We start from the raw sequence: 71,439 nt of genomic DNA on the forward strand, positions 1-71,439 counted from the left end.
ATGGTGACAATCAGGGACAGCGTGTTGGCTGGGGCAAGGGAGCACGTGGGAGTGTAGGGGACCATCCAGCAGCCCCAAACCCGGAGACAATCAGTAGAACGCACCCGATCTACGAGCTGTAGGCGGGGCCAGATAAGGGGCGGAGCCTCTGCAAAGAGGCGGGGACTGTTACGTCAGGGCTCTAGTCACGTCAGCCTGGCCTGAATTACATGTAAACACGCCGTAGCGCCGCCTGGTCATGAATAATTAATTACACGGATAGGCCTTTGCCCCGCCTTTTCCAGCAGGCCGAGGCGGCTGCGGCGTTGAGAGGAGCTGCTGCGGGTGAGTGCGGCGCGGGCGCGGGGTCAGGAGGTGCCGCTGTGTCGCCCCAGGGCCCGCTCGGAGCGGCTCTCGGCTGGATCGGCGCCGCGGGGTGAGGCTGGTGCCCTGCCCGCCGGTACCTGCCGCGCGGCCCCAGCTGGGCATGTGGCGCGGGGTCCCTGGCAGGCGGGCGCGCGGGCGGTGCGGGGAGCAGTGTTCAAACCGCCCCGCCACTGATCTGTGACCGCGGGTCTCTCGGGCTCACTGCCCGGAGCTGCCTCTGGCTGGGGCGTGATCTAGGGCTGGCGTCCCTCAGAGCCCAGCGGGGACAGGCGGGGCCCCGGGGGGTTGGCTCCGCCGAGCCGTGCCCCGCCAACGGGCGTTCAGCCTGGAGCGCGCGAGGTGACCCGCTGAGCGGCCTGGGGAACCGCGCCGGCTTGGAACCGCGTCTCCTCAGCCCCGGGGGGAAGGTGGAGACCTGACGGGCGGGACAGACGTGTCCGTGTGAGCCCATCCCGCCAGTCTGTCCCGGGGTCCCCGGGCACGTGCCTGGGGCCGGACAGCACCGCCTGCGTGGGCTCGAGCGCCCTGTGTCCTCTTGTCACGGGCCAGTGGCAGCTGTCTCCTGTCTCCCAGGGCTAGGCGCAGCTTTTCCTGCCCCCTTAATGGAAAGGGCGGTGCCATTTCTGGGAGTTTGAGGAAACGCTTCTCTTGCACTCCTCTTTTTGGGGTGCTTCAGCGTCCATCTCCTGCCACACTGGTTGTCCAGTTGTTGGTCTCTGGGAGAGGACCGTTTTTCTCTTCCTCCTCTGGCTTTTGGTCACTGACTCTATGATGAGCCTCCCTGGGTGGCTGGCACTGCCCTTCTCCTCATCATTATTGCTTAAATCATTCCCATAAAACACACAATAGGGCATATGCATAATCTGATATTAAAAACAGAAAAAAAATAATTTTACTTTAGTCCCAGAGTTTTAGTCACACATCTCACTGTTACATGTCTGGGTCTGGGTGCAAGAGGAGCTGATATACTCATTGCTGCTGCTGTGTGCAATAAAGTTTTGATAGCATTCAGTTTCCTGGGAACTAAAGAATTGTCAATGGGGAGGTGGGGGAACCTGACTTTGACTTCAGTAAAATGAAATGTCTATTGCGTACACGTCTATGTGCATGTCACATCTTAAAAGTCCCAACACTCATCACTATGTTTACATGGGACCTCACAATTTAGCACTGAGTTAAATGGATTTTATTGAATGTTAAGTTTGTGTTTCTAGGTGACATACAGGTTTTGTACTGCAAAACTGACAAGTTAGGGGAGGATGTTCATGGAAATAAAAAAAAATGTAAATATGGAAAATACCGAGTCCTTGTACTGTCATTTCTCTTCATGTCCATGGGCATGAAGGAAGGTGATACTGTTTTGCTCTCTTCCGGCTGAGCGCATTACAGCTTTGAAAGCAGGGCTGCATGTTTGTGGCTTTTCTCCTCCCAAACCTTCATTGGCACATTTGTCCTGAGATTCATGTCTGTTTTATAAAGTCAGGCTAAAATCTCTTCATGTAACAGGAGAGCATTGCTTGCTCCGAATGAGCAAACATTTGACAAGTATCATGCATGGAAGAGAGGGTGCACTTTTATAGAAGCATAGAATTGTAGGACTGGAAGGGACCTCAGGAGGTCATCTAGTCCTATCCCCTGCACTCATGGCAGGACTAAGTATTATCTATTCTAGACCATCCCTACAGGTGTTTGTCTAACCTGCTCTTAAAAATCTCCAACAAGGGAGATTTCACAACCTCCCTAGGTAATTTAATCTAGTGCTTACTCACCCCAATAACAAGTTTTTCCTAATGTCCAACCTAAATCGCCTTTGCTGCAGTTTAAGCCCAAGGCTTCTTGTCCTATCCTCAGAGGTTGAGGAGAACAATACTACTTGTAGCAACCTTTTATGTACTTGAAAACTGTGATCATGTCCATCCGTAGTCTTGTCTTCTTCTCCAGACTAAACAAACCCATTTTTTTTCAATCTCCCCTCATAGGTCATTGTAGTAGAGTGTGGTAGGGCCCCTTGACTGCTAGGTTCACAAAGTCACACTGAGACCCTTGGTTTAGTATCCACTGATGCACTTTGTTTTCAGGTTTGTTCCCACCACTGTTTCACCATGTGCAAGTAACCCTTCACCATCTGCAGGAGGAAGTGCTGCCTCCTACCTTCCATTTTCTGCCTTTCCTTTTTTCCTGCTCTCCCCTGGCTTCCCTCCCTGAAGGCTTTTATGCAGCCCCAGGCTAATTAGGTAGCAGCTGTCTGTCTCTCTAATTAGGGCCAGGTTATCTCCAGCCTGCTCTAATTTGTTCCCTTAACAAGGAGCGGGCGTGACAGAGGGCTGGATCTGCAACCCTTTGCCCAGCATCCTGTCACAGTCATGTTTTCTAGACCTTCAATCATTTTTTGTTGCTCTTCTCTGCTTTCTCCAATTTCTCCACATCTTTTGTGATATGTGGTGCCTGGAACTGTACACAGTGCTCCAGCTGAGGCCTAATCAGCGCACAGTAGAGCGTAAGAATTACTTTGCGTGTCTTGCTTACAACACTCCTGCTAATACATCCCAGAATGTGGTTGGTTGGTTTGTCTGTCTGTCTGTTTGTTTTTATTTTAGCGCAACAGTGTTACACTGTTCACTCATATTTAGCTTGTGGTCCACTATGATCCCCACATCCCTTTCTGCAGTACTTCTTCCTGGGTACTTGTTTCCCATTTTGTATGTATACAATCGATTGTTCCTTCCTAAACGGAGTACTTCATCACTGTGGTAGTGGGTCAGGAGTATGGGTGAAGCACTGCCTGCTGCCAGAAGTAACCAGCAGCCAGTATCCTCCCTGTGACAGAGCCGTATCCTCCCCACACAGTGGCATGACTCCAGTGGATTTCAGCTTTGACTTTAGCATTGCCTTGTGTGTACTGAAGGCTCTATTTTCTGTCTGGGGTGGCTAAGTGCTTCTGTAACTTCAGATTTGTCTCTTAGCAAAGTTTGGATGTCAATGTTCTATGTAAGAGGCTTATTAACATTTTGTCAGGACTCCTTATTTCAGACCTGGAGCTGACTGCATCTGCCTTTATTTTTTTAATCTGAAGGCCCAATCTGGATGGTATATTAAAGACATGGACAGGATTAGTGATGTTGCATCAAAGTGGTTTGAAAGTTCCTCTACATGGAGTTGTGATGGACTCCATTATTATTTAGAATTTGTATTACCGCAGCATCTAAGGTCCATAGTCATGGACCAGAGCCCCATTGTGATACAGTGGCTTTCAACCTTTCCAGACTATTGTATGCCCTTTCATAAGTCTGATTTGTCTTGCATACCCCCAAGTTTCACCTCACTTTAAAACTACTTGCTCACAAAATCAGACATAAAACTAAAGTGTCACAGCACACTGTTGCTGAAAAATTGCTTACTTTCTCATTTTATAATTGTATAATGAGAAAGTAAGTCCATTGGAATATAAATATTGTAATTACATTTCAGTGAATAGTATATAAAGCAGTGTAAAGTCATAGTCTGAATGAAATTTTAGTTTGTACTGACTTCACTAATGCTTTTTATGTAGCCTGTTGTAAAACTAGGCAGATATCTAGATTAGTTGATGTATCCCCTGGAAGACCTCTGCATACCCCCAGGGCAGGGCCGGTGCAACCATTTAGGCGGACTAGGCGGTTGCCTAGGGTGCCGAGATTTGGGGGTGCCAAAAAGCACCCCCAATTTTTTTTAAATGGTTGAGCAGCTGCTGCTGCTGGGACAGAGAGAGAGTCTGAGCTGCTGGCGGCAGCCGGCAGCCCAGGGGGTCCCCCCGGGTCAGGGTGCCGCGGTGGCAGCCGGCAGCCCAGAGGGGCGCCCTGGGTCAGGGCGCCGCTGCGACTGCCCAGAGGTTCAGGCTGCCGGCGGCGCGCTGACCCAGGGGAATCCCTGAGCTGCTAGCAGAGGCTCAGAAATCAGAATCCCTCTCCCTCCCAGAGCAGGGGCTCCAGCCTATGCAATTTTTCTCATTGCCGGCGGGGCGGAGGCGGCTGGGCAGAGCTGCGCAGCTCTGCTTAGCACACGTGGTAGGAGCCCTGCGACGGTGCGACACAAGGGCTTCTGGAGGAAAGCGGGGGCTGCCCCATGGCTCAGCCTCCACATCAGCCCCAGCGAGGGGCAGGAGAAGAAAAGAGCCTCAGCGGTGGTCTGGTGGAATGGAGGAAGAAAGAAGACCCTGACGCTCATGTGCTGGGCAAGGTAAGCAAGTGCTTCCCCGCAGCTCGGCCTCAGGCGCCTGTGCTCCTGCCCCCTTGGTCCTTGGCTGGTCCCTGCTCCTGCTCCCCTTGTGTGTGGGTGGCTGGAGAGAACAGCAGCCTGCAGAGCTGAGCTGCTCCAGTGCCCCCAGGCACCCCCCTCGACCCCATCCCCCCCCACAGCCCTGACACCGAGCTCTGAGCCCAGCCCCTCTGAGCTGGACACCACCCTGACCCCATCTCCCCACATCTCTGAGCCCAGCCCCTGTGAGCTGGGCACCCCTGAACCCAGAGCCCAGCTCCCCACCCAGCCCTGGGCAATAGCAGCACCACCCCCAGGCAGCAACAGCCCATTGGTACCAACCATCACAATCACCCGTCATCTGCCCATTATGTAATTGCAAATGTATACAGCCCATTACAGCTTTTAATGTTTTTAAATAATGTATTTACTGTATTTTCAAATTATTACAAGTTAATTTTTTTGAATGTATTTCACTAGTTATTTTTTACATTTCCTAATACATGTTACTATAATATTGCAAATGTTTTATGGAAGGGGCCCCCAATTTTGCTTTGCCCAAGGCCCCCTGAATCTTCTGGGCGGCCCTGTCTGAGTTTTAAGCCCTGCTGCTGTGTTTTGCCTGCAACAGGCAGGCCTAAGCCTGTGAGTGACCCCCATAGCAGCTGCCTGAAGTGCTTGGGGGAATCATGCAGAAGGAGCGTGATATTTATTTGAGTTCTCTCCTCATGGAGGCTGTGCTCCACTTGGTGCAGGACAGCAGTCTCAGCAGGACTCTAGGCCCGGCACCTTGCCTCAGTTTGTGGACTTGTACTGCACCCGTCACTGGGCTCAGTCTGGCACCGTTACCCCTCACCAGTGCCCAAGAAGCAGTCAAAAAAGTTGAATGGACTGGTTAGGTTAGTTGTTGTGTTGTTGCTTGGCCAGTATAGAGACCACTGAATGCATAATATTCCTCTATGATGTTCTGTCCTGAGCACAATTGGCATGTTATGAGGTAGTGCCTGTGAGGGACAGGTGTCTGTTTATGTCATCCAGCCATCATGTCTTAGGTCTTCTAGGGGGGAGCCTTTCCATCCTGCTTTCATTGGATCAAAGTCAAAGATTATTTTCACAAGGAAGTTAGTAGACATTTAGAGCAGATGAACATGCCACCACAGAGAGCACTTGGCAACCATTTGAGTGTTTGTGACCTATTTAGTTAGAAAATGGAATTTTTCATTCAAATTGAGTTTGTACCATTTGATGTTTTTAATCATTGGAAAGTGCATGGCTAGTTAGGCAGAATGGGTTCCGCAGCACTCCCAGTCAGATTTTGATATGAAGGAAGGACGTATACGTGATTAAAAAAGGTGTATTTCTGATTACAATCAACATTGCTTAATTTTAAAGGAAAGTCATCTTGATCTCTTAATCAATATTTATGTCAAACAGTTGATGAAATTCAAATAGTTAATTATAGTAAGTGACATGCATTCTCTATCCTTTACTTTTTAATAGTGAACAAGAAAAACGACTGATAGGAATAAAATTTCATTTTTTTTCGTTTACAGTTGATGCAGCCTCATGGCAGATTAAAAAAAAAAAAAGGTCTGGGGCACAATTTCGTGACCGTGTATTGTGTATAATGTATGTGATTGGGGGGGAGGGGCACAAGATGGAAGTTTCGCCTAGGGCACAAAATATCCTTGCACTGGCCCTGCCCCGCCCCAGGGTACATGTACCTCTGGTTGAGAGCATTGCTGTACAGTCTCTTGCATATCCAGGGTCTTCTCTCTTCTTTAAAGCAAATCACTTTTTTAAAATATGGGCTTAAGTCATCAATAAGTGGACAGATCCTTTCTGTTGCCTTGACATCAGTACTAGATACCACCTTCAATTCTAAGTGCTTGGCTGAGATCTGCAGCTGGCTGAAGCTAATTCTTGGAAAGACTGAGGTGAAGCTAATGGATAGAAGAAAATATTTATGAAGAACTCCTCCACTTCTATAACATGATCTTCTTTTGAGGGTGTTTACCCTCTGATTGTTACTCTGCAGCTGCCAAGAACTCCACTCACTCCTGTTGGAATCAACTCGGTCACACCTCCAGGTCTGATATCATACAGAAAATCGACAATTTCATACCTAAACGTTGCAATCTAAAAAATATAACAATGAGGTTTCTCAACAATGCAGGTTGCCAAGAGCATGAAAATCCTTGCTGTTTTCTGCATTTGCTTCCCTGTTAACTTAGATTTGGCTCAGCATTTTTCAGTTCTCATCTTAAGTCCTCCAGGAAATTGACCCATATCAGTACAGGGACCACTTACTGCTGCAAAATCAGGCACTCCCATGATAGCCAAGTTGCACTGGAACTGTCAGTTTGAAGATCTGAACCCTTGTATGTAGAAGGCTGAGCTTTCTCATTGAACAGCCTATGAGTTTGGGATTGAATGTCAGCATTTTCTGATCGAACTACAAAACCCACTTCAACCAAGTCTTCCCATAATAACTCAGCTCGCACATCTGGTCCCAGTTGACTACAGGAAAGAGTTAAATATCTTTGTATACTCTAATTTTTGTGAAACATTTGGATTCCATTGTGGTGGATGCCATGTAAGAATCAAGCTTTGGGCAACTGTGGGCAATATGATGATGATGTCCAAGGATAACATTTTGTGCCCCATCTCCCCTAGTCTTAAAATTCCTCACTTTCTATTAGAGCCAGTGTTTCCAGTCCTAGAGGACAGTGGAGAGTGCTTAGCTGACTCTGTTAATGTCTGCCATGATATGGTTCCAAACAGTAAATTGACCTTCAGCGCGCAAGTCCTGAAACATCGCTCATAACTGTCCCTTCAGTTCTAAGCCTTTGTCTCTCAGTGAGAAGCAACAGCTGCTAATAGGACTGCAGCTTTTTAAATAATGGCTTGAACAGAGGGCCAGGAATCAGCAGCATAGGAATTGGAACTCTGGAGCTGACACAAACTTCCTGTGTGCCCTTTGGCAAATACTAATCTCTCTTATAAGATGAGGATAATTCTTGCTTATGTCATAGGGGTGTTGAGAAGACAGATTAGTTAACTTTGTAAAGTGCCATATCACTGCAAGCAGAAATGCCCAGAAAACACACTGCCTGCTTTCTTATTGCATAAATGACTCAAGTGATTTGATATTTTTATCTTAACTGTAAACAGTTATAAAAATGTACTACTCAAGAAACAGAGCCTAGCAGAGAGAACGGAGCACTAGAAATGTAGTTAATCTGCTAACCATGGTAATCCATTAACGAGATACAAATAGTGCATTGCTCTTTTCTACATGCCTTATTTCTGGAAATCATTCAGGGCCTAGCAACAGCAGTCTTCTTACTGCAATGAAATTGGTTGGTACAACAAACATTGCTTGTCCTGGTTAAATTTCTAATATACTAATGCATCAGTGATAATGAGGACTGCTTGAGCAGAGGTTAACTAATCCAGAGTAAACTATAATTTGTGGCCTAGCAGCAACAGAGATTTTCCTATGGTAAATGGCAAAAAACTGCGCTGGGAATTTAGTTTTCTCAATGGGATTATCCTTCTGGTGTCTAGTCAAACCACAGGATGTACTTGAACAACTTCAAAATAAACCAATAATGATGGTGATTTTTTTTCAAATGTTGCAGGATTTCCAACTTTCCCCTTTGTCAGCATTTCAGCATGCAGTCACAATTCATAGATGTCTTCCTCTTTGCACAATCACTGCTGGTCAGAGGAGACCTCTGCAGTTTAACTCCAGTTGACTCCTGGAGAAACTGGCTGCTGTACTAGAAATGTTGTCTTTGAAATATTCTTATTCTGAAATCAGTTGTAGACATACATTGAGAGATGTATCCAGTTGGCCTGTTTTTGCTTAATGTTGGCCTTACTAAGTATCTAGTCCAACCAGATGGTTAACAGTTTACTCCTCTACCATTTAGAAATTAAAGATCAGCTCTTGTTTGTACTGAGACAAGGAAGCCTCCATCCCAGATGTGTTCCTTCCCAGGATCTTGAACAGAGGATGGGAAGATCCACAAATATCTACCCTTAGTAATCATAGGACATCTTCCACCTGTTCCCAACAAATGAAAGCAATAAAAGGTCAGGTCACTGCTTCATCACATCCAGATTCATATTTCTGGCTGTGGTTGTCTTTTATGTTTTTATGGGAAGTGTCATACCCCTATGATGTACCTGGCCAGCTGTATACGTGGGCTTGGAGGAGACACAATTATGAGGAAACAAAGTTCTAGCTGCCATACTGGAGTGACAGTAACACCTTCCCATAATATCATGGAAAGCCTCGTCACATCCATTTTTTTTCTTCCATTAAAAAGCTCTTCTGTCCATCTTGTATCCTGTGTTTTCAAAAGAGATGGTGGAACTGATCTTCTATGGAAAGTCCTGTAACTGTAAATTATATTGTCAAATAGGTAATCATGTACAGGTTTCCATGGGTAACTGGACTCCCCAGGCCACTGCTTGCTTGTTTTGCTAGCTTTTCTCAGAGAACTGGGGTAGCTTCATTCAGAATGTTGTAGCCTCACTACTTACCTGTATGTGCAAATTTTATCCATTCACCTCTGTTGTGGAGGAATCTACACTGGTTTCCTATCTTCAACAAAATTGCTATCTTTGTGGTCTCCTCCCATTTCAGTTTTGCCACATCTGGCCTGCTTTCCACTGTCAGAGGTTAGCTCTAATCTGGTGTGGCATCAGCTAAATGAGGAGGAATCTTTTTCTTTCAAACCCAACATAACCTTCTGTGCTGCCCACAGCTACCTCACCTTGTGCTGCAACTGGATATTTTGCACACTATTCAGGGTTGTGCTAATTGGCACTTGGAAGTAGTACACTGTTTGTTTTATTCCTCTGTGTGTGTCAGGAAGTGGTATTGGTGCTTTTCTTCCAGAGTTAGTACTGAACCAATGCCCCTATATTATACTTTGGGAGCATTGTGTTGCTGGAAATGCTCTCTTTTTGGATAAGATATAAATCAAGGTACTGACTAGTAAATAATTCTGTGAACCTTTTCATAAGAGTAATATGGCTATTAGTGTAGTGTTCTGACTGAATTGCAACACTGGTAATTATTCTACCATCCTAAATTTGGCCTTCAGTTTCCTTTGGCTAGCATTCCCCATCATACTACACTATTGTGTAGTGTGGTTAGACGATTGCATGTTCCATCTCAGAGATGGCTGCAGTTAACGAGTAGATGGAAGATATCCTTGTGTTTACTGTAATTGTTAGTAAAGGATTTTTAAGATCCTTCAGTATGGAAGTATTTATAGTATTTTACGATCTATTATAATCAGCATGCTGTTAACAGTACACACAAGTGTGAAGAACTGGCATCAGCCACTTCTACCGCTAACTCCTCGTCCAAATTTAATTCTGTAAAGAGCTTTGAAAATGGCATTTCTCTGAGACCTCTTACAGTCCCCCACCTCATTGTAATGCTTCCATTGTGAGATACATGAATAACACATTTGTCATAACTGCTATGTATTGAGACTTGTTACCAACATAGTTGAATTGTTTAATGCATTGTAACTGTCTGTTACTGGCCCCACTTGGTATCTCTTGGGCACATCTGGCATGATGGAAGCTTCCTGTTGTAAGAACAGTGGAGGATTTAATTTGATGTAATATGTATCAAAAGCATTAGAAAGCTGGCCTTGCCTCAACACTCATTGGTGCCTCCCATGTGTGGGGTTTTTTTTGTTTTGTTATGACCAGGGTTAATTTTGTTGTTCTAGCTGTGTGTTTTGTTTGTTTGTTGTGGTCACTGAATCACTGGGCAAAACTGACTAAGAAAAATATACATAATCTTGTTACAGTGCTCATGACTGAAACACTGCAAGGTAAGGCTGTTCTTAGCCCAGCAGCCTCATCTCTGACCTGAACAGAGAGCCTGTAACAAGGGCTGCCTCACTTCACTCCGTAGGCAACTTGGCAGGGGACATTGCTATTGCACTCTGAAGAAAATACTGCTCAATCCTGTCTGGCCAGTGGCATGTGGCTGTGACTTAGAGTTAGAAAACTTCCCTGAAGTATAATACTTTTTTTTTTTTTTTAAGGGGGGTGGCAGGGGGAAGTGTGTGGAAACACCCATTCTTTATTCCGCACATTACCTAAAACTACTTTGGGTTAGAAGCTGCAATTTGGGGTTGGAAGTGCTACCATTTCATGCCTCTGTGCAGAAATATTCTATACTGGTTCCCATAGGAACTTGCATGCTGGTACAGGCCAAAGATCTGCCTAGGCAGGCATCCCAGTTGGGCATCCTGTCTCAGGCCACGTCCAGACTAGGGTATTAAAATCGATTTTAGATACGCAACTTCAGCTACGTGAATAACGTAGCTGAAGTCGAATTTCTAAAATCGAGGTACTCGCCCGTCTGGTCGGCGCGGCATTGATGTCCGCTGCTCTCCGTGTCGATTCCGGAACTCCGTTCGGGTTGATGGAGTTCCGGAATCGATGTAAGCGCGCTCGGGGATCGATACATCGCGTCCAGACTAGACGCGATATATCGATCCCCGAGCAATCGATTTTAACCCGCCGATGCCGTGGGTTAGTCTGGACGTGGGCTCAGTGACCAATTCCAGATACTAGAAAGGAATGTGTAGAGTTCTCATAATTCTCTTCTGCATCAGGGATTTTCTTTCCTGACTTCAGCTGTTGATTAGACTGTACCCGGAAGCATGTGGCTTGACAATCCTGGCTGGTAGCTTTTGCCCTAGCTGGAGAAGTAGATATTCTTATTTACAGGTGTCTAATTTTTCTCTAGTCTTGCTCTAGTTGCTGCTTAAAATCTTGTAGTATTAAATAGCATTTTTTGGTCAGAGTATTATACTCGTTGAGTATTAATATGAGCATCTATAGCACTATAGAGAAATAACTACACCAGACTGCTCAGTTTTTGCTCTGCTCATACCAGACAATACCTGGACAAACTTGGGGTTTGTATCTTGCAGTCTTAATCCCCTCACTACTTGACCAGCTTCTGAGCAGTTAATCTCTAGCCTCTCTGGAATGAGGCATTATGATAATATTGTCTTTAATAAGTTCCATAGAATGAATGGGATATGACACACAAATGCTCATGGTTCATTGAGAGTCAGTAAAGTAGGACAGTTATTACCTTAACACAAAACAGAAATGATAGAGACAAGACAGTACAAATGTTGGGCACAAGCACTTTTAATCAATGGATCTCAAAGAGCTTTACAAGCCTCAGATTCATGAATCAGGTATCGTTTGCTTTTTTATGGATGGGGAAACTGAGGTACAGTCCATAAATGACTGCCCAAGTCACATGGCATCAGAGATCGAGTCAGGAACAGAACTTTGAAGACCCATACTCTAACAACTAAACCTAAGTATTTGTTTTAGTAACTTCACTGGGAATTTGTAAAGTAAACCTGATAAGTACTCAAATTGGAGTGAAATTAGAGATACCTCTAATTTTGGATGGATTGTTCAGAAAGGGTTTACACTTATTCCAGATGTATACAGCTTTTGTCCTGGGAAAGACTGTTTTCAGAAGCATAGAATTTTCAGCTTCCTTTTTTCCACAGGATCTCCCTTGATTGTCAATCCCCTCTGTGTGAATGGTACAGAGGTGTACGATAATGATGTAGTGCAGGGAAGCATTAAATGTGGTATATTTTTGACTTTAGTAAGACTTCTGATATTGTCTTGCATGACCTTCTCATAAACAAACTAGGGAAATATAGTAGCTCCATCTAGGCTATAAAGTGGGTACATAACTTGTTGGAAAACCATTCCCAGAGAGTAGTTGTCAATGGTTCACAGTCAAGCTGGAAGGGCATATCGAGCACCACAAAGTACAGTTCTGGGTTCGGTTTTGTTCAATATCCTCATCAATGATTTAGATAATGGCATAGAGAATACACTTATAAAGTTTGCAGATGATACCAAGACAGGAGGGGGGTTGCAAGTGCTTTGGAGAACAGGATTAAAATTTAAAATGATCTGGACAAACTGAATTTCATCCCGTTTACTTCAGATCATTTCTCCAATGAGGATAAATGCAAAGTATTCGACTTAGGAAGGAACAATTAATTGCACACATACAAAATGGGAAATGACTGCCTAGGAGTACTGCAGAAAGAGATCTGGGGGTCATAGTGAATCACAAGCTAAATATGAGTCAACAGTGTAACACTGATGCAAAAAAAGCGAACATCATTCTGGGATGTATTAGTATGAGTGTTGTAAGCAAGACATGAAGTAATGCTTCCATTCTATTCTGTGCAGATAAGGTTTCAGCTGGAGTGTTGTGTTGTGTTCAGTTCTGGGTGCCACATTTCAGGAAAGACATGGACAAATTGGAGACAGTCCAGAAGAGAGCAACAGGAATAATTAAAGGTTTAGAAAACATGACTTATGAGGGAAGATTGGGGAAAAAATGTTTGTTTAGTCTGGAGAAGAGAAGACCAAGGGGGAAACATGATAGTATATAAAAGGTTGTTACAAGAAGGAGGGTGAAAAATTGTTCTTCTTAAGCTCTGAGGATAGGACAAGAAGCAATGGGGTTAAATTGCAGCAAGGGACGTTTAGGTTGGACATTAGGAAAAACTTCCTAACCGTCAGGGTAGTTAAGCACTGGAACAGATTGTATAGGGAGGCTGTGGAATCTCCGTCGCTGGAGGTTTTTAAGAACAAATTAGACACCTGTCAGGAATGGACTAGCTGTTACTTAAACCTGCCTGGAGTGCTGGTGATTGAACTAGATGACCTGTTGAGGACCCTTCCAGTTCTGATTCTATGTTTACAGCCATGAGTGACTGCCTGAGAATCTGGCTACTGCCTACAGGGAAATCAGGAGGATAGGCATTTATTCTAGATCTTGGCCAGGTCCTTTGGGAGAGTATCGTTACTAAGGGCTGGTCCACAATGGGAACATACATCGGCAGAGCTATGCCTCTCGGGTCTGAAAAATCCACACCCCTGAGCAACATAGTTAAGCTGACCTAAACCCCTGTGTAGGCAGCGCTAGATTGATGGAAAAAGTCTTCCATCAACCTAGCTGTTGCCTCAGAGGGGGGAGATTACATATGCTGTCGGTGTAGGTAGTGACTACATTGAAGCGTTGCCTTTGCTTATCTAGGAGGCATATCTCTTAAAGACAGGCAGAGCTATCCTGAGAGCCTACTAATACTGTGACTCTAGGGAAGTGGTTCTCAAACTGCGGGTCACAACCCAGTACTGGGTAACAGACTGTAAGGCACTGGGTCGGAGCAGCTCTGGTCAGCACCACCAACCAGCCGTTAAAAGTCCTGGCAGTGGTGTTGCCTAGCTAAGGCAGGTTAGTTCCTACCTGTTCTGATACCATGCTGCGCCCCAGAAGCAGCCAGCAGCAGGTTCGGCTCCTAGGTGGGGTAGCCATGGGGCTCCATGCGTTACCTCTGTCCTGAGCGCTGGCTCCGCATTCTCACTGGCTGATTCCCTGCCAATGAGAGCTGGGAGGGGGCAGTGCCTGTGGGCAAGAGCTGTGTGGAGCTGCTTGCACACCTCCACCTAGGAGCTGGACCTGCTGCTGGCCACTTCCGTGGTGCAGCATGGTCCGTGGTGCCAGGACAGGGAGAAAGCCTACCTTAGCGCTCCCGCTGCGCCACTAACCGGGAGCCATCCAAGGTAAGCCCATGCCCCAATTCCTTGCCCCAGCCTGAAGTCCTGCCCAATCCAGAGCCCCTTCCTGCACCGCAAACCCCTCCTCCCTGGGCTCACTTTAGAGGTGGCACCCTCAGTCCAGAGCCCTGACCCCCTCCCACACCTGAACCCTCTGCCCCAGCCCTGAGCCCCTCCAACATGCCAAACCCCTCATCCCCCAGCTCCATTGGGTCGTGACTTGTGAGCATCAAGAATCTTCTCCAGCTGGGTCACCAGAAAAAAGGTTTGAAAACCACTGCTCTAGGGAATGGGAATCTAGTCTGTTCCGTTCACTCAGCAGCCGATCTAGAACCGATGGTATGAGGGTAAATATGCCAAGTTAGTATGACTCCTTATTTTCAAGGTCCCATGAATGAATTCAAGCCTTGGAGAGGCTTGGCCTCCTTCCTAGGCTGTGCTGGGCTGGGACTTTGACAAACACTATGGAGGAGTTTCAGTCTTTTAAAATTATCAGTTTACCCTTTGGAAGCTTAGCGTTTTGAGAGAGGTTTTCTCTAGCACATGTCCCTACATCGTATGCAGGTCTACAGGAACTAGTGCCCTTTTTAAAGGATAAATTACGTGAAAATGGAGCTAGAAGAGCCCTGTTTTAATCAGTAACATGAAAATGTAAAATGAAAGTGCTTTTTTGGGACTTATCTTTCAAGATCTGTTTGCCTCTACAACACTATTTCCTGCACATGCTACATGCTTCATAACTAACAGTGCTATGCTATACCATTTTTTTATCTCTCCCGCACAAAAGCTATGGGAAAGTGCTTGTGTTAATTAAAGAAAATCTGATACATGTATGGAGAGGAGACTATAGAATTTTGTAGCAGCAAGTACTTGAAAGCAACTAAACCGTCTCGTGAATTTGCCAAGGAAAATGCTGGTCTTAGAAAAGCTGTGAGAGAGGAGTCCAAAGGCTACTCGGTGGGATTATTTATTTACAAAATAGGCCTAAAGAGTTAGTGTTGTATAAAGAACCTTTATCAGACCATGTTACTGTGGCTTATCTCATGCAGTTCCTCTTGCCTGTCTCTTTCAGCTATTCTCATTCAGTTTGCTTCCCTTTTATACTAAGGATTTTGCTTGGGGTTTTTTTGTTTTGTTTTTGACCTCTATATCGTTGAGTGAGTGGAAGTGGTGCCAGGGCAGCTCTCTGAACACTGCCCCTGCCTTTGTGAAGAGTACTGTGCAATCTCTTTCCTACCAGATGTGCTGCATTGCAGGGGGAAAAGCTTTACTCCCTTGCCAAGCTGCCTGCTGAAATGTCTTAACTGGTGTAACTTGCTGCAGTGTCAGAGATGCACTGCTTCTATATTTGTAGGGGTTCTAGATCTGCATACGGAGGTGACATACCATTTATCCAGAAGTTTGGTTTATTTTCTGGGGAACGTAAGACTGAACTCTTTGAACAATTGGGCTTGGATGCACATTTCTGACTTTAAAATCTGAATTTTGAAATATTGGAGCAGGGACTGGAGCAAGTTAAACTGTTAAATCAAATGCTGTCTGAGATCTCAGCTGTAAGGAAGCAGTCTCTATGCATGTGACTAGAGCAGGAGACATATTTCCATCCCCATTTTGGCCAGACTTCCTTGCGTGAGCTTGGGCAAGTCACTTAACCTCTCTGCCTCAGTTCCTCCTTGTAAAGTGAGATTAATGCCATCTCACAGGGGCATTAAGCAAAATTAAATATCTGTGTAACACTTGTAGAACACAGCTACCTGATAAGCAAACAGGTATGTTTGCTGTTGGAACTGGGGAGGTAATCAAAGACAGGGAATGAGGAAAATAAGGACATAGTTGCAGAGACAAAGCTTGGAAGGCTTTGTAACTCTGACAGGCTTACCATGTTCAACAGAAAACCTGTAAAGTAGGCCGGTTTCCCAGGAGGAGTGAAAATTGGGGGTACTGCCTGGCATGTGTGGGGGGGATTGATAATAGAGATACAAGGCTGTGACCTCTAAGTCAGAAATTTGAATCTGGCTCAGTTTGACATTGACAAAATTACCACATGATGAGTGTTGGCAACCTGTATGAAATGAGATGAGATGCTGGGTCTTAGTCCAGTTCCCAGTTGGTAAGTGTCTTCAGCATAATAGCTATCACAATTTAGGGCAGTTGGTATTCTTAGGAGAGGCCAAAGATTGCATGAATCCTAATTGTGGTCACTGTAGGTATGTCTACACTGTCATTAGACCCCTGCAACTGGCCTGTGCCAGCTGACTTGGGCTCCCAGGGCTTGGGTAGACCAGGGGTCGGCAACCTTTCAGAAGTTGTGTGCGAAGTCTTCACTGATTCACTGTAATTTAAGGTTTTGCATGCCAGTAATACATTTTACATTTACAGGGGCCAGCGGATGGAACCCCAGACTGGCAGCAGGCTGAGCTGGGCTGGTGGCCAGGACCCGGGCTGGCAGACGGAAAGCCAGACTGGCAGTGGGCTGAGCATTTCAGCTCGCTGCTGGCCTGGGTTCTGGCTCCTGGCCCTGCTCAGCCCGCTGCTTGCCTGAATAGACGGAACCCCGGGCCGGCAGCGGGCTGAGCAGGGCCAGCAGCAGGGACGCAAGCAGCGGGGACCTCAGCTGGCAGGGGCCGGCGAACAGAACCCCAGACCGGTGGTAGAGTACCAATGACAATCAGCTTGCGTGCTGCCTTTGGCACATGTGCCATAGGTTGCTGACCCCTGGGCTAGTCCCTCCCATCTCACAGGGTCCTAGAGCCCAAATATCTATACTGCATTTAACAGCCCCTTACTGCAAGCCTGAGTCAGCTGGCACAGGCCAGCCATGGGTTTTTAATTGCAGTGTAGACATATCTTGTGAGTGATGGTGCCTTCAGGTTTGGGCAAGGCACATTGTGCAGGCCTGGCTTGTCTGGCTGTTGCTTGTGCTGTATGTGTTTTGTATCGCTTAAGGCTTCAGTCTTCAGGACAATTCTAGCTGGAACTTCTTGCTTTGAAAATTTTTTAGTAAAAGTTAGAAAGTAGTGGGGGAGGTAGGAGGCAGTTACTGGAAGGCTGAAGGAGAAAGTTAGGAAACCAGAGGTCATTAACTGGAAGGGCAGTTTATCAGTTTATAATTGATCCATCCTTTGTGTGTGTTTGTGCTTCAGACTGGGAGCTGGGGACAGAGCTGCCAATTCTGGCTTCACATTAACTTGATTGGCCTGCTCTGCACAGTCTTATCTCATTTACTGTTTTTCCAGCCTCAGAACATAGACATGTAGGATTAAAACAAGCTTTCTTAAGGTGAGCGGTGACCTACATATCTGGCTCATACTGAGGTGATTGGGAGACACAGTATAAGAGGATGAAATGTGTTTGGTCAGACAGCGTTTAGCACAGATGATTTCTAAATAATAAGCAGTGGGCTTGGTCTGTGCCCAGCTGCCTTCTGGCATTATCTGTCAGCTTTGCCATCTTCTATTCTTAACTTAGTGGTGATTAGTGTCTATCAGCTAATTGTCTTATTTCCCATTTTACAGGTTGGGGTGGTGGTGGGGAAACAGAGGCCGAGTGGTTTACCCAAGGTATCAGTGAGTCAAAGCTGGTAATAAAAGCCAGATGGTTTGGCTTCTAGTCCTTAATATTGCATCTGTTGCACCACATACTACTTTATCTCAAGCTTTTTCAAATAGTCCGTTTTTTAAGCCTGTTGAATAATTGGGATCTATTATTTCGGAGAGTCCATGCTGGAACAGAAAAATTTAAGGGGAACCAAATAAAAATGCTTCAGCTGCATAGGAGTTTTGCTTTCTCATGCTCTCTGGACAGGTGTGGAGGCTATCCCAGAAAGCCAGGCTAGTGAACTCTGCCCCTGCCTTTGTGAAAAGAACTGTGCAATCTAGAAGCCTGTTTTTGCTAGCATTGTTTTGTGATCCAATGACCCATTTCTCTTCCCTTCCAGATGTGTTACGTTGCAGAGGGAGAGGCTTTGTTAATTCCCTGCCAACCTGCCTGCCTTTGTGGCTTAGCTGGTATAATTTACTGCAGTGCTAATAGTAAAGAGGACAGGCTGCATGTTGCTGATGAAACCTCTGTAAGCGAGCAGATTGCAGCTCAAATCCCAGTAACTAAAGTTGAAAAGATCTAGGGAGGAGGGTTGTTCCCCTTCCTTCCCCAGGTCAGTCACTCTGCTCTAAATCTTGCCTTTCTGCAGATAGCCCAGGGATTTTTTTTTAAATCCTGGTGGAAAAGTGGTGTTTTGCTCAGAAGTATCATCATGCAGGCTGGTGAAATACAGGTCTTCTAGTTTGCTCAGCTGATCCACCGAACCCTGACTGGGACGCCTAACTTGGATTGCTTGCTGAGTCACGGGTGTCTTTCTTGCACAAGATTATGGTTTATTAGTATGTGAGCTGCTTTGTTATGCACTATATGTAAATCTGAGCTGAGGTTGTCAGTGCCTTTGCTTAGAGTTGCAAGAGGGGACACAAGGTTCTATGTTTTCTAAGGCAGTGTTGGACCATAAACAGGTAAGCTCATATTATGCAGTATATCCTTGAGTCCACTGAGGGGGAATGTCAAGTGCACAGCTCTGTCGACTGACCATACATGTGTTTGAGTGAGTTGAGGCTTTCGCAGCTTTGCAGCATTTGGTGCTTCCCTTCACCCCCACTCCTCATTCAGGAATCTTCTGCTTTATTAAAGTCAAATTTTTGCTCTTCAGTCACTTTAAAGTGTTGCTGAAATAACTGGATGATGAACTCTGGCTGTTTCCAAACAGGACTGGAAAAGTGAAGAGAACCTTAGAAAGATCAGGTCTCTGGAGAGATGCCGTCTGATGTAACAGAAGCCTCTGAGGGAGTAGATGAGGCAGAGAATGTCCGCTATGAGGAAACAGAAGAGGATGACAATGTCAGGTGAGTCCTGTCGGGCCCTCCTGGCTAGAGAGAGTGGGGCTTTGTTACTGGGTTAGAGCAACTTGTTTTCTAGAAGGGTATCCCTGCATGTGGGTCCCAGGCAGGAATGTGGTGCTTGCCTCTCTTTCTCTCTTCCCCCACCCCCGCAGCCCCCTCACTTTCAGTAATGTGGAAACACTTTAATATTAATTCCACCCCCATTCAGGAGAGAAGGATATCTGTAAATGGCTGAAGTGAAGAGCTAGTGATGAGGATCTATTGGGATGTGAATACATAATCCAGCTCATCTCCCTGGGGCCAGCACATTCATTTCCTTACAGTAAACTTTGTAGTGTGTTATCCCATCCAGTTTCAAATGACAAGAGTTAATAGGGTTTCTTCCACTTACTGTAAGATTCTTCCACAGCCCAATTGCTCTTTGCCAAGAAATAATTCCTTCTATTCAGATTGAGATTTTCCTTTTTTTTGTATATTTTGGAGTGCAATAATCTAGCCCTCCTGAATTACTGGGCAGTTCAAAAGTCTTCTCTTGTGCAGTCCTTGGGTGAAGCAGCTGCAAAGATCCACCAGGAGATGCTGTGGCTTGATAAAGTGTATCTATTCACTTTACTAAAAACGAAAAACCCTCTAGTGAGATGAAAATGCAGCGCACATCTATAACGAGTATATTAACTCTTCTTGTTATGCATCAACAGTGTTCTCAGTAGGTACAACACCCACAGTCCCTGCCCCAGAGAGTTTAATCTAAAAGATGTAGATAAAATCAGATGCACTAGGAGACCCAGAAAGAGCCTTTCAGTCTCTTCCTTATTGGAGATTGGGGTGGAGAGTGCATTTGAGTAATATTTGTAGGGTTATGTGGAGGAAATGAACCTTAAACTGGGATTTGAATGAGACTTGGGGCATGGCATGGCATGGCACACTGGGATCGGGAGGCTGGTCCGTGCATTGGAAGCATGGAAGACCTAGAAAGAAGTGAATGTGGTGGTGAGGCTGGAATCATTGCTGGACTGAAGGGTGGGAGTGTTTTAAACTGCTCTATAGGAGATATTAGAGTGGATCAAAACTGACCAAACATCAAATTTTTAGACTTAATTTAAATTTACTTTTCATTTGAAAAGTAAATCCATTTAACGTTGGCAACCAGTTTTAAGGCTTAAATAGACTATAGTCTAATTTATTTGATTTTAATAAATACAAAAACAATATTCAAGCAGTACATATTTGCTGCTGAGCTTTTGAAGAAAGTCAAGTTATAGAACTGGTGGAAGTCACTGGCTAAGCACCTAGAACCAGGTTTCTGCAGTGTGGTTGCAGCCATGTTGGTCCCAGGATATTAGAGACACAAGATGGATGAGGTAATAACTTTTATTGGACCAGCGTCTGTTGGTGAAAGAGACAAGCTGACACAGAGCTCTGTTTACTTTCCTCAACAGAAGTGGGCCAATAAAAGATACTACCTCACCCAACTTGTCTCTGTAAATGAGCTTTTGATGGCAGTAGGCTATTCTGCAGATGCAAAGAATATCTTCTTAATTTCAGTTTATCCAACTAATTCATTCATTTTCAGAAAGCCTTTGACAGGGCCCCTCACCAAAGCTCTTTAGCAAAGTAAGCTGTCATGGGATAAGAGGGAAGGTCCTGTCATGGACTGGTAACTGGTTAAAAGATAGGAAACAAAAGGTAGAAATAAATGGTCAGTTTTCAGAATGGAGAGCAGTAAGTAGTGGTGTCCATGAGGAGTCTGTACTGGAACCAGTCCTAGTCAACATAATCATAAATGATCTGGAAAAGCGAGGTGGAAAAATTTGCAGATGATGCAGAATTACTCAAGATAGTTCTGTCCCAGGCAGATTGTGAAGCGCTACAAAAAGGATCTCTCAAAACTGGGTGACTGGGCAACAACATGGCAGGTGAAATTCAGTGTTGATAAATGCAAAGTAATGCACATTAGCAAACTTAATCCCAACTCTACATATAAAATGATGAGGTCTAAATTAGCTGTTACAGCTCAAAAAAGATTTTTTGGAGTCATTGTGGATAGTTCTCTGAAACATCCATTCAATATGCAGCAGCAGTGAAGTGAACAGAATGCTGATAATCATTAAGACAGGGATAAAAAATAAAACAGAAAATAGATTGCCTCTGTATAAATCAATGGTATGCCCACATCTTGAATACTGTGTGCAAATGTGGTTGACCCACCTCAGAAAGATATATTGGAATTGGAAAAGGTACAAAAAAGGGTAACAAAAATGATTAGGACATTAGAGCAGCTGATATGAGGAAAGATTAATAAGACTGGGACTTTTCAGCTTGAAAAAGGGATGACTATGGGGGGATATGATAGACGTGTATTAAAGTCATGACTGGTGTGGAGAAAGTAAATAAGGAAGTGTTGTTTACTCCTTCTCATAATGTAAGAATTAGGGGTCACCAAATGAAATTAATAGGCATCACTTTTAAAACAAACAAAAGGAAGTTTGTGGGTTTTTTTGTTTTTTGTTTTCCCCTCATACAACGCACAGTCAACCTGTGGAACTCCTTGCCAGAGAATGTTGTGAAGGCCAAGACTATAACAGGGTTCAAAATATAACTAGATAAATTCATGGAGGATAGGTCCATCAATGGCTATTGGCCAGGATAGGCAGGGATGGTGTCTCTAGTCTCTGTTTGCTAGAAGCTGGGAACGGGTGACAGAGGATGGATCACTTGATTACCTGTTCTGTTCATTCCCTCTGAAGCATCTGACATTAGCCACTGTCAGAAGACAGGAACTAAAGCTATTTGTCGTAGTAAATTATTAAGATCTGCCATCTCAAGACACTAGTACCAGAAACAAAAGTCCTGTGTCATTGGGAAGGAGGAGTTCCTGTTTTCTGTGGTGAGTCACAAGCTGAGCGATCTTCGAGTTGGCACTAGTTCAGTCCTACCCTGCATCATAGGCTAACTGTGACAATTCCACAACTAGGCGTATGGAAAGCATTGAGGGCAGGTTGTTTTTAACTGAAGCCGCTCAGAGGTTTGGAATGTTAATAGTCAGGAGTGAGATTAGATTAATGGGCAGAGTGCAGTTGAGGCTGTCAAAGGTGCACCACTAATATAGTGATTACAGGGAGATCACCCATGTTTTGAAGGGCTGGGTTACTATTCTGAGATTACATTAGAAGCTTGGGAATGGAGATTGTTTGTAACTCTGAGGGTATGTCTACATCTAAAATTTTGCAGCGCTGGTTGTTACAGCTGTATTAGTACAGCTGTATAGGGCCAGCGCTGCAGAGTGGCCACACTTACAGCAACCAGCGCTGCAAGTGGTGTTAGATGTGGCCATACTGCAGCGCTGTTGGGCGGCTTCAAGGGGGGTTCGGGGAACGCGAGAGCAAACCGGGGAAGGAGACCAGCTTTGCCGCGGTTTGCTCTCGCGTTCCCCGAACCCCCCCTGCAAACCGCAGGGATGGAGACCTGCTTGCACGGAGGTTCGGGGAACGCGAGAGCAACCCGGGGAAGGAGACCAGCTTTGCCGCGGTTTGCTCTCGCGTTCCCCGAACCACCCTGCAAACCGCAGGGAAGGAGACCTGCTTGCACGGAGGTTCAGGGAACGCGAGAGCAAACCGGGGAAGGAGACCAGCTTCGCCGCGGTTTGCTCTCGCGTTCCCTGAGCAAGCAGGTCTCCTTCCCTGCGGTTTGCAGGGTGGTTCGGGGAACGCGAGAGCAAACCGGGGAAGGAGACCAGCTTCGCCGCGGTTTGCTCTCGCGTTCCCCGAACCACCCTGCAAACCGCAGGGAAGGAGACCTGCTTGCTCGGGGTTCGGGGAACGCGAGAGCAAACCGGGGAAGGAGACCAGCTTGATTACCAGAGGCTTCCTCAGGTATGCTGGGATACCTGCTTATTCCATAGAGGTCAAGAAAAGCGCTGGTAAGTGTCTACACTTGATTACCAGCGCTGGATCACCAGCGCTGGATCCTCTACACCCAAGACAAAACGGGAGTACGGCCAGCGCTGCAAACAGGGAGTTGCAGCGCTGGTGATGCCCTGCAGATGTGTACACCTCCTAAGTTGCAGCACTGTAACCCCCTCACCAGCGCTGCAACTTTGTGATGTAGACAAGCTCTGAACAAAACATTGTGGTTCTTTCAAAAGTTTACAACTGAACATTGACAGCTTTGAGACTTTACTATGCAGAAGAAAAGTGCTGCTTTTAACCATCATAATTTAAATGAAACCAGCTCAGAAACAGTTTGCTTACCTGGTCAAATTTTTTTTTTTTTAAACCCTTTCTGTTTATTTTTATTTTATTTATTTATTTATTTTTAGTGGTTTACATTTAACATAGCACTGTACTGTATTTGCTTTTTTCCCCCCTGTCCACCTCTGCTGCTGCTGCCTGATTGCGTACTTCTGGTTCCAAATGAGGTGTGCGTTTGACCAGTCAGTTTGTAACTCTGGAGTTCTACTATACTCTAAAAATTCATAGTAGGGGAATTTGTGCCAAAAAGTCAGTTTTAATGACTCATTTGGGTGTCTGAATGTGGTGAATGGACCATACCTGTTAGCCTCTCTAAAATGAATGAGACTCCTGCCAGTATTGCTACCTGTCACACACTCAAGGCACAACCAGACTGTGCTGGAATGTGGATTCACACTACCCTAGCTCAGTAGTATATTCAACATCTCTTATAAGCTGCTGTCACTGTTGTGCTTGACCCTAGTCTCTTAGCATTGTCAGCAGGGTTTCTGCTGCATCTGGGGTAATCACTGATGACGATGACTTTGTGGAACAGTCCTGGGTTTGATGAGACTACCCGTTTCAGAGGCTAACATACTGACACTGGATGTTAAAAGCAACCCAAAATATCAACAGGACAAGTATAATGTCATCACACTGTGGTGATTGTTCGGCATGTTTTGTATGGTGGTGTTTGTACTTCCATGCTGACAGTCTGATGTGATGGCACAGTCCTATTCCCAGAGACAGCATTTTAAGAGAGCATGCTAGTGGTGTCCAAAACCTCACTTATAGTGGGACCTTGCAACACAGGTTTATGTAGTATATTTCATGTAAACTGTATCCCTGAAGCTTAGGGGTGTGCACAAGAATAAAAATTTGGCTGATTTTTGGAGGGGCACTTCCTGTGTCCCCCATGGCCAGAGGAGCTGTGTCTCCTCCTATCCCCTCTTCTCCTCCCCACTCCCACATTTTGAGCCAGAGAATAATTCTGTCTTGAGTTGGATGTCAGTTAGCACTAATTGACAGATGCAGATGGCATATTCTTGGAGCTTGCCATCAGTAAATATGAATTCAGTTTCTATCCAGTCTAATGCAGGACTGGTCTGAAGCACAAATAGCTGTCTTGGTCCAATGTATGGCCCTGGCCCTGGCCCTGTGTGGTTTAAAAGTTGCTCTTAAGACCTACAGAATCTTCCTGGGATCCTTTGAGCATGTTCCCCATCTCATGCCCTTTTCGAATTTCTGTTCTTCACAGTCCCACTGACCTCTCAGAGATGCTCAAGGAGGGGACCAAAGAGTCTCATGATCGTGCAGAGAACACTCAGTTTGTCAAAGACTTCCTGAAAGGACGGATCAAGAAGGAGCTCTTTAAGGTTTGCGCTTTCTAGCTCTGTTTCCTTAACCGCACATGAGATGAGATCTTGAGCTGTGGAGTTGGAAGCTCTATCCCAAATTGGAGACACAGCATGTCACAATGAGAGGATGGCCCAGTGGTTAGGGCACTAACCTGGGACTCTGGAGACTTGGGTTCAATTCCCTGCTCTTTCAGAAACTAAACTGCTGGAAGCTTGTCTTGCCTAGTAATGACACTATGTGTAACATGTCAGGGAATCCAGCATGGTGTCTCGCTCCCAGAGTTAGCAGTACCTTGTAGTGCTACAGAATTGGCATAGTTAGCAATTTGGGTTGGAAGTCAGCTTAATGTTGCTCAGCAGCACCTTCTGCTGGCTAGTCTGGAGAACAGTTAATGGAGATCTAAAGCAATGTTTTCTAAAACAGTGGGTCCCAACAGACCAGGGTGACCTGACAGCAAGTGTGAAAAATCGGGATAGGGGGGTAATAGGAGCCTACAGGGGCGGCTTCAGGCCCCAGCAAGCTGCGGGGGGCGCTCTGCTGGTCACCGCAAGGGCGGCAGGCAGGCTGCCTTCGGCGGCTTGCCTGTGGAGGGTCTGCTGGTCCTGCGGCTTCAGAGGACCTCCCGCAGGCATGCCGCCGAATCTGCGGGATTGGAGGCCTCCCACAAGCAAGCTGCCGAAGATAACGTGCCTGCCGTGCTTGGGGCGGCAAAATGCCTAGAGCCGCCCCGGGAGCCTACATAAGAAAAAGACTCAAAAATTGGGACTGTCCCTATAAAATCAGGACATCTGGTCACACTACAACAGACCAGTGGGTTGCAAGAAGGTTCTAGATGGGTTGTAGGCCTGGTGTGGAGGGGGTAGGGGGCGGGAAGAGGTTTTAAAGGTGAGCTCACCTCACATGCATCATCCATGTCCCACAGGGCTGGGCCTGCGTCCCTGCTCTTGGTGTTTGTGACCTGGTGCACAGCATCGTAACTCCACTTGTGTTTGGCTCAGCCACCCCTCCATTGTCATGACTCTCATCTGGAAGCCCCTTAATGTCGTGCCTCAGGTCTATAAATGCCAGTGCAGTTGAAATTGTCAGGAAGTATTGGAAATTATGTTAGCTATTTAACCAAGATGTTTTAATTGTCAGTCCTTTGTGGGCAGATCAGAGCATTCAGCATAGACGTATGAACATCATCTTTTGATCATAATGGTCTGCAAATCTAAATAGTTCCTTCCCTTAGAGGAGCTTAAAGCAGTAATGAATTACCTACACCTTTTTTGAAGTAGGATATATTGTCCCCATTTTACAGATAGGTATTGAGGCATAGGGGTTCAGTGACTTTGTTTGGGACACATCCAGACATCACCATAGACAAGGGACTTCACCATTTTCCTTTTAAGAGTCCTTCACAGCCTAACAGATAATATGCTGGGAAAGGTGTGGTCTGTATGGAGTGCGGTTTATTGGGAGGAATGCATGGGTCTGTACATAAACTAAATACATCATTCTTTCTGACAAGTGGTCTCTCACATACATTGTGCTTTTGTTCCTAGTTGGCTACTGTGGCACTTTACTATACGTACTCTGCCCTGGAAGAGGAAATGGACTGCAACAAGGACCATCCTGCATTTGCCCCTTTGTACTTCCCTCTAGAGCTTCATCGGAAAGAGGCATTGGCTAAAGACATGGAGTATTTCTACGGGGAAAACTGGAAAGAGAAGATTCAGTGTTCAGAGGCAACTAGATGTTACGTAGACAGAATCCATTATATTGGGCAATATGAACCGGAGCTGCTGGTAGCTCATGCCTACACACGGTACATGGGGGACCTGTCTGGGGGCCAGATACTCAAGAAAGTAGCCCAGAGGGCCTTGAAGCTGCCCAGTACTGGGGAAGGGATCCAGTTCTATGTGTTTGACAATATTTCCAATGCACAGCAGTTCAAGCAGTTCTACAGGGCTAGGATAAATGCCCTGGACTTGGACAAGAAAGCCAAGGAGAGGATTGTGGAGGAAGCCAATAAGGCATTTGAATTCAACATGCAGGTACCATGCACCCCCAAACTCTTGTAACTGCCTGTACTTAAGTAAGCTACATTGCTTTAATCTTCTGCCTGGTTTAGACGGAGTGTTAATGTTCCTGATAATGCAGGACTGATCACGTTAGCTATATCCAGGGGAAGGAGGAAAGAGTAGAGCTATTATAAGCCTTTTAAACAGGAAATGCAAACTGCATCTGATGTCTCTGCTAAGGACCCGTAGAGCACACTACTATGCTAGGGCCCAAATCTTTGTTGAGGCCTCCAGGAGTTCTTGTAATGCCAATAATTTAATACATGCTTAAGTAGTTGGTAAGATAAGGGGAAGAAACCAGGCCGCCTCCCATGCGGAAAACCCCACAAACTTATCTGAATCTACTCCTAACCTTTGACGTGCCAAGGAAGCACTTAATTAGCCAAATGCATCATACACTCGGGCTTCCACACTCTGGCCATCTAAAGGGTGACTTGATGATTTAGCAGGATCCTGAGGGTTGCTCTGTTTTATATAAAAACGGAGCAGACTGCTGCTATTTTACCTCTTTAACCTGAAGGTGTAACCAAGAGACTAAACGTTCCAGTATGCAGTGTGTCATCAGGACCACGCAACCTCTCTATCAGTCAGATGGTAGAGTACAAGAGTTTTGATGTACAGGTTCTACCTGATTTGGTCTCTATGCACTTAAGTATTGTTGTATTAATTTAGATGGAATATAAGGGCAAAAGGGGTTAACATGACCTAGTGACTGTCCACCATTAAATAGCATTAAACAAGGTTTGGGGTTTGATATACAGAGATCTCTGCCTACTTAGTACTATGGCAAACAGCCCACTAAATATCCTTTTAATTAAGATTAAAGAAAAGAAGGGAAAATGGCTAAAGCATTTGAAATGTAAAGTATTAATTAAGGCTTTCATTTTAACAGCATCTCTTGTTCCCTTTCCCTTTGACTGGAGAGAATTCTTAGAGGGGAAAAACCCTTGTTTGACAGTCTCTTGGGCAGTAATAACTGTCCTGTTTGGGGGTGGGGGGGGAAGGGGAAGAGAAGAAGTAAGGCTGAAGCTGCTGCTGTTCAGCTGTCACTAGTCCAGTCCAGATGGTATTTGGGATTCAGCGGGAGCTGGTGGCAATGTTCTCTAGGTTCCTCTCTGGCCTAGTCTGGTCAGGACATCTCGGGATTGGGATGACAAAGACTCAGGGTCCCAGGAGATAGTGGGTGTGGCACCATGATGATGAAGCTTGCTCAAGTAGCCAGCTCTTTCTCCCCCCAAATCTTTCTTTAAAGACCCACAAAGGGCCTATCCCCTACTTGTTTTGTCCACCAGTTTAGGCCTAGTCTTTAACACATCTGTTTTGTTTCACTGATTTTTCTGATTCCATGCTTGTTTACCAGGCATGCTCTTAACACAGGCTTGATTTACATCATTTAGGTCTTTTCATTTGGAGTAATTCAGTCTGCCCCCTCCCTTTCTCCTGTCTTTCATATCTTTTCTTGTCAACACTCATTTCCTCCAGCTGAACTCATAATCAGGGTAAATTTGTAGGCCCAATTATCCCAACAGTGCCCACCTACCCTGTTGAGCATGCTGGGTGTACAAAGTTAAATGCAAATTATTTGAGCCGCCTCTCCAAGCTTCACACCAAGCAGCAGGATGCATTTGCAGTAGTCTTGCCCTATTCGATTGTGTTCTTCCATGTCATATTGAGACCTTGGCTAAGTCTGTGTGAATCCCTACCTGACGCTTTCCCCTGTTGATTGGAGTGTGAGAGCACAGAGGAGCACCAGTTATGATTTCATTCATTCTCAGTTCAGTTCTATCAAAAGTAGTTCCCCCTTAAAAAAAACCCAAAACAAAACTCACCCCCCCCCCAAAAAAAAAAAACAAAAAACCCCACCTGGAATATAACTATCCAAGTGATCTCTTGCCTTGTTCAAGCTCTGATGGCTGGGTTCAGAACCTAGAGGACGCAGGTTCCAGGAAATGGTGTTGTAGTTCACCTTAACTTTTGTTTTAGACTAAAATTCCCTCACACTCCAAGTTGTGAGGAGCAGAAAAATCAAGGGAAATGATGAAGCTCAGCACTCTATTTTGGGGGGAAGAGGGGGTATGCAGGGCAGGGGAAAACAGAAAATGTGTTCAGAGTTCAGCAGGAATGTCTGTGGAGAGAATGGATTGGGCAAGGGGTTTTTCAGCCCAGAGTCTAAAGGGAAAGAAACAGCAAAGTCTGGTGGCCTCAACCCTTCTACAATACTCAAGGCTGTTTTGAGTTGCTAATACACTTCACTGACTTTTCCGCTAGGCGCTTGGGAGAGCCCTGGGAACACTGCTGGTGAAAGCAGTATTGTCATCTGTGCAGAGTAGAATTCCAGCTTGCCCTGCAGTGTCTTACCTGGGACTCTAGCTTGTTTGATTCCTGTAATAGTAGCTCCCAGAACATGCTTGGTGCTGTGCAGGCATTTCACCTTCAGTGAAACTCTGTAAGATGAACAGGAAGGTTCTCTTGAATCTCTTACTTGCAATCAGGGCAGAGTTCCAGGCTGTAACATTCCCATGGCCCAGCCAGCTCTGGAGAAATAGGTTTTAAGCAGGGCTGTAAATGGAGCTGACCACTCCAAACTGACATTTGCCCTCCTTGGGAGTACACAGGAGTGGAGTTACCATGAATCTTGTTGCATATGTGGATTTCACATGATGCACTAGAGAACAATCAGTGCTGTTTGTGACAGTCAGATGTTGGCACTTCTCCTATGTTTTGTTTGTTTTTTCAGGGGCCTGTAGGCACAGATGGTCCCCAGTAGGCATTTCAAGTTTTTTGTTTTTTAGGACTGCCCTGTATGTAAACACAATGGGGTGGAGGGGGAGAAAAGCCAAGGTCTCTACATAATAATGCTGTGAACTGACCGTGTGGGATGTACCCTCTTGCTGGTGATCCCTGCTTGATGTTTCAGAAGGCAGGGAAATAACCGTAGATACTTGTTATATCTCTGGTGGGAGAATAGAGGGTGGGATTTCTTCACAACCTCTAGGATTTAAGGATCCACTCGTTTCAGTACAAGAGGGCCAGGACCCTGTCCCTCCAGTTTCACAGGGCTCACTGAAAGTTCTGTTACCTCTGTTGCTGGAGGGAGTGCTGTGTCATGTAAAGGCCACACAAACCATAAGATTCACCTGCAACCTAGATAGCTGTTGCAGGTGCCAGCAAGTAACAGGGCCCATCCTATTTTACAGTGCTGCGTGAAGCTGTTCTGTTTAATGAGGAACATTGCTGGAGCAAACTGCACAGTAGCATTTCAACAGGGAACTCATGTTGTTAGCCTCAGAGTGCTTGGAGTTGCACACTTCATTTACTAAATATTGAATTAAAAATAAACCCTAGTACTCTGTTCAAGGGTTTTGTTTTAGTCTGAAAAGTTAACTGAAAATGGCACCCACTTGCCAAGTACATCAGAGGTGGAAGAGAGAATTTAATTGTATCCTTAGCCTTGCAGACTAACCCTGCCCTGGGGGAGTGAGCTAGAGCAGTGGTTCTCAGCCTGGGGCCCCCTGGGAGGCTGTGAGCAGATTTCAGGGGGACCACCAAGCAGGGCCAGCATTAGACTTGCTGGGGCCCAGGGCAGAAAGCTGAAGCCCCACTACATGGTGCTGAAGCCTGGGGCCGTGAGCCCCACCACCCAGGGCTGAAGCTAAAGACTGAGCCACTTAGCTTTGTGGGCCCTTTGTGGCAGAGGGCCCGGGCAGTTGTGCTACTTGCTACCCCATAGCGCTGGCCCTGCCTTTTACATGCAGAAAAACAGTTGTTGCCCAGGTGAGCCAAGGAATTTTGATAGCATGTTGAGAGGGCCTCAGCAAAAAAGGTTGAGAACCTCTGAGCTAGAGTTACTGGTTTGGTTCTCTAACAAAATTCATAATTCAGCTGATGTATTCAAGGCAGGAACCCAGCTTTAATACTTGAGCCTCAGACTGAGTTTGCAGGGCTGGCGGCTAAGAAAAAACAGCAAAGACTTTCAAAAGTGACTGTGCGTTGTGGGGTGTGTTTTTATTTTTGTTTTTTTTTGGGGGGGGGAATGTCCAATTTGAGAAGATGGGTGATCAGCATATTCTGAAGACCCAGGCCCCATTAAAATGTCAAGTTGGGCACCCAAATTACCAGTCCCTTATGAAAACCTTGGCTAGTAGCTCTTGTTAGCTGAGCTAATTTGATCTGGAAACTGAGAATAAATGTGAGATGACACTTCAGATTCAAATTGCACGTAAGTGAAATGTACAAGAATGGCTGTGAAATGCTGTTTGCTCTTGGTGACTCTCATTGAATCTTCACTTTCCCTGGCAGGTATTTGATGAACTGGACAAAATTGGTGCATTGTTAACGGAAGAAGCCCAGGATGGAGGGCTGCCAGTACATGATGGAAAAGGAGACCTGCGCAAGTGCCCATACTATGCCACAAAACTAGGTAGTTTTTTCTTTTATTACAAGTATATTAATCTGCATCTCTGGGGTAATACAGCTAACAGTGCTTTCTGCCCTTCCCTGCAGGCAAGGGGGACCCTGGCTGCCCCTATCACATTGGCATGGCCATGCTGAAGCAGCCCACCATGCAGTTTGTCCTTGCAGCTTGCATTGCCTTGGCTGCAGGCATTGCAACCTGGTATGTGATGTGATGGATGGACACTAGATGGCGATATCACATGGTGACTCAAGATGAACACACCCTTTTTGGGACTGCTCCTCTGTTGGTGGAGGTTTTTAAATGCAAGAGTTAAGTAAACAATAAACCAGAATCTGCAGTGAATACCTAGGACTGTTTGCATACAAATAACCCAAATACTGCATGGTACCACACCTAGTAATCTATACAATTACCCAGCAGGGTTCTGAGCTAGTAACTTAATGCAGGAATTGTAGTCTAGCTCCACAACTGCCACTTGGAGCCAAAACCTATAGTGACCTGGTGCAGATCTTAAATCAGGGAATGGCTTTAGCCAGCTATTGTCAAATGATCAGCTGTTCGTATCCCTGACCAGGCTGGGGTTTTCTCCCCAACTGTCTGATGGAGTGTTCTTTTCCCCTTCCAACATAGTATTGCTCCTCACATGCTGATCAAGCACTTTGCTCTGTCCATGTCACAAGCTTTCAGAGCTGGTTCAAATCAGGAAGTGCACTTTGTCCTGGAGAAGGTGGTGGGGAATTCAAACTGCTCCGAAACAGCTCTTATCTCTGATGCTGTGGCACAGCCTCAGTTGCCCCAAAGGCAGAATAACTTGCTGCTCTTGTTGCAAGGGCCATAGGCTCAAAACCAGTTTTATAAATTAGGGCCCTTTTGTCCTGGCATGTAGCAGTTGCTGAGCAAATAGTTTCCCATGGGCTGGGGGAGCAAGTCCTTGTATATATTAAAGTTAACGGTTTACTTTTTCACGTAACTTATATTGTGATAGAGCCTTTGACCCAATAAAGTTTATACTCTGAAGTCCTCATAAGGGAGTCTTTCTTCATAGAGAGAGGAGTCCAGCCCCTGAGAACTTCATTGCAACTGGCCTTTACAGTCAGTTCCTCTTTGCAAGGCTGGATGGAAGGTCGCACAGGCAGCATGTATTCACAGCATGGAATTCATTTAGAAGGCTCAGTTTGGGACTGGTAACCACTATGTGCAGTGTTGTGAAACCTCGACTTTCCACTCACGCCTTTCAACTGGATCGCCAACCAGCATGTTCTTCTGGGCACTCTAGCCAGCCTAGCTTTGATTTTTGCCTCCAAAACTATTCTGTCTGATGGTATTTAAAGTGACTGGAAGATCTGGACTTGCTGACCTACATCAGAGCTGTATATAAAACTCTGACATTCTGAGACCCTCAAAGGAAGTAGTTTGCCTTCTGCTCCTTGTGCCCAACAGGCAGCTGGTCATTCAAAAGTGAGGGCTGCTTTCATGACAAAAGAACAAATCTTCCCCCTAAATTGCAGTGTAGATGGTCTTAGAGGAGCCCTGTCCAAGGGCTGGGTACAGTTTTGGAGGGATCTTCCAACACATGAATTGTAACTGGTTAACTAAACAAACCAAGCTTCCTTATGCTGCACAGGATGCAGATGAATATAGATTTTTTTTCTTCCTCAGTAGCTTTCAGAGGCAATTTTCTGTCATTGTTCAGCTGAGATTGCTTGATGTATTATCCTCCAAAGCCAGGGGGTATAGCTAGATCAGTCCTAGACCTTCACAGCAGGGGGTTGTGCTATCAAACACACCATAGTAAAGGCTATGCTATTGTACCTTTACACTAAGCCCATGCCTTTCGAGGAGTGGTGTCTAAGTGCAGCCAGGTCAGTGCCTTAAGGCAGAGGTCTTTCCCTGCAAACAGACTGATTCAGGATGAGCTCTCACACTTGAGTCTAGGGCTAGGGGAGCAGAGGTCTCCCCTGCTGACAAAGCACTATTCATCAGTAACAGCATAAAGACTACCTAGTGTGCGGAGTGGGGAGCACAGGGGCTGTGAGATGCTAGGCTGTGGGCAAAGCAACTACCCCCTGCTGAGTAGACTGGACCCAGAACCTGTGTGAAATTGTGGATTTCTTCTGCCCAGGCTAACAAATCTTGCTGTCTACGGGGACAAAGCAACTGTAGTGCTGACAAGGTGGGTTAATGCTTACTGCCTTAAGCTGCTGGCCTGAACTTCAGAATTTTAGCCAGCATAGGTGGCTGCACAGCCCAGTCAAATCTATGTGGAAACTACCTCTTCCCTTTATAAGGGCTGCACTCTCATTTGTGCTGGGAGTGCTGATGGCTGGATTCCAGGAGGGGAGCTGGCTTTTACACTTCAGGCTCATCAGCCCCTTGTAAAACAAGGCAGAGCTGTGGTGATAACCTGTAGCTGCGTGTAGCCATACCTCTGCAGGAGGGCAACACTGTCACAGTACCAGGTTTACGATGGCTCTAAAGATGCCCCAGCCTGCTCTGCTTGCATTATGCCCCAAGATCCCACTGACTCCCCTTGCCCACCACTTGCTATTCTTGGCCTGTCTGCCAGCTGCCCCCACCCCCTGGCTGGGAGCAGTCTCTGCTTCCCCCCCACCTGTCTCTCCAGAGCTGAGGTGCCTGGCCATTCTCAGCCAGGGGTGGGAGTGAGACAGGATGGAGGTCTTGGCTGGGCCCCTCCATGCAAGTGCATCTTGAGGGACTACGCTGGGGCTGGATCAGTGCAGAAGCCAGAGTCATCTCAAGACTGGTGAGTGCAGTTGGGAGGCAGGGCTTGGGGAAAGGGAGTTGGGGGTAGAGGTGGTGGTGTGGGGCTGTGAAGGGACAGGGAAGATCTGTGTGTGTTGGTGCACTAGGGAGTGGGGGTTCTGTGGGTAGGGCTATGGGCAGGAGTGGTGGTGGGCAGAGTGCTGCTGGGGGGTCAGGGGTGTGTGTGCTGGGAATAGTGGCTCCAGAGGGCCTCAGGCCCTAGGGAGTTGGGCAGGGGAGGCTGTGTAGTGTGGCATAGGCCTGCCCCTGAGAAGAAGGGGCATGCTGGGAGCATAGGGCCAGGCAAGCCACTGTGCATCTGCAACTGGCAGTTTGTAAATAGTGCCCTTGCACTGGGCAAAGCAGGGCTGCCCCTGCCATGCCCCACTGCTTCCAACTGGCCCCTCACTCCAGAGAGAGCCTCCCCCCACCATGCTCTATTGCCTCCATGGAGGCTTACAACGGTGTTCGGCATCAGGCCCACAAATGGTTAATCCAGCCCTGACAACATACCCCAATTTAAGCACCAGAATCTATTTGTCCCAAATGCCATGTGAGCTGCAGCAGTCCTGGCTCTAAGCCCAAGCTCTTATGATCCCTTTGGCAGCTGTGCTCCCTGGTGCTTAACTGCTTGTTTCTCCCTTCCAACAGCTGTAGACCCCTGGGGGGGGAAGAGATAACTCAGTGGTTTGAGCATTGACCTGCTAAACCCAGGGTTGTGAGTTCAATCCTTGAGGGGCCATTTGGGGCTTGATCCTGCTTTGAGCAGGGGGTTAGACTAGATGATCTCCTGAGGTCCCTTCCAACCCTAATAATCTATGATCCTCCAGGTCCAGCCCTTTGCAGTCACTATTGAGACAACAGTGGCTGCTTGCATTTTTTGTGTAGACACGCTCCTAGTGCCCAGTTACTGCTGACAGAAGACTGAGGGGGCTGGGTATATTACCACTCACCAAGTGCAGTTTGTACAAAATGGGGACTCTACTCACCTTTGCATAGGCTGCTGCAGCTTAGAGAAGGGGATGGTTGGGACTAGCAACCTAAGGCCAGGTCCAGACTAGAGCTTTAAATCGATTTAAAGCTGTAACCGTCCACACTACAGAGTGCATAAAATCGATTTTAAGGGTCCCTAAAATCGATTTTGGAACTCCATCAAAACGAGAGGAGTAACCCCAAAATCGATTTTTTAAAATCGATTTTATGATAGTGTGGACGGCCATCGAAGTTAATGGCCTCCGGGACGTATCCCACAGTGCTCTAGTGGCCGCTCTACACAGGTAAAGGTACTCTTCTGCTGGCCAGGTAAACAGGAAAAGCCCCGGGGAACTTTGAAATTCCATTTCCTGCTTGCACAGCGTGGAGCTCTCAGCAGCAGAGAGAAGAATGCAGTCTCCTGAAAATAGGAAAAGAGCTCCAGCATGGAGCACACAGGAGTTACAGGATCTGATAGCTGTATGGGGAGAAGAGTCGGTGCTTTCAGAACTGCGCTCGAGCAGACGAAATGAGAAAACCTTTGAAAAAATTTCTAATGCCATGCGGGAGAGGGGACATACCAGGGACTCGTTACAGTGCCGAGTGAAAGTGAAAGAGCTCAGACAGGCGTATCAGAAGACCAAAGCAGCAAAAGGCAGGTCAGGCTCTGCCCCCAAAACATGCCGGTTCTACGACGAGCTTAACGCAATATTGGGGAACAGCGCAACGACAAACCCCCCCTTGTCTGTTGATTCAGAGGTGGGCGTCTTGATTCCTGCAACTACGGAAGATTTATTTGATGGCGATGATCAGTATGATGAGGACCAAGACGAGGAGGCTCCAGCAGAGAGCACAGAGCATTTAATCCCCCCAAACAGCCAGGATCTTATCCTCACCCTTACTGAGGTTCCCTGCCAGCCATCTCAAGGCAGTACTCCAGAAAATGAAGCTGAGGGACCGTCCTCTGGTGAGTGTAATTTTTTTTACTAAAAGCTTTGGTTTAAGGTAAGCCTTTATTACTGGGTGCTTCAAATCACGACCTGTACTTCGAGTCACTGACCAAGTAGATTAAAAACCTTTCCTAAAACACTGACCCATGAGGTGGTTTTTAGAAAAGTCTCCATCCTGCTTGTTGGGGGAACGCGAGAGCAAACCGGGGAAGGAGAGTAGCTTCGCCGCGGTTTGCTCTCCCGTTCCCCGAACCACCCAGCAAACCGCAGGCAAGGAGACCTGCTTGTTCGGGGAACGCGAGAGCAAACCGGGGAAGGACAGTAGCTTCGCCGCGGCTTGCTCTCCCGTTCCCCGAACCACCCAGCAAACCGCAGGCAAGGAGACCTGCTTGTTCGGGGAACGCGAGAGCAAACCGGGGAAGGACAGTAGCTTCGCCGCGGTTTGCTCTCCCGTTCAACGAACCACCCAGCAAACCGCAGGCAAGGAGACCTGCTTGTTCGGGGAACGCGAGAGCAAAGCAGGGAAGGACAGTAGCTTGATTACCAGTACAATCTACTACAGGGATTACTAGCCATTATTAACTTCCCATTTTCTCCGGACAAGGTCTGTGTGCTTCCCTGACCTGCATCTGAGCAGAACTCTCTGTCCTCAGCCACAAGCAATAAGTATTAAAGGAATCCTAAGGTGACCTTGTGGTAAAGTAAAATGTTAAAGCTTCGGTAACAGGCACAGGTCAGTGAGGAGAAAGACTGTATGAATGGTTGTGTGAAATGTGTCTCATGATTCTTTTCTCACTCTTTCCAAACCCCACCCCCCCACACACAGCTGCACATTTCTCCAGCCTCCCTCTCGCTTCTCATCTATTTGGGGGGGGTATCATAAGAAGACTGAGGAAAAGGAGGACGCGTGAGGACATGTTCACCGAAATTATGGCAGTAACCCGTACAGAGAGAGCTCAGCAGGGAGACTGGAAGCAATTGGTCGCAAAGTACAGGGAGGCTGCCAGTCAACGCGAAGACAGGAGGGACCAACGCGAAGACAGGAGGGACGCCAAAAATGATGTCAGGTGGCAGGAAGATCAGCGCTGGCGAGCAGCAACTCTGGATCTTCTTCGTGATCAGACTGACATCCTCCGCGATATGCTGCAAGAGCTCCGTGGTTTCAGAATGCCCCTACAGCCCGTGTATAACCTCCCTCAGTACTCACCCTGTCCCACACCTTCCAGAACCAGGCGTGTAAGAACGCGTGGGGGAAGGCTCTCTGCACCAGCCCCCTCCACTGCTGCGGACACTCCAACCAGAAGGCTTTCATTAGATTGAAAAGCCCTTTGTGTCCTGTTTTTTCCCTCCTCTAATGATCCAAACTTCTCCCATGGCACTTTTGCCTATTTTTACTCTCAGGTCATGCTATTAAGGCAGTGTGACTGTAGTTTGGTAATGAACTAAAGCAAGCAGCTTTGGAAAGCTGCATGGAAGCTAGTTATCAGCATCAGGATTTGACAATTGGGGATATGGGTAATAAAGGGAAAACAAAGAAAGCAGCCATACCATAACCTGGTCCATGAGAATTCTTGTTCTGTCTTCTCTGATGCACTTTCTTCTTTCAAACCTCCCTCCCCCTTCCTCCAAACCTCCCTCGCTCCGTCCCCCATAGAACGCTGAGTTATGAAATTTCATGCACAGTATTGTAACAACAAGCATGATGCTTGATTGATGAAAGGATCTGATTTTAAATAAAGAACACAATTCTTGTAACACATAGTAGTAACTTTATTTTCAATAAAAAAGCAGTTAAGGAAGGTTGCAGGTACTGTGCCTAGCAGCAGACGGAAGCAGCTAATGGTGGAGGTAGGTAATAATTGGGAAATACAGAATTATATGTTTTCCAATGGACAGCTCTCGCAAGTAACCTAAGCAAGCAATTGAGGAATGCTGCAGGCAAAGTATCTTGCAGCAGCAACACCGCATAGACGGGGAGGGCAGCAATCAATTGAAAGGAAAATCAGCATTCAAACTGTACCCTGGCCCATGAGGAAGCTACTTTTCAGTGCTTCTCTGATGCGCACAGCATCCTGGTGAGATCTTCTAATTGCCCTGGTGTCCGGCTGCGCATAATCAGCGGCCAGGTGGTTTACCTCAGTCTCCCACCCCGCTATAAAGGCCTCCCCCTTGCTCTCACAGAGATTGTGGAGCACACAGCAAGCGGCAATGACAAAGGGGATATTGGTTTGGCTAAGATCTGAGCGAGTAAGAAACGTTCGCCATCTCGCCTTAAGCCTGCCAAATGCACATTCTACCACCATTCTGCACTTGCTCAGCCTGTAATTAAACAACTCCTGAGCACTGTCAAGGCTGCCTGTGTATGGCTTCATTAGCCAGGGCATCAAGGGGTAGGCTGGGTCCCCAAGGATAACTATAGGCATTTGGACATCTCCAACTGTTATTCTCTGATCAGGGAAGTAGGTCCCTTGCTGCAGCCGTTTAAACAGTGTAGTGCTCCTGAAGACACATGCGTCGTGAACCCTTCCTGGCCATCCCACGTGGATGTTGGTGAAACGTCCCTTGTGAACCACCAGGGCTTGCAGAACCATCGAAAAGTACCCCTTGCGGTTAATGTACTGGGCACCCTGGTGTTCCGGTGCCAAAATAGGGATGTGGGTTCCATCTATGGCCCCCCCACAGTTAGGGAATCCCATTGTAGCAAAGCCATCCACAATGGCCTGCACGTTTCCCAGAGTCACAACCTTTCGAAGCAGCAGCTTAATGATGGCTTTGGATACTTCCAGCACAGCAGCCCCCACAGTAGATTTGCCCACTCCAAATTGATTCCCGACTGACCGGTAGCTGTCTGGCGTTGCAAGCTTCCATATGGCTATTGCCACTCGCTTTTCCACTGTGAGGGCTGGTCTCATCCTGGTATTATGCCGCTTCAGGACAGGAGAAAGCGAGTCACAAAGTTCAAAGAAAGTGCTCTTACGCATGCGAAAGTTCCGCAGCCACTGCGAATCGTCCCACACCTGCAGGACTATGCGGTCCCACCAGTCAGTGCTTGTTTCCCGTGCCCAAAAGCGGCGCGGAACGGGTAGAACCTCACCCATAACCGTCAGGAGCTCCAACGTGCAGGGGCCCGGGGTGTCAGAAAACTCGTTCTCCAGCTCGTCATCGCTGTCGTCCCCGCATTCAAGCATTCTCTCTTGCATTTCTGCATCATGGGTCAGCAGTGATAGAACGAGAATGCGTGAATTATTTACAGCATTCGCGATCAAGGACAAGAGCAGACCTGGATCCATGCTTGCTGCAAAATGGCGTTTCCCTCACTGCAGCCAGTAAAAACAGCGCGAACTGACTGTGCGCCGTTTACAGGGGGGGGGGGGGCTGTACCCAGAACCACCCAGGACGGGGACTTTGATCCCATCATGCACTGGGCTAGTAACCCATAATTCCAAAGGGCAGGGACCCGTGCAGGAACTGTGGGATAGGTACCCAGAGTGCAACGCTCAGGGAAAAGATGGACGCCAGGGAACATGGACGCTCAACATCGATGTAAGTAGCCCTAGTGTGGACGCGCAAAATCGATTTTATAAAGCCTGCTTTATAAAATCGATTTTAATAACATCAATTTTACCCTGTAGTGTGGACGTGGGCAAAGTCTCCTCTCCTTTGAATACCTGTGAAGTGGCTTTCCCCATCCCCCTCCCTCCTGGAATGCTTGTATGATGAATGGGCTGCTTGTCCATGTGGAAGCTCTTCTGATCTTCCAGCTGTTCAAGGTGTTTGGGACTCTAATTAGGCAGCACTCACACACCTTGTGCATGGACACTGTCCAAGGTGGAGTGTGACCAACCAGATGCAGCCACATTGTCTCTAGTTGCATGTGCTCAGCAGTGCACTCACAAGCATGTAGCTCGCCTGAAGGCCCTTTGCCCAGACTGCCTGGCAAGTGGTTCTCTGTGTTGTATTCGATCATGCCTTAGGAAGACTTACCTTCATCGCACCATCCATCACTGCCTGTGAGACACCTTACCAGTGTCCTGACCTCTCCAGTGCTGTGCCTGTCCTGGAAGCATGAGTATACGAGTGTGACACCTCCTCCTTCCCCTACCCCCGGCCCTTTGAGCCTAGCTATCAGTACAAGAAACATGCTGCTTTCCACTAAACTGAGTGCAGGGGTCCGCAACCTTTCAGAAGTGCTGTGTCGAGTCTTCATTAATTGAAGGTTTCGTGTGCCGGTAATACATTTTAATGTTTTTTAGATGGTCTCTCTCTCTGTCTATATATTATATAACTAAACTGGTGTTGTATTGTAAAATAAACAAGGTTTTCAAAATATTTAAGAAGCTTCATTTTAAATTAAAATGTTGATTTATGCCACTGACCCACTCAGCTCAGTGCTGGTCTGGGGTTCTGTTCACCTAGGCCAGCAGTGGGCTGAGTAGGACCTGCGGCCAGGACCCCAGTTGGGAAGGGTCTGGCAAGCAGAACCCCAGACCAGCAGCAGGCTGTGCGGGGTCAGCAGCCGGGACCTGAGACCCTGCCGCTCAGGGGTCCAGCCGCTGGCTCCTGCCAGCCAGCATCCCAGCTGCTGGACCTACTCAGCCTGCTGCCCGTCTGGGGTCCCAGCCCTGCCCACATACAGTGGGTACCTACCTTCTCTCTGGTTCTGGCCCATTCTCTTCTCTCTGCACTGAGCTGAGGGTGGAAGTGGACCGAGCACAGGGCTGGGGATGAAGGGTCTGGCCAGGAGCGAGAATGAGGAAGGGGGCTCAGGGTTGGGCCAGGAGGTTTGGGTGTGGGGGCACGTACCTGGTCAGCTCCCATTTGGTGCGAGGGGTGCAGGTGGGAATGTGAGTGGGGATGGAGGAGCTCAGGGTGGGGGTGGGGATGTGGGGGGGGTGCAAGAGTCAGGGCAGAGGGCATGTGAGGGGTACAGGTGTCAGGGTAGGGGGGCTGGGTATGTATGGGAGTGCCGGTGTCAGGGTAGGGGGGCTGGGTATGTATGGGAGTGCAAGAGTCAGGGCTACAGTCATGGGGGGGTGAAGGAGTCAGAGGGCTGGGTGGTACAGGGCTCAGGGCTGTGTGTGTGTGGGGGGGGGGGTCAGGGCAGAAGGCTGAGTGATTTCCCCCCCAACCCCCACTCCTTGTCTCAACTACCCCTGCCTGGGACCCCACCCCCTAGCTAAGCTTCCCTGCCCCTTGTCCCCTGACTGCCCCCCCTAGGACTCTACTCCCTATCTGTTCCTTGACTGCCCCAACCCTTATCCACACTCCCGCAGCCAGACAGAACCCCCTGGACTCCCATGCCTATCTAACCGCTCCCCGCCCTGACAGGACCCCCAGAACTCTGGACCCATACAACCCCTCTCTACAGCCCTGCCTCTCAACAGCCCCCCCCCCTGAACTCCCGACTCATCCAACCCCCTCCAGAGACCCTCCCATCCTGACTCCCCGGACCCTCCTTGCTCCCTATCCCCTGACTGCCCTGACCCCTATCCACCCTGTCCCCTAACAGACCCTGGGATTCCCATACCTCATCCACCCCCCCCCGCTCCTTAACTGCCCCCTCCACAGACCCCTGCCCCTAACCTCCCCTCCAGGGATCCCACCCTGTGCCCTGTCCCGTGACTGACTCCACCCCTTATCCAACCCCCTCCAGCCCTGAACTCCTTACCATGAGGCTCCCCGCTCATCCGGAGTTTTGTCGCCACGCGCACGCAGCCCCACCCCTCAGAGCGCTGTGGGCGTGGCAGCAGGGCTCTGGGGGAAGGCAAGGGAGGGGCCAGCAGCTTGCTGCGCCCAGCCAGGGAGCGCAGACCCTGCAGCTTGCTGCATCTGCAGGATTTTTAATGGCACACTGGGTCCCAGCAGGCTCCGGCGTGCCATTATAGAAAAAATCAGCTCGTGTGCCATCTTTGGCACATGTGCCATAGGTTGCCGACCCCTGCTCTAGTGGGTCATTAGTCCTCCCTAAGCTTACTAGCTGGCCCAATTTCAGGTAACAGTAAGCCTCAATGGCCCTGTACTAAAGCAGCCATTGCATGCTGAAGTCAGCTGTCTGTTTTCCAGCATCACAACTGACACTAGCACAGCTGTTAAATGTTTGAGTGAGGGAAGAAGGCAGAGAGGATTGGCAGTTTCTCCATGCCTGTAGCAGGGAAGGTGCTGTCCAGGCTAGCAGGTGAAGCACATAGCAGTCTAGCCTAGTCCCATCCAGCCTAGGGAACAGCTAATTCTTCAGTGTTTGGTCATGTGCCAGCAGTGGCAAACGTTCACCTCCCAAAATTGGACACCACTATGTGCAGAAGCTCATTCAGGTTCTCTAGCGATAACAGTGGAAGAGGTCTTCATTCCTGTAGCAGAAGGGGTGCTGGTTCAGGTCATGCTGCCAGGGCCACTCCTCTTCCACTAACATACAGCATTTAACCTCAATCTCAGGGGAAGCTACAGCCTTCAAAGACAGCCATCATTGAGCTACAGCATTTTCCACAACATCATATAGCCATGACATATTGCCCAGCCTGTGCCTGACACCATGCTGGCCCATGGCAGAGGCTGGAGTATTTCCCAGTGAAAGAACTGCTTTCTTCTTTAGGCACACTTCGTGCAAGCCCCACTGTAAGTCAGAGCATTAGATTAAATGAGTAATATATTGAATCAGTTCCCAACTTCTGGGATTTAGTCCAGTCTGTGCAGGGTTGGGCTCAGCAGAGCTCAGGCATAATCTCCTTGTTCAAGAGTTTCAGAGGTCAGGTCTATGAATTTGGGCACACAGGACTCACTACAGAACTAACACTAGCTATATAGAGATTTGTGCTCAGTCTGGCACTTCAGCTCTGAAGTTTAGGGAGTGAGGTAGGTTCGATGCCCCTGCTACTTACTTCTCAGTCATGGAGAAGTGGGTAATACAGGTATTCAGTAAGTTTTATTAGATTCTCTTTACAGTCCAGCATGCAGATGATCCACACCAGATAATTCACTGCTGCCCGACTTTCCACATAAATACTCACCCACTTATATTTATTCTTGACAAGGTCTTCAGTGCATCTCAATCCTAGGTGCTGAATTTTTTTTTTTTTTAATTCTTGCTAATCTCCAATAGCAATGCTGTAGCTCATCTGTTCTCCACATATTAAATGTCACTCCCCTCATTTATTAGTGATTCTACTTTTCCCTTAGGTAGGATTTTAGTTGCCCCTTCCACTTTAGGAGGGTGGAAGGACTAGATTTAAAATCTCCTATGCAGCAGTCAGTATTTGTCAATTCCTCCCTCCAACCAATATGCAACTTTCTCTGACATTTCAATTACTGGTTGCCTCTGTGTCAATTAAGAAAGATTGATACTTCATAATGATTTGATGTCAGAATATGTAACCAATCTGTATTTCCATATTCATTTGAGTGAGTTAGTGAGAGGTTTTCAAAATGATCCCTGATAATGATCACACCCATCAAAACTCATACAGAAAAAGCTCCCCTTCCCAGCCTGCCTGCATGGGCTCTGTTCTCACCAGGAAAGTTTCCTATCCTCTTCCCCTTCCCCAGAGTTCTGGTGAAAGCCCCTTGCCTTCTAATGAAGTCACTTTGACCTTTTCATGTTTTTATCAGTTTTAAACTTTTATTCACACTTCCATGTGGGAAGAGGTCCAAATCTGCACATACAATTTGTGTGCCACATTACAACAATTATTGATGCCCTAAAGGGAAGTCTTTCTTTTAACCCCAGACAGCACTGCAAGCTTCCCCAGTGCCAGTGTGCCTCAGGCATGACTTGGCAAGGCAAGGCAGGAATTTTCAGTCCTTGGTCTCCTACCAAGAAACTGCTGGCTTTGACCATGGAACTCTGTCTGCCAAGGCCTGGGCTGAAACCCACTGAACAGCCATCAGGTCAATGCTGCCCTGGCCTGGAAAGACTGTCACTACCATTCCCTTGAGTCAGCCAAATCTCAGAGGGCTTAAAGAAGAGCAGCACAGTGAGTGCAGGGTCTGTCTTTTATTTATATACAAACATTATGTAAAAGCGCCAACAGTTTGCTTTTCTAAGCACAGAATAATTCACTCCTGACATCAAACAAAGCTGACACCTGAACCACAAGTCAGAACTCAACCCCAAAGGAGTTCATTTTAAGACTTCCAGTTGGTTTAAAATGTTTACTCGAATATACAGAGTACAAATACCCTTGCACTGGAGCAGTTTAAAATCAGGGCCTCGCTTTGGGCTGTGTGTTTCTCTAACCAATCAGCTTAAAGAACAAAATCAACCAACCATTTCACATTCATGATCCGGAAGGCCAGAGCCCCCGCGTGCATACATCTGACCCAGTTTAATGAGGAGGGTGACAGACAACCAGAGAAAGAGCAGATGTTCACTGTGTTTTGATGGCATGCACTCAAGACACACAAACCAGAAAGGATTACATCAGCTGAAATAAACTGAAGTACAGAGCCACTGAAAAATGGAGATTCAGCAAACGCTCCCTGAATAGCCTTGGGCTCAGCATCTCAACATCAGCAGCTAGTTTTAACCCTCAAAATCTACATTTCCTCTTCCTAGTATAAAAAAGGAACCAGAACAGAACCACGTGCATAGAATAATTCAGACTATACCCATTAGTGATGGATCTCTGGGCAGTGACTCTTCGTTTTCATGCAAAAACTGATTGGGCTTGAAGGGTAGAGGATTCACATTTCCGGTAAGTTAGTTATAACCTGGTGGCCATTTAATAATAATATAGTTAAAGTAAGTTAAAAACAAGCCCCCTACAGTGCTGTGCTGAGTTATCTACACACTTGGACGCACTGCCATTAGTGGGGAGTAATGAAATGTCAGGCCCTAGGTAGCAGTGAAAAAAGTGCATTGAGGGAGATTCATCAGTTTTTCTATTCCCCAAACAGACATTAAACAAACGTGAACAGAACAAAATAAGAACAAGGCATATGATGCAAACCTACATGTCTAGGGAGAGAGCAGCACAGCCAGAAATGGCTAGAGCCATACACCTTACCTTTCACTGCACTGTGTGGGTTCGATAGACGGGTGTTTCATTAGGGGGAGGGAGGCTGACAGCATCGGCTAGAGCTGAGGGTGGTGAAGGCGGATGAGTGTGGCATCCAGACTGCATCCCCACCTCTTACTCCGATAGGGGAGTGCTCTTGGTGATGGATTTGGACAAGACATCCAGTGAGGTCACCAAACCCATTGCACTTGTGATTGGCCACCGATGTGAACCCAAGACGCTGGTGACAAAGGCTAATGGCTACACCACCGAGTCCCAGGTAAAAGCTTATTAGAAAGTCAAGGCAAAGGAAATGCAGATGCACACACAGTTTCTATTATCTTACACTAGACAGCTCCAGCTCGTCCATGTGGGAGCTCGGAGCACAGAGGGCCCGAATCTCCTGAATTACACTGAACGAATGGGAAAAAAATAAGGCCCATTTTTCTAACTCTCAAGCTCACTGTCCACTAGATTTGGGGTGGGGGTGGAGCAGGGAAAAACTGCTACTTAATGCTGAGTTCCAGAGAGAACCAACCCTCGCTCCTGCTGCAGGCTGAGCTTTCACATCCCTCGGTGACACAGGCTCTGTTCCCAATGCCAGAGGTTTATGGTGGGGTTTACAGAACACAAAAGATTAAAGTGGCTTCATGATTCCAGCAGACTCACGGCAGGAGCTACTGCTCCATTCCCCGTCCCTGGCTTTGTAATGGAAGTTTCTCAAGACTATAACTGAGGATGGGAATTTCTAGTAGCTGCCAATTTCCGTACAGAACTAGTGGGTTAATGCCTGCACCCACACTGCAAGTAAAGGCCTGTCTCTTCATCTGTGCCTCAAGGTGGCAGATGCTCTCTGTAACCCACTGCCTCTGGGCTGCTGTGTAATCACCCTGGGGCTACAGGAGCCATTTCACCCATGGAAGAGCCAGACCTAGGGAGATACAGCCAGGGACTGACACCTGAGGCTCCAGGAGCCCAAAGCACTTCAAAAGAAACAGAAAACATCCACTGGGCACCTGCAAACTAAACAGAGCTGCTGCTTCAGAGCCAGGCTGAGCCGGCTGGGCACCAAGGCAGGAAACAAATGTTAGCTTTGCTCAGCTGCATGGCACAGCCAGATGTAAAAGCACAACATACAGAACTGAACGAACACTGGCCCTAAAATAAAACCTTCCCTTTCACAACACATAGTCCAGCAACATGCACCCCCGGTCGCTAGCCTACAGACAAAGCAGGGAAACGGAATGAGTCTAGGCATCCAAAGAAAGCGGCCAGTCAGAAGCACTGCACTTCCTGCAGACAGGTCGCCCCTTCCTGGGGATGGACGGATGCGCTTGCTTTGGATTTGTGGTTTGTAGAGAACTGCAACAGTCAACTACAGATCTGTCTGCTTTAAAGAGACAGAGCTGGTGAGCACAGGAGCACCCCAGCACCCCACCGTCCCGGTGGGAGAAGACGGGACATCTCAGCGTATTCTCAGCTTCTAGAGAAATAAGCGAGCTGCCTGCATGGAATGGAAGGACAGCACCCCCGTATTGCAATGGCTCAGTCTATCACTAATTGGGCAAGAGCCCGTTGGAATGGCCACCCCCACATGCTGCCAGCTGAAGGATGTCTGCCTTACATCACTTTAACAGTGGCTACCGACAGTGACTGATGTGGGGGATGCAGGAAGGTGAGGTAGGACAAACCACCAGAGGTGGCTCTGACAGGCAGACATAATCCGGGAAGGGAAAGTCTCTGTGCAGTCTGATGCCTCATTTGCAATCCTGGTTCTAAGCCCTCTGCAAACAGCTGTAAGGGTGAGAACAAGACAGGACGGCTGGAACGGCAAGGCGAGTGTTGCAGCTATTCAATCTCACAGCCTAGCCCAGCTACCTGTTAGAGCTCACAGCTACACACCAGCTCTAGCTGTTTCAGGTGGGCCTACGGCTTCCTCATCAGCATGTGAGTACCGTCGCTCTACTACAGCTTTCTAAGCTCTTTACAATGGAAGGAGAAATAAACACACACTACCAACGTAGGGCTAAGCAAAGGAGCATTCTGCACGTGTAGATCGGTGTGGAGGAGCAGGTGACATCATTCCAGCAGGTGTGGCTCCCGAGGGTGCTGTTAGCACATGCGCTTGTATGTGTAGATATAGGCTTTGCAGTTAGGACAAGTGTGGGTCACATCCTTGAAGTCATCTATTAAACATGGAATCAAGCAGCAGCCCAGATCACATCTGGAAAAAGAGGGAGAGATCGAAGCCAAGTGAGCAGGGAGGGCACAGCAAGCACCGTAGGGCCCTCTACTCCACCCCTCACAGCCTGGCCAACTAACTACACACACGCACCCCCCAGAACAGGGACACTGCTGCCACCCCAGTCACCCAGTGAAACCTGCTCCCACTGAACCCCGGCGGCTTCCCTGGTAAGTTCTAGCATCCCTTTGGAACCTGGTACAGACATCTTCTTCCCTCCCCCTCCCGCAGGCTGAGAAGAGCAAAGCCTTTAAGGGTCCATATTTAAAGAACACAGCAAACACCTGATTTAACATCTCTCACTGCTGGATAGAAGCTCACAATTGGGAGTGCAGGGACGCCCAGCAGGAAATTCCCCTTCCAGCTAAAAACCAGTCCCATCCTCACAACAGGAGCTCTCCTGACACCACAGTGAGTGCAGTAGGGGCAGCTTCCTGCTAGCACGCCGGAGCAGCAGCTGTACTAGGGAGTAGCCAGAGCCCACCAGCAACTGGCCTCAAGCCCAGCTAAGATGGAAGGCAAGGCAAAGGGCACACACAGGGACGATCAAACACACTGCAGCTCTGGGTCCCCGTGGTGCCTCACTACCTCCTGGTCCAATTTCCTCCTCCGCCAGCAGCAGGCGAGAGGCCCAGTCCTGTGTGGGACTCTGTAGGGGATAAAGCCAGCTGGATGAGTAGCCAGTTAGCGGAGAGGAGAGGTCAGTGCTGCTTGGACAAGTCCATTGCTTGCTCCTTTAGCTCTTCCCTCCCCTAATCCATCAGTGACCAGAGTGGAAGGCACCGGAGAATGGTAAAGTTCCTCCTCCTCTAGCACATACCCGACAAAGCAGCAGAAGAAGCCGAGGAGGAAGTTCATAAGCCCTATCTCATGTGTAATCGCAGTGGTGATGGCCTGCTGGCAGTGAGGACACACTGTCTGCACGGGGCTGCCCTGGAATATTTCTCCCTGCAGCACGGTGACGGTGGTTGCAGCCCCCGACGGTACAATGACAGCTGCTGTGTGGCCACCAGGAGAGGGGTAATGTCCCGCAGCCGGGTAATAGCCCATGGGAGGGTGAGGTCCTGGGGGTGGATAATAACCTGCCAGTGATAAACACACACAGTGAGAGGTCTCGGCACATTAACAAGTGATCCCTATGCTGCGTTTCTGAGCAGCGGGACGACGTTAGCACCTAGCTGCTCAGTACTCCCCAGCTGGCTGGCTCTGTGGGCTCAGCACTGACAGTCAGTACACGGATTCTGGTAATGCCTAGGGCCAGCCAGGATCGGGGCCCCACTGAGCTGGGTACTGTACAATGAGTCATAGGCACGTCATACCCCAGCGAGTGCAACCAAGGACGCTGCAGCCCTGTAATTGCTAACCCAGCGCATGACTGCACAGAGTGGGCAGTGTGGAGAGAGGAACCACACAGAGTCAGTTGCAGATTACCACCAACACCTCTCCGGAAAGTCAGGCTGCAGAGGCCTGGGATCTGAGGCTCCTTCCTTGGTGCTAGGAGACCCCCTAGTGAACATCTCCTCTGCCCACTGCACAGAACCCAGCATCAAAGCTCTGGGAGCTCCTGAAAGTACATAGCAGCCACTGTGTTTGCCTGCCTGGTCCTGACAGTAACTGGCACCGGCTCACGTGACACCAGAGCCTATCCTGCCATGCCACAGAGAGAAGCGACTGTGTATTCACTAGCAGGCCAGCTGGCATGGCGAGAAGCCCTGGCTGCTGCAGAGAGCAGGCAACAGCCCAGTCAGATTTCTGGGCTTCCCTCAGTGCACCAAGACAAGGCGTCTGGAAGGAGCACACATTCATCAGAGCTCCCGCTGAAAGCCATTCTCCACATTACCCAGCCCCTCCAGTACTCACCATGGGGCGTGTAGGGCATAGAGCCATCTGCAGAAACGGGAGCAGGGATGTACCCTGGCTGCAGGGGTGGCTCGTACGGGGGTGGCCCAAAATCTGAAGGGGGCACAGGCATCCCATGGGGCTGGACTCCAGCAGCAGAGACTCCGTCTGAAAGGAAAGGCAGAAGGCATAAAGAATTAGCTGGACTGGAAGGAGGTCGCTGGGGAGAGTGGAGGGGTGAGGCAGCGAGTGGCAAAGCAGAGCTAAGCTGAGGCGTTCTAAGCCAGGCTGCAGTGGCAGCCAGGCCCCCAGCATATAGAGTGCAACATTAAAGGGGGCCTGGCAGAGACCAACCAGGTGGAGACCACCAACTTAATGTTGCAGTGAGGGCTACACCTACAACCGGGCAGTGCCAATGGGAAGAATCCAGCAAAAAACTGGAAACCCTGTGCTGTGCTGTGCTAGAGGGAATTGGGAAGTGTGTCTCTCAGCCAAGTAAGCTCTGCCAGAGAGACCCCAACATCTCCCCTTTCCAACTTGGGGGCTTTAACACCCACCATGTTCAGATAGCAACTCATCTCCAGTGAACATACTTTAGCAGGGGGTGCCTCTCCCCCGCTCCCAGCCAGTACTGGAAGTCTCCTGCACAGGCAAAAGGTGCTGTGCCGATCCGGTTAAACCTAGAGCAGATCCCGGAGCACTGGGATTAAAGGCCCAAACCGTGGAAGAGGCATTAGCTGGAGACCAGCTGCATTTCGCTAGGGCACTGGCCTAACAGCCCACTGCAGTTCCAGCCAACGTCTATAGCTCAGTGCCTCACTCCCTGCTCTGCGACCATCTGAGCCATGGCTGATGTGAGTTCTGTTGCAGAGCACTATAGACTCTTTGGGAGGATAGTTATAAACTACAGGCGAGTCTCATCTTACGCTGGGGTTACATTCCGCTGTCAGCGTGCAAAACGCAAAGTCAAAATTGCATTGAGTGTAATGGCAGGAGAAATCGCCCGCGCTACTGGTACAGTATTGAAATTGGTATTTTTCTCTTTTTGTTTTTGCCAACCACACACAAAGCTGAATTCACACATGTTAAATGTGCGTAAGATGAGACTCGCCTGTACAGTCATTCAGTCTGGCCAGCTGGGGGAGCAGCCAGGATGAGAGGGGGATGGGCAGGACCATTTGGGAGCTGAACTGCCCTGCCAATACTCCCACACATCAGACTCGCCTGCATCTCCCCTCTGGCTGCAGCTGTGCTAGACAGGCAGGTTTCAGCCCCAGTCCTCCTTTGGGATCTCCGCATCTAGCTGGACTCCAAGATGGATGTGAACTGGGGACCATGGAGTCCCAGCATATATGCATCCACTCGAGGGGTGCACAGCAGGCCTCCACCAGCAGCTTGGCTCCTTTTGCTCTTGGAGCACTAGGATTTTAGACCTGCCACGCCCACCCTGCCTCAGACTAACATGCTGTGTTCTGTATTGCGTCAGCCATGCCTACAAAGATATCTCAGTGCTGGGTGTCTCAAGGGCCTCCTTGGACCCTGGGGAGCACCTGATCCATGCCCCAATATAGACAGGCACTCGCTGCTCAAACCAAGCTGCAGTTACCGAGAAGCACAGCTCTCCCCCTCGCTCAACACGGGGCAGTGCCAGGGCACGGGTTGATACTCAAAGTGCAGTAAAGTCCCACTCAAAGCTGATTCACATCATTGTATTAAGGAGCTAAGAAATCCCTGCTAGCCGTTCCTCTGCTTTTTTGGGAGGTACAAAGAATGCCGAGCAGCCACCCTGACTCTGGCGATCCTGGGGCTGAGCGTCTTCAAAAAGACTTATGATCACTCAATCACTAACCCTTTAAGGTAAAGGTCTCCTGGCATGCTAGGATTAATGCCTTCCTACCAGACAAGAGGTGCAGGCAAATGCACAGCCAGATGGATTTGAGACAGGAGTCTGAGGAAGCACATCTTGGTACTTTTTCAGCAGAGCAATGGGACCAGGTTGTGGCCCACCAAACCCCAAGTGGCCAAGAGAGCAGTGAGGAGGCAGTATGGGAGAGAAATACAGAACTGGAACAATTCTCTAGCTGCTTCAGCTCATGAGGGGTTCTGTGGCTATGGAAACCTTCTACAAACCCCAAGGAACTGTGCTGCATGCTCATCAGTTATACAGCACCATGCAGCAGTGGCAGGATTTTGGGCAGGGCCTCGGTGTGAGGGGAGAAAAAGGGAGGATCCAGGCAGCTGGTACTGGATGGGATGGGTACAGCTGGTACTGTGAGAAGCAGGAGGGGAGAAGGCCCAGTGGGAGAGTTCAGGGACTTTGTTTCAGCTATGCTGGGTCTAAGGTGACAGCGAGCCATTCAAGATGGGACACTGGAGAGACAGAGAAACAAGACTGGACTGGAGATGAGAAGCAGATTTGTGAGAGGGTACAGTGGAGTCATAACAGCTGGTGAGATCATCCGGGGCAGGAGGAGTCAAGGATGGATCCCTGAGAGACAGCAGCTGAGAGGCAGAAGGTGGGAAAGCTCCCAAAGTTTGGGTCAGAACCCACAGAAGAGCAGAGAGTTACTTGGAAGCTCAGAGAGACAAGGGACAGGCTGCAGGAGGGTGATCAACTGAGGCAGCAGCTGGGTCATGGAGCACAAGCAGAGGAGAGGAAGCAAGATTTGGCCAAGGGCCCTGGTGAGAGTGGTCTGCATGGAGCCAGAGGCAGGGGCGCCTTTACAGAGAGGAGAGAACCTGCTTTGACAAAGTCTGTCAGTCCTTGGGCCAGCAAGACGAGGACAAGAAATACACTGCTCAACTGGCCAGCAGCTGAGTCACTGGCTGGCAGGTTCAGGAGAGAGAGGCAGGCCCTGCCACACTGGGCTAGAGTCTGGCCTGCACATAGAGTCACTTGGGTGGGTGACCAGACCTCCTGGCAGTCAGGAGATCCTGAGATGGTTTTATTACAGCTTCTCCAGCTGCCCACTGCATAGCTGCACCACAGACCTCTTCTTGCCTCCCTGTTAGGGAGTAAAGGGTCTGAAATCGAGGTGGAGCAATGTGCTGATTTCACTGCTGTAGCTGCTCTGCATCGACCCCAGTGTGCCCCACCCAGCAGTGTGTCTGTAAGGAGACCACCTGCCCCTGGGTTTCCCCTGCATCTGGCCTTTTCCCTCTGCCATTGGGACTGGATCACGACATAGCCAGGATGCCCCATCCTCTGCAACTTACCTGACATGCTGGGTGGGCCATTCTTCTCTTGTAGTAGCGGTGCAGAAGGTCCCCCTGGGTAGGGTGGGGGCGGGTCACTGGACATTGCTTACAGCTGGTCTGCAAGGAAAAGAATTACAGTATATACAAACTCATCACCCTTGGAAGTACAGAGGCATCCACCCCCCACAGTGCAGCTCAATGCGGGCAGACAGGGAGAGCTTTAGGGTTACCGAAAGGAACCAGATTTTTCCAAAAGTGTCATTTTGGTGGGATCCTAATCCAGCTCATCGATGGACACTCGCTGCAACCCTAACACCCTGGGCTATGATCTTGTCCTCATATCTCCTGAGCTAAGCAGCTTGAGCTGGGGCCAGAACTCACGGGAAACCTATGGTGCTGCAGACAGCACGGCTGCAGATTCAGTGATCCTCAGCTCCTGGAGCAGCTGTAGGTCACTGATGCAATTCCTGCATAAATGCTTTGGGATTATTCAGGATGGAAACTGCTCTACAAAAGAGATCAGCATCATCACTGTAGGATTCGAGATAGAGGATGCACGTCTGAAATAGACATAGGCCCCGAACTCTGGATCCACACTTCATTTGGGTTAGAATCAAAGCTTCGTGTTATGTTAAAAAGAGCAACACCTAGGGGGCAAGAGCAAGAAGAAAAGGCCCATAAATCACTGAAGGAAATTAAATATTTGTTCCTAGAAGTGCCTCGTCCACTTCTAAGAGAGGCCTAGGAAAAAGATCATCTTTAGTTTCCAAATAGTTTTACCTTTCTTCTCCCTAAAGCAGGGCAAATTCAGATGCCCTGATTCAGTCAAGAAAATTACAAAATTCTTGTCTAAATTCTGTAGTCTGAAAGTCACATTAATTTGATGAAGCTGTGTGAGGGGAAACACACACACACTTTATCAAATGAGCAAAATGATTTCCCCACACCCCAGAGGTGGATTTACAATAAAACAAGGGTGCCCTGGCACGGGGCCCTCCCAACGACAGGGGGCCCCAGGGCCGGGCAGCTGAAGGGGCAGAAGCTTGGTCCTGGTTCTCCTGCTGCAGGCTCCGCACCCACCGGTATCCAAGCTCCCTACTCCCCTTTCCTCCCAGTGCTTCCTCCACCGCTGAACAGCTGTTTGCCAGTGCTCAGGTCACTCCAGGAGGGAGGGGGAGGAGTGGGGCCGCAGCGTGCTCGGGGGAGGAGGCAGAGAAGAGGCCGGGGCAGGGCCTTGGGGAACAGGGTGGAATGGGGGGTGGGCGGAGTAAAGGCAGGCCCCCTGCACTCTCCCTACATGTATGCCCTCCTCAGCCCCGTGTCATGAGCAGCTCAGGGCAGGGGGCTGGGGTAGGGCAGGGAGCACCCCTACAACTCCAGCCCACACCCCCAGCCCTGACCTCTGCATCCCCCTCACACATACCCTGCCCCCTGCCCTCCCTGACTCCTGCACCGCTCCCACATACCCTGCCCCTCCCACCCCATGCCCTGACTCCTGCACCCCCTCACATTCCCACCTTCACCCCTCGCACCAAATGGGAGCTGCTTCAGATAAGCACTCCCACACCCCAATCTCCTGCCCCAGCCCTGAGCCCCCTCCCGCACCCTAAGTCCTGCCCAGACTCCGCACCCCAACAGTTTTTTTTATAAAGCACTCTTATCCAAAGCGCTTTACAATAGTTAGCCAACAGTACAAACAATATTTGGAAAGACCATTAAGTGGTAGCCATGACCAAGACCCCCAGTGATTTTCAAGTGGTTTGCGGAAAAATAAGTTAGACTACAAAAATAATCAAGGTATCTCACTTTATTTTCATTTACTTCCTCTTACTTGTAGGAGAAGGATGAAGGAAAAAAAGAATGAAAAACAGGGGCAGGGAGGGGGAGATGAGAGAATGTTCTTTTTCTTGGCTGGGTCCCCAGGAGAGGCCCTAAAAATGAAGCTGAGCACATGGTCCCACTAACTCTAAATCTGCCACTGCCACACCCCTTTCTGGATGTGCTTCTGTATACATGTGTGGAGAGTGGCACAGCTCCTGCAAAAACTGTGTATCTGCACAAATCTCCATTCAGGCCAGTGGTTGTCCCCTCCCTGTGTGAATCAACAGAGAAGATGCCTGGGCGGAAGGTCAGGATCCAGAAAGTCCTGGGTGTTTTATTTGCACTTACTGGGAATGGCTTCTTTTCTGATGTTTTAATGACTAAGAGAGCATGTTCCATTGCTGGGGGGTCTCTAGAGCCCAACTCCTTGTGGAGACAGTGCATGTGCCAGTGGGGAACCAGGGCTCTCAGGGTCAGGACATTGCTCAGCAGATTATAAACGCATCACAATTGGAGCCTACATTCTGTCTTTTCACTAGGAAGTCCAGTTCAGGTCAGGTCATGCAGTCCCAGGCTGGTGTCGAGCACACTGGCAGCACTAGTCCCACTGGGTAGGCACGTAGATTATAGATAGCACTTTGTTGGGGGGCAAGAGCTGGGACTTGACCTGGGGGCTAGACTGAGACTGTGTGATAACAGAGAACTAATCATGGAGACCAAGCACTACCATACAGCCTGTGTAGATCAGACATTCCTACAAGTATTTCAAGACAGCTTTTCTACGTGGGTGAGGAATGCACTTCATATGGGAATCCATTTGGAAACTTCTCCCCATCCAGGATCTTTCCCTTGCTGCAGTCCAGACAACAGGGTCACTGGGAATGATCTGCTGAGCACCTCATGCTGAGGTAGGGCTCCTTAGTGGGAAGGGAAAGGGGATGGGTATCAGTTTACCCATAGGGCACTCATTTAGCACAGCTTTAGATAAAAGAGATTAAGAGGGTGGCTTGTACACAAATTTATACAGCATTTCTTGCCCCTTGAGCAATATTTCACAGTGATTGGCAAGGGGTAAAAACACTATTTCCCCTCCAAACAGAAGCACATAGATCTTGTGTGTGCTGCAGCTTGTTTTTCAAAATAGCTATCTATTCCCTGGTACTCCAGCCCCCAGGAACAGAGTATTTTTTAGGGTCATTGTTAACCATTACTGGCTATTGGGGCAAACGGCACTGAAATGCAGCAATAATAAAACAGCTCAGATTCTGCCAGCACAGAATTCACTGCATCACATCCAGTTCTAGGGCCATTTCATCCCCTTAGTCAAGTCCAGCACTGAAGGACTGGGATTCCGGACTCCCATTGCAGGAAAGGAGAGGAAGAGTAACTTGGAGATGCCCAGAACTGGGATGTTATTTTTGCCTGCTCTACTTTCACCTGTCTTTGAACCACGTGCCTGCTAAATAAGGAGGATGCAGACAAGGCCTTGACATGAAAAATTAAACAAGGCAAGTACCTGAGTATGGACAAATCTATACAACAAAACACTTGCCTTTCCCACGAAACTTCAAACATGCAGCAAGTCTCCTCTGTGAAGCATTACACCCATTTCACAGAAAGCTAAATTGAGGCAGAGGGAGACTAACTTTCACCTGTTAAGACTTATAGCTCCTTTTGCCTGTTCAGTTTATTCTGCTCATATTTTTCCAATGACCTTCCCTATTTCTTTTATAACAGATCATTCAAAGCGTAACCCAGTCAAGGAGAATTTTGTAGGAAACTGCAGAAAAACCTTACCACATCATCACAATTCAATCATACATCACTCTCTTGTCTTACAAACTTTTAATCATCCAGGAACCTTCTCATATCTCCAGGGGAGCAAAGGAATCCATCAAGGCCTGTATGTCTTCAGCTAGCTATCTCTATTTATTTACTTAAGCCAGGTCTACACTACAGACCTATATCAGAATAACTCCATCACTCAGTGGTGTGAAAAATCCACACCCTGAATAACAGTTGTACTAACCTAACCCCACGTGTAGACAGCACTACAGTGCTTCTCTCATCAGCACAGCAGCCTCTTCACTGAAGTGCTACAGTTGCACAGCTGCACCAGTACATGAAGACAAGCCCTCAGATTTATGCTCTAGGGCACTCTTGACGTAATCTCAAAATGCATCGTAAGTGCAGCGCTTGGGGAAAAATCCATCAAACAATTACAATGGGTATGGCTACACTTGAAACTTCAAAGCGCTGCAGCAGTAGTGCTGCCGCAGCAGCGCTTTGAAGTTTCGAGTGTGGTCGCAGCGCCAGGGCTGGGAGAGAGCTCTCCCAGCACTGCATGTAAACCACATCCTCTATGAGTGTAGCTTTACAGCGCTGGGAGCTGTGCTCCCAGCGCTGCGGCACTGTTTACACTGAGGCTTTACAGCGCTGTATCTTGCAGCGCTCAGGGGGGTGTTTTTTTCACACCCCTGAGCACGAAAGTTGCAGCGCTGTAAAGTGCCAGTGTAGCCATGGCCAATCTTTGCCAATCTCCATTTTCAAATGCCTGGGGGAAAGCAGTACTTATTTCAGAGTAGTTTAATCAATTTGCAGCATCTCTCTAGAGCGTCATTCTATCAGAGTGACCTGCAAAGACAGAAATTGGGTTTAAGCCCTTTTTAGCTTAATTGAAATAACAGGAATGTCAGGTCTGCTCTTCCCCATTTGTGCTTGGGATCTCCATGAGTGACTCACATACGGATTGAGAGCTCTCTCAGCATTGAATTGAAGAGGTATTAAATCCTCTAAGAGAGCTGTTTTGCCTCAGAGTGTTTGAGTTAAATAAGTGATAAACAAAAGCGTTACATTTGAAACACTGATCTTTTCACTAAAAGTCACTCCCCCCTCAATTGCTCAGGTAACACTTAATTGGTACATGTAATCCCAATTATCCTAATAGTTCATGACTCATCCAGATAGTCTTCCAGGGCAGACAAGACCTAAATGTCTTATGTGAAAACCCAGGGAGGGGGGAAAGCCCAGGAGGCCTTCTTTATAAATCAAAGCAGTGAGAGCACAAACCTCACATTTTGTGTTTTGCAAGTCACCTTAAAGGCTCTACAGATTTTGGTAGGGTAGGGCAAGAATTAAATACAGTAGATCTCTTAAATCCTAACTCTCAGTCCAGAGATTATCCTGGCCACAAGCCTCTCTCCTGTTTCTAGGGCTAATATACTTTTCTTCAGGGTATGTGTGACAAACTTCTGCTCATTGGAAATAGGGAATAAGGTCATGTCATGGTATAATTCCCCCACTCTGAACCTTAGCGTCCAAAAGATGGGGTACCAGCATGAATTCCTCTAAGCTCAATTACCAGCTTAGTACTTGTAGCGCTGCCACCAACCAGGAATTCCAGTGCCTGGTACACTCTGGTCCCCCCAAAACCTTGCCCAGGGACCCCCAAGACCCAGTCCCTCTGGATCTTAACACAAGGAAAGTAAACCCTTTCCCTCACCGTTGCCTCTCCCAGGCTTCCCCTCCCTGGGTTACCCTGGAAGATCACTGTGATTCAAACTCCTTGAATCTTAAAACAGAGAGGAAAATCCACCTTCCCCTCTCCTTCTCTTTCCCCCTCCCAGACTCTCCCTGAGAGAGAAAGTTATCTTAACACAGAGAGAAAATTAACCTCTCTCTCCCCCTTCCCTCCTTTCTCCTCACCAGTTCCCTGGTGGATCCAGACCCAGTCCCCTGGGGTCTCACCAGAATAAAAACAAACAAACAAACAAACAATCAGGTTCTTAAACAAGAAAAGCTTTTAATTAAAGAAAGAAAAAAACAGTAAAAATTCTCTTTGTAAATTTAAGATGGAATATGTTACAGGGTTTTTCAGCTATAGACACTGAGAATACCCTGCCAGCCTAAGTATACAAGTACAAATTAAAATCCTCCCAGCCAAATACACATTTACAAATAAAGAAAACAAACATAAGCCTAACTCGCTTTATCTACCTAGTACTTACTATTCTGGATCTATAAGAACCTGTATCAGGGAGATTGGAGAGAAACCTGGTTGCAAATCTGGTCCCTCTGAGCCTCCAGAGTGAACCACCACCAAAAACTAATAGGACACAGAAAACTTCCCTCCTTCAAGATTTGAAAGTATCCTGTCCCCTGATTGGTCCTCTGGTCAGGTGACAGCCTGGCTCACTGATCTTGTTAACCCTTTACAGGCAAAAGAGATATGAAGTACTTCTGTTTCATTAACTCTTAACTATCCGTTTATGACAGGCCACTTAAGTAATAACCCATCTTTTAAATACTCAGAGGGACTGACCCTTCAAGGAACCATTAAAACACCAACTGCTCACCCCTCTCTGCCTGTGGCTGCTGAATTGCCATTTCCTCCAAATTGCAACAAGTCAGGATGCTGCACTACAACATGTAAGTCACTTTCATTCAGGATGTTAGGAGGGGAAAGAATGGGGTATCTCAGATGTGCCAAAAGCAACACCTTTGGCCCAGTGAAGAGCCCCCAAAGGAATGTGTCCAGTCCCCCTGGGCTGGGCAGGCAGTGGCGATACCAATCAGTCGAAGGGCTCATCACCTATATACAAAGTTTCACTGGTTTAACTCAAGGTGCTATTTTAAACTCATGCAGTTAAAGGGCTGCGAAAGGTATGTGGACACTATCAGTTTAAACTAGGCTTATTTCTGTTTAGCTTAAGTCTATTCTTAACTGATGGAAACTAAACTGAAATAAGCCCCCTTTTAAGCCAAAATAAGAGTGTCAATAAACTAGAGCAAATGTGTTTAGACAAAGCCTAAGGTGCTATAGGATCGAGGCAATGAGGTAGGACAGAGAGAGGATCTTCAGGGAACAGAGAAAAGGGACATACTAAACCAGGGCTCAGCAGTCATTCAGAAGTGTTGTGCCAAGTCTTCATTTATTCACTCTAATTTAAGGTTTCGCGTGCCAGTAATATATTTTAACGTTTTTAAGAAGGTCTCTTTCTATAAGTCTATAACTAAACTATTGCTGTATGTAAGTAAATAAGGTTTTAAAAATGTTTAAGAAGCTTAATTTAAAATTAAATTAAATGCAGAGCTCCCTGGACCGGTGGCCAGGACCTGGGCAGTGTGAGTGCCGCTGAAAATCAGCTCGTGTGCCGCCTTCGGCATGCGTGCCATAGGTTGCCTACCCCTGTACTAAACTATAGTCCCACAGGATCCGCCCATTCTAATAGACCAGGAGTTGCCGAACTGTAGCTCGCAAGCCACAGGCGGCTCTTTTACCATTAAAGTTCGGCTTGCGGAGTCCCCCCATGGACCCCATTCTCCATCTACCAGACTGAAGGTAGGGGGAGCTCAGGACCTCTGCCTTACAGCAGGGTGGTGCGGTAGAGGCTTCAGCCCTACAGGACACACCTGCCAGGGCTCGGGGCTTCAGCCCTACAGGACACACCTGCCAGGGCTCGGGGCTTCAGCAGGAGCGGGGCCGAAGCTCCAACCCCTAGCTCTCGGCACGTGCGTCCTGGCTCTCAAACGTCTGAAGACTGTCGTACGTGGCTTGGAGGGCCAGTAAGTTTGACTACCCCTGTAATAGACAATGCCATTAAAGCGTTAGTTTCAAAGATTACAATGACTCCAAGGGAGTGCTACGGTTTTCTGGGGGGTGGGTTTACACTTCATTTGAAGAATTTTATCCACATGGCTCCCTTTCAACATCTGAACCCCACTGATGGGTGCACCAGGGTGTCATGGAAAATAACTCCCTCCAAGGATTGGTTTGGCAAAAACATGGTGGGCAGCAAGACAGCTCTCCTAAAATAATCAGAAGTGAAACAGATACGGCTGGCAACTAAAATGTCATCATTAGGCTTCTGAATCACCAGCCTCTTACGAGGAACGGAGGCAGTTCACACCTTGCCAATCTATGGTTTCAGGTTGTGATTTTGCAGACTCAGAAAGATGGCCGTACAACAGGTCAGGGTCAGAATGTTTTCTTTGCTTAAAAAAGGGCTAAAAACTGAATTAGTTTGTAAATGAAAGTGTCAATTCTGTATAAACTAATGAGGCCATCAGAAATACTCATTCCTCTTCCCATTGTAAGAACATGCCCATAAAGAGAGACATGTAAAGGGCAAGAAACATCTGTGCATGCCCTGTTGTTCATTTATACATCATGAAGCAGCAAAAAAGCCACAAACAATTTCCACGTTCTTTGCAAGCCACTTTTAAGTAGCACCACACGGTTCAGTATGCCAGCCTTCAATACAGATCAGGAGCTAAACTCCCTTCTGGGGATCATTCAGCTGGAAGGCTACAGTGGACATCCAAAGGAAACAAGATATGGGTTTGTGCCCCTTTTTGCTCCTGATGTGTTGGAGAAACAAAACTCAGGCCCTTCATGTTTGTTTTTGTGTTTGTTAAGCAGGGAGCATTCTGCTTGATTTTTCATTAGAAATTCATGTCTCGGCTAATGTGGCAAAACTAGGATTACAAGTCAGTATCACAAGCACCAAAGAAACGAAATGCAAGCCACTGAGACAGAGAATCTGATTTAAAAATCACTTCCAAAATACTGTTTGGTTTAAAATTCATTTAATTCAAACACCTGAGAAACCCACAGAATTAAAACTCTGTTACAGATTTAGCATCGCAGGCCCTTCAATTAGGACGCAGAATGCTTCCAATGTACATCTCTGGGCCCTACAAGATCTCCAGCACAGCAGAGAGCAAAAGGCTCAAGATTCCAGATACTACTAAAAAAAAAAAAGCAGAACCCTCTCACGCTTCCCCCTGCAAAAAACAGGGCACAGACCCAATTTTGAGTTTCTTTTACAGGTCTCTTCAGAAATGTGTAGTTTGTAAAGCTCTTTGAAATCCATCAAGATCAAAGGCACTAAAGACATTAAATATATTTTACAAAGCATAAAACTGAAGCCTGTTCTGCAATCTGGGGAACATGCTGGGAAGTGAGGAAAAGAATAAATGACATCTGAACCTGATACCACACCTGGTCACGTCATGTCACACTCTCCCTTTATCTGACCCAGGCACTTACATTGAGAGTACCTACTCACAAATGAACACTTGTTACCAGATACTGGGCAAGACAACAAACGGGTGTAACTACAGTTTGCATGAGCAGTGGAAATGATTAGAAATCCAGTAAGAGCTAATTGAAAGGTCAGTTATATTTTTGAGCTACTCTATTGTATTTTCCTGGGCACAGGCTGTGTGTATTTAGCATTATCCTCCAGGACCAGAACCCCACCATGCTGAAAGAGGTAGCTCTACACTGGCACTCTCTTCCCAAAACACCTTGAAAAATAATTTACCACTCACATCCTGCTGCCAGCTTTCAGCTGTAGAAATATTGCTGCTTCCAGGGTGGCAAGCTTCTTTGGTGCAGGGCTGGAGAGATCCACTGGCAAAGCAGAACAAAAGCAGTACTTACACACACACACACACACACAGCTGCCTGCATACAAAAATAATGACATTCAGCTTGGCAAATCCATCTAGGGTGACCAGACAGCAAGTGAGTGAGTGAGTAAAAATAATAGGAGGCTATATAAGAAAAAAGATCCAAAAAATCAGGACTGTCCCTATAAAAATCGGTACATGGTCACCCTAAATCCATCTGAGTCAGACAGATGCTGCTTCCCATCCCTGTTCTATAGCCTGCATCTCTCTGCAGGTAGATCTTGGGTTCCAGTCACCGATGAGACACTCATTCTATCACATGACCTTGAGGTGACCTTCCATGTGCCTCAGTTAACGCAGCTTGAAAACTGAATAAGCAATAGAAACCTCACTGAAAACCAGATGCTGCATCCAAGGCAAGATTCCCAGGGAAATAAATTACAAGCAGAACGAAACAAACAGCATGTTGCTGTTAGGGTTCACCTGCTTCTTGGCCAGAAAAATCAGATTTGTTTTTTCCTCATCCAGCTCCCCAACAAGAGAGATCAGAAAAAACTGTAAATAAATTCTCAACTAAAATAAAGGCTAATTCTCCCCCAGCATCCCTCAAAGAGTTACACTGTGGGAGGAGCACTCAGAAGGACCTGTGCCGTGCCATTTGTGCCTCCAGGTGGGCTGTTTTTATCACGCACTGTTTGCCTTCAGCATTGACAATGCCAGAGCCGAGTTAGTAGGAGATGGTTAACTTGAACATTTAAAATAAACCTGCTTAAAAAAAAGTAAACAGCAAATTATGCTGCAGCTCTTTGCTCTACACTTAAAACTAAAACCTTAACCAGAAACCAAACCCCAGCCTTGATACTGTTAAATGGGAGCACACAAGGACAGCTCAGGCACGCATTCTACTTCGCACCATCAAAGCAGTTGTATTTGTTTCTTCAGACATTTTTCTAAGTATAACATGGAGACCAAGAGCACAATGCACACCAGGCTGTAGCATTAATCACTGAGAAATTAATATCCCCACAATTACTTGCTGTCTTGCCCTGTGCTGACAGTGAGGTGGACTCAGAACACAAAGGGCAGGCTGCAGTATTGTGTGTGTTATAGTGGATATAATTAGCTCACTTAAAATGAACAGCAGAACCCAAAGCTTAGTTCTTCTATCCCTTACAAGTCTCTTCTCCAGAACAGCTCCAAAGCCAGAATGGCAGGGGTGCTGTAGGCCAGAACTGACACACGTTGGCAGAGAAGTTTGCATGTCTCACTGTGGGCCAATCCAATGCTCCATAAATTCAGTGGAGGCTCCCCTTGATTTCAGTGGCAGTTGGATATGGACCAATGCCCAGATCTAATCTCTAGTCTAAAATTTCATAAACCCCAAATCACATAATCTTGTCCATAGCACTATAACTAATGTAGTCTAATAATCTGTCCAGCAGTAACCTATGCTGGGCTTGTTACAATGTTTTGTAGTTTAACATATTATTGAGTGAAATAAGATAAATGTTCTTATTTTTGATAAACTCCAAATGCAGCAATTCTGCAAAGAATTAGAAAGTTCATCACTGCATATACAAAGTGCTTCTCTTCCTATTTTCTTCTGCTGGAACATGTAGTTTAATAGATTACTGTTTATTGCAATAAAAAGATTTATTTTTTTTTTAAATGTATCCCATAAACAAGCAGTAAGGACAAGGCTGAGTTCATGACACAGTTGGCTTGTTTACACTTGAAATGTTGCAGCCATACCATTTTGTGCTTCAGCGTAAAGTGTAGACACAATCTACGCTGACAGGAGGGGTCTCCCATTGGCATAGAAATTCTTCAATTGATCTAGCACTGTCTACAACAGGGATTAGATCATCTTAACTACACTGCTCAGGGGTGTGGATTTTTCATTTTCCCTCTCTGCAGATATTCTTATCTTAGCACTAGGGAAGTTGTGCATGCTTGCTTGCTATAAATGTCACATAACTGTTGTTACTGAAAACTTGTGAGAAATATCCTGTAAGTAATTTTGATTTTTCAGATTCCATGGTCATTTCTAGCAAGGATACATGGTCTTGCAGTTAAAACAGAAGCCTGGGAGTCAGGAGATGTGGTTTCTTTTCCCAACTCTGCCACAGATTGGGACACCATGGGTAGGTCACAGATGATCTGTACCTCAATTTCCCCATCTGCAAAATGACAACACTAACGCAGTGATGGTGTGAGGTTTAGTTTATATTTGCAAAGGGCCTGGAGATACTCAACCAAGGCTTATGAAAGATAAAATTTGCATCTAGAAGGTGGACTCCTGGCAGTGAAAGAGCTTAGATTTTGGATAGCATGCTAAGTTAGGCACAGCTTCAGGACACCTTCCTTGGGCTAACAGAGATGCGGGTGAGGCATAATCACTAAGGCAATGTTCCAGAGAAAGACTATATATAAATACTCACTAAGGATGGTTCAATGATGAAGGCACTAGCCTAGGACTTGGGAAACCAGGGTTCAGTTCCCTACTCCACTTCCTTTGTGACCTTGGGCCTCTCTGTGGCTCAGTTCCCCATCTGTAAAATGGGATAACAGCCCTGCCCTACTTCACAGGGGTGTTGCAAGCAAGCATTAAAGATTGTGAGGTGTTCAGTTACAATGGTAAGTACCTAAGATAGAGAAACTGAATCCCAATTAAGCAGACCCTGAAGCCTTGGAGGAGGTTGCTTGTTTCTCACCAGATGCTGCATTCGTTTTGTGGAGTTGTCTACCAGGAGGATAAAGATGGGGGAAAGGATGAATCAGAAGCTGAAAATCCCATAGCTCCCACTCAGGTAGATCAACTTAATGAGTTGTGGGCCAGGAGACGATGCTAAGTGAAAAGGTGACACACAGACCCTGCTAGACATATTGCCACTGGAGGGAACTTCTAGAATCATAGAAATGTAAGGCTGGAAGGGACCTTGAGAGTCATCTAGTCCAGCCCCGTGCTGAGGCAGGACCAAGTAATCTAGACCATCCTTGACAGGTTTGTCCAACTTGTTCTTAGAAACCTTCAATAATGGGGATTCCACAACCTCCTTTGGAAGCTTATCAGAGCTGAACTACCCTTATAGCTAGAAAGTTTTCCCTAATATCTAACCTAGACCTCTCCTGCTGCAGATTAAGCCCTTTATTTCCTGTTTTACCTTCAGTGGACACTGAAAATAATTGAACACTGTCTGTAACAGAGCAGACACCCCCAAGCTGGTGGCATGTTCTATTATTAGATTCACCAAACCAATAACAAATGTGAACGGATCACTATAACAGTCTTACCATGGAGTCACATAGAGCCTCCTGAGATTCCTCAGTTTATCCACCCACCCAGACAAACTGGACTTAGTGATCAATGGTCACTTATGCCAAAAAAAAATCACACCACATTCAGGTGCCTTCCAGTCACTTACCCCCCAGATCAGTTGGTACCCTAGATCTTACACCAAAGACAAGGTTTGTAGCTAATCCTGTAATAAACTATCCATGGATTTATTCACTAGGAAAGAAGAAATAAGACAGTTATTTACCGATTAAAGCAAGCAAACATATATAGTGAAACCCCGCTATAATGCGATGTTTGGGGTCCAAAAAATTCCACTGTGATAAATGCGGGGTCGTGGTTCAAGCCACTCAGTTTAAGTCAGTGGTCCCCAATGCAGTGCATTGATGTGTGCCTCCTAGTGCCCCTAGTGTCTAGTGCCCAGCAGGGGAGAGGAGCCATGGCCCCACGCCAGCCGGGGACAGCGAACTCCAGGGCTGTGGGCACCGGTGCTCACTATCCCCGGCAGACATGGGGCCGTGGCTTCTATCTGGCTTCTCTGGGGCTGCAGGTGCCGGTGTTCTCTGTCCCTGGCAGGCTGGAGAGAAGCCAAGGCCCCGCGCCTGCCGGGGACGGTGAGCACCAGCGCCCAAAGCCTCAGAGTTCTCTGTCCCCAGCAGGCGCGGAGCCATAGTTTCTCTCCCCTGCTGGGCACTAGGCGGGGGCATATCAATGTCCTGGCAGGTGCCCTGGCATTGGGGACCACTGGTATTAGGCCTTAAAGGGTAGCCAACTTATGATCACATTATATGCGATTTTGCATTATGGCGTGGCGCGTTATTGCGAGGTTTGACTGTACACACAAATGAGTTGTCATCTAAGTCCTAAGAGTGACAGAGTTGTAGTGATCGGTCAGTTAAAAGTGTGTTTCAGGGCAGATGCAGGAGGCAGCCCCTGCAGATCTCTGACTTCAGTTTAGAGTCTCTGGTCAAACAGCCAAAAATATGAAGTTCCTTGTCAGGGATTTTTATTCCCTTCCCCCCTGAATTCAAGATGATGGACAAGTTCATGTGCACATCTCTTCATACAGGTGTGGGGAGAAGCAAACAAAGGTCTTTTGTCTTCTGATGTTCCACAATGGTTTGTCTGGGGTCTATCGGCCTTCTTTTGCTGGGCAGCAGATAACACCTCCTGTGTTTCGCACTAGGTAATGTTTCTCTCCCAACTGTGGGGGTTGATAGTTGCAGAGCAAACACTTAACTATTACCTTATAACAGGGGACATAGATATTATAAGTGAGATTAATGCACGCAGCAACATACAAGCCTTTCATGGAGTTTAAATACATTCTTATAAGACTAATATCTGTTTTGAGCAAAATGAACACACAAGTAACCTAGCCAGGTCTCCAGCTATGATACCATCAGTCCTTAGCTAATGCCCAAATGGCTTAGGCAAGAGCTGGCATCTGGTCTGCCAGTGTTGTAACATATTTGAAGATGGCTGTTAGGTCCCACTTCAGTCTTCTTTTCTCAAGGCTAATCATCTCCATTTTTTTTTAACCTTTCCTCATAGGTCAAGTTTTCTAAACTTTTTATCCTTTGTTTCTCTCCTCTGGACTCTCTCCAATTTATCCACATCTTTCCTAAAGTGTGGCACCCAGAATTGGACCCAGTATCCAGCTGAAGCCTCACCAGTGCCAAGTAGAACAGTACAATTACCTCTCGTGTCTTCCATACAGCCAGCATGGGATTAGCCTCACATTGTTCTCTCATATTCAATTTGTGAACCACTATAACTCCCAGATCCTTTTCAGCAATACTACCACCTGGACAGTGATTCCCCATTTTGTAGCTGTGCCTTTGTTTTTTCCTTCCTAAATGAAGTACTTTGCACTTGCTGTGCTGCTGCCTTGTGTGCTGCGTCAAACACTAGTTACTGCTCACAGGATGTAACTAGGATCTTCCTGTATTCACAAGGTAGGAAGCACAACAGATGGTGCAGGCTTATTCTTAAATGCAGAGAGGCACTGGAATGACCCACGCTTCCAGCAGTTCCTCGCCAGTACAGGGATTTAGTTCCTTTTAACAGTTTGGTGGTAGCGGTCACATTGTATTTTGCTCCTCACTAAGCCCCCTCAAAATTTATCTCAGGATTAACATGGGGACACACTGGGAAGGCCCCAGATCACACATGGGGTAACACTGTGATACCCTGAAAAACGTTAGGGATGCCCATAGCTAAGTCTACTCTGCCAGCCTATGGTGTGCCTTACCCCTGCACATTTCTGGGTGCTACAGACATATCGCTACACGTGTTCATACACACCAGGAGCACACATAGGCACTGTTGCATATAACAGCAGCTAACAGAACTCCCCAGCTAAGCTGATATGTATTTGGGGAGACGGCTCTAAGAGGGGCAAAAGTGAGAGCACCAACCTGTCACCTCTGGAAGCCGGAAGTCAGTTTAGATCACAAGTGCTTGGGAAGTGCTCAGTGTAGCCACTAGGGAAGATTCAGTTACATCTCAAAACAAGGCTCTAGTCCCATTCTGGAGGAAAGACTTTCTTGCTCACGTTAGAATTTCATGTGTCAATGTGTAGGAAGTACTAGGCTCTTTGCCTTCCCCTCATGCTCCTCTTCTGTGCCAGTTCACAACGCCCAACTTGGCATTCTTCTCACCCCCACCAATTCACTACTCATCCCTCTGTGGTGAGGAAGGAGGTTGTAACCTTCTCCTCTGGTGTTGTGTGGACGGGTGCTCCGCTAGGTCACTCTAATCCTTGACTCTGGGAGCCAGCCTTACCCTGCTCTGCTGTCAGAACCCCCACTCTTGGGCTGTTCACACACAGCCTCTGGCATGTAAGCTGCTCCCAGCTATGTGCAGATGAACAACACTAGCCAATATCGCCAGTCCCAGACACAACCCTCCGTCTTGCAGTGTCCAGTTATGCCCGCTGGACGCTGCAAGCTTATACGAGTTCGATAAATTTCTTTGTTAAATTGATATGTACCAGGCTTGTTATCTGAAGGGGAATCTGACATGCTTCAAACCAAATGCACTGCTTCAGGTAGAATAAAAAACAAATGTATTAACTATAAAGATAGATTTTAAGTGATTATAAGTCAAAGCATAGGTCAGATTTGGTCAAATTAAATAAAAGTAAAATGCATTCTAAGCTGATCTTAACTCTTTCAGTGTCCTTACAAACTTAGATGCTTTTCACCACAGGCTGGCTGGTTGCTCTTCAGCCAGGATCTCCTCTTTGATCAGCGCTTCAGTCGCTTGGTGTGGTGTCTGTAGATGTATGTGGAAAAGAGAGGGAGAGTACAGCAAATGCCTCTCCCTTTTATCATGTCCTTTCTTCCCTCTTGGCTTTGCCCTCCTCCCCAGGTCCCTTCAGAGTCAGGTGAGCATTACCTCATCGCAGTTCCAAACTGAGCAAAGGAAGGGGGAGTGACTCACTCGAGAGTCTAACAGATTCTTTTGTTGCTGCCTAGGCCAGCGTCCATTGTTCCTGTGAGCCTGGGCTGGGTTTGTCCCATCTATGCCCTGTTGAGGTGTGAACTGCCGTTCTGCTTCTGGAGTTTTTGTCTGGGCTTGCTTTAAACCATGAGGATACATTTTCAGCCTCATAACTATATACATGAAATTATAACCTATAACATCACTATAGTAACAACACTCAGTACATCACAAGCCTTCTGAAGCCACCCAACATGATAAACTTTGCACTGGATACCACACAATCATTTTACAAGGATGAACATGGGGGTGCTGGGTGTTCCCCCGACGTACAGAGGTCTCTTGGCCTTTGCATGAATTAGTCTTTCAGGGAGAGGACAACTTCTCTGCTAGGCCACTTCCTTCTCCCTGCTCCTAACTGCGCTGTCTCCCATATCAGAGCAGGGCTAGAGCAGCAGGTCACCTCCACAGGTGAGATGAATGGTAGTGAGGCCTCAAGAGACTGCTCAGATCTCCAGGCAGCCACTCAGCAGATGTCAAGAAGGGCACAGCCTGGACATGGTTGGCCTGGTCCTGTAGATACATCAAACAGGAATAAAGAAAGTGCAGGATGAGGTGAAAAATGCGTGAGCCCCACAAACACATGCTTAACATAAAGCCACACCTTCATTTGACATAAACAGGGCTCAGTAAGCAGGGCACTGAAGAGATGTTGTAAGTCAGGACTTCAAGGTTCATTGACAGATCTGGGATAGGGAGCTTATGCAGCATTTACCAGCACTAGACAAAGCCAAGTCTGTTTCAGCAACAAATAATGTTCACCCAAAGATCTCAAAGTACCTTACGAGGAAAGGCAAGTATTATCCCCATTTTACTGTGGGGAAACAGAGGAGGGATGGATGGATCACTTGATGATTACCTGTTCTGTTCATTCCCTCTGAAGCACCTGGCACTGGGCACTGGCGGAAGACAGGATACTGGGCTAGACAGACCTTTGGTTTGACCTAGTATGGCCGTTTTATGTTCTTAAGGAAGGTTAAGTGAGTTACCCAAGATCATTCCATGAGCAGGTGGGAGAATCAGGACTAAAGTAAGCTCTAAATGTCCCCCTTCTCTGTGTGACACTTTCATAGACACCAAAAATCACAAGAAAAATATTTTCTGATTGCAAAAGGATACAGACTTTTGATTAAAAGCTCTTTTGAGTCCCACTGCAGTCAGGGCATATCCTACAGCAAGCTCTACAAGACCTTGGACTATCACCACCTTCCAGTCACAGCATTTCAAAGAGCCCAGCAGGTAATCTGGAGTGACTGAATCACAGAGAGACACAGGCTTGGCCTCTGTCCCCTTCCCCACTCCAAAACGCCACTGATCCAAATTATTACACTGGCCCACCAGTGAAAATTTCTCTAGTGTAGACAGGCCTATTGTGAAGACATTACAAATCTGTGAAAGTGTTCCCTAGTGCTGTTTGAAACAGTAGTACATTAAAGCACACTAGGGAACATTACAAAGAAATTACACATGACAGCATATACAGTACAAAAAGAAAGCCCATCCAAAATCAGGGGTTTTGGACATCTACATAAAACTCAAGAATTGCTAAAAATAAATGCTGAAAAATGAAGTTAAAAACACTGAAAAACAGAAGCCCTACTTATGATGAATGTTTTATGAGAAGCTGGGAACACTTGAGACAGATCCTTGGAAATACAATAGTTTGATCTCTACTCTTGCACTGATTCATCGGTCAATAATTTGACAAAATTGGGAACTTGGTGGAGTCTGCTAAGGCTCTCTCCAATAGGGATGCCAACTGCCACTGCCAAGGAAGAAATCAGAAATACTAATCCCATCTCTGTAATTTAGTAAGTAATAAGGACCATCATCACAAGAGATCCTGTAGGAGAGAAACATATTATCCATTTCTTGTCAAGGTTGAATAAAGCTTTCCTACACAGAGAAATGCAGCTTCCTGTTGGGTGTTGGACAAAGTTACCCATTCTAGTTCTGCCTCCCCTCACCTGACGAAGGGAGCACTAATAAGGGGCTACCTGAGTACAAGCACTACTGTCTATCTGGAGTGGAAGGAACACCTCCTGCCAGCCAAATCAGGACTTGGTGAGAAATTTCCCCATGCCTAAACTTGGGGTGATTCTAATTCCCCCTCCTCTCCTTTTTGTCAGTGTAAATTAAAACATCACTGTCTGGGCAGGGTTAATGTATTATTGGCGACCAGGTTTCTAAAAGTTTAAAGCTTTCAAGACTAGCCACTCCTTCATGAGACTGATATCACATGCCATGGCTGTGAAACTCTTCCAGGGAAAACCCTCTTTCTGCCTTTTCAATGAGAGCACATCTTCAACCAGTTTAGAATCGAAACCTTATCAGTCTAATGTACCTTAGAGCGTCTCTTACCAACCTGCACGAATTGGTGTAGCCTGAAACAACTGCTAAAGGATTTTGACTCATGCCAATCATACTTTGAAGCAGAGTGTTTCAAAGGAATCTCTCAACTCTAAAAGGACAAATATTACAATTCTTCTTTGGAGATGCCATCTGAACACAAACCTAGTGAAATATTTTCACTTTACACTCTGCCTCCCTTTCCTATCCACAAAAAGCCCTACATTAAAAGCAACATTTAGGGTTAGCCTCAAAATCCCATACACCAATAAATTCAGAGGGAAGAAATCTTACTCCATCCTTAACTTACACCATCATAAGCAATGGCATCACATAGAGGTGAAAAAAAAAAAACCAACTGTGTTCTTTCCTGGACCTTTTGAGGTGGATGAAGATGGAATCTACAGTTTAGAGAATACTTCTGATTTTTGTTAGCAGAAATGGCAGGCAGCTCAGGTCCTGCCTTCTCACACAGTACTGGCAGAGTTTGGTAAGATTTTTGGAGGACCAGGATGGCTGAAAGCCAACTTGCAGCTCTCTCCAACTTCAGGGAAAGTATTCTGAGCCTTCAGAAAACTTGCTCTGTTAAACTGAGAGCTCCGTTTTTTAATCATAAGGCAGCAGTAAAGGCACAAACTGTGTTTTAAAGATTAATAACAAACAATAACTATATGCAAACCAGGCTATCAGCTGTCATTTATGATCCCATTTGGCTCACGTAAGGATGCAGTTGGAAGCTTCAGCTCTGAATTTAGTTTTTGCAGGTTCACAGCTACTATTTAAACAAATTGTAATATATAAAAAAATGTGTACTGCAAATGTGACACAAATGGATGTAGCATGGCATCAAATAATTTATTCTCAAAGGGGCTAATTTACTC

At 47.1% G+C, this 71,439-nt stretch overlaps 2 protein-coding genes across 2 annotated transcripts in view; one reads left to right on the forward strand and one right to left on the reverse strand.

Moving 5' to 3' along the window:
• The first annotated feature begins 227 nt into the window (after positions 1 to 227).
• Positions 228 to 32,238, forward strand: HMOX2 (heme oxygenase 2). Its single transcript, XM_030579148.1, has 6 exons — positions 228 to 324; positions 19,016 to 19,151; positions 24,636 to 24,753; positions 26,281 to 26,772; positions 31,099 to 31,219; positions 31,303 to 32,238. The coding sequence occupies exons 2-6, from the start codon at positions 19,063 to 19,065 to the stop codon at positions 31,425 to 31,427; spliced, it is 945 nt and encodes a 314-aa protein (XP_030435008.1). The 5' UTR covers positions 228 to 324; positions 19,016 to 19,062; the 3' UTR covers positions 31,428 to 32,238.
• Positions 32,239 to 46,916: 14,678 nt separating this feature from the next.
• CDIP1 (cell death inducing p53 target 1) overlaps positions 46,917 to 71,439 on the reverse strand; it is a 32,336-nt gene continuing 7,813 nt past the window's right edge. The window contains exons 2-5 of the mRNA XM_030579149.1: positions 52,189 to 52,287; positions 48,994 to 49,140; positions 47,954 to 48,215; positions 46,917 to 47,115 (exon numbers count right to left, since the gene is read on the reverse strand). Coding sequence (XP_030435009.1) covers positions 47,004 to 47,115; positions 47,954 to 48,215; positions 48,994 to 49,140; positions 52,189 to 52,273 — 606 coding nt within the window. The 5' untranslated portion in view covers positions 52,274 to 52,287 and the 3' untranslated portion in view covers positions 46,917 to 47,003. The remainder of the gene's footprint in view (positions 47,116 to 47,953; positions 48,216 to 48,993; positions 49,141 to 52,188; positions 52,288 to 71,439) is intronic.

Source organism: Gopherus evgoodei, chromosome 10 (genome assembly GCF_007399415.2).
Source record: "Gopherus evgoodei ecotype Sinaloan lineage chromosome 10, rGopEvg1_v1.p, whole genome shotgun sequence".
Classification (NCBI taxonomy): domain Eukaryota; kingdom Metazoa; phylum Chordata; order Testudines; family Testudinidae; genus Gopherus; species Gopherus evgoodei.

Excerpts from the sequence above, each read along its gene's own strand:
- HMOX2 (XM_030579148.1), top strand. The coding sequence starts at position 19,063 with ATGCCGTCTGATGTAACAGAAGCCTCTGAGGGAGTAGATGAGGCAGAG. Across the intron at positions 26,773-31,098 it reads CATTTGAATTCAACATGCAG|GTATTTGATGAACTGGACAA; the intron begins GTACCATGCACC and ends TTTCCCTGGCAG. Across the intron at positions 31,220-31,302 it reads ATACTATGCCACAAAACTAG|GCAAGGGGGACCCTGGCTGC; the intron begins GTAGTTTTTTCT and ends CCTTCCCTGCAG.